The 72089-nt window shown below is 37.5% G+C and overlaps 1 protein-coding gene across 1 annotated transcript; it reads left to right on the top strand.

The window, feature by feature from the left end:
* Positions 1-21264: 21264 nt before the first annotated feature.
* On the top strand, positions 21265-64059 carry LOC140238704 (uncharacterized). Its single transcript, XM_072318603.1, has 14 exons — positions 21265-21343; positions 36291-36530; positions 39959-40082; positions 41442-41614; positions 44668-44843; positions 46568-46712; positions 47900-48130; positions 49286-49406; positions 51052-51224; positions 56553-56638; positions 57852-58002; positions 58839-58949; positions 61979-62115; positions 62773-64059. The coding sequence occupies exons 1-14, from the start codon at positions 21265-21267 to the stop codon at positions 64057-64059; spliced, it is 3234 nt and encodes a 1077-aa protein (XP_072174704.1).
* The last annotated feature ends 8030 nt before the right edge of the window (positions 64060-72089 follow it).

Below are 72089 nucleotides of genomic sequence, written 5' to 3'. Positions count from 1 at the left end.
CGCCAGAGGGGTACGTGAATTTAATAGCGCAGTCAACTTCCGCATTTTACTGCAGTAGCACTTTGTCGTCTAAGGACGCGGTGCTCAGGAAAAGAGCTTGTCAAAACGTTGCTGCTGTGCTGCTGACGAACGTCAGTCTTGTCCCTGCAAGTTGGTATTTGACTCTCCGTTTCGCGATCTGGTAATGATGTGATGGTAAGTGTCGCATATTGACTGTTTGGTATATTTGTGGTAATCGAGTTCTGAACGTCGATGTTTATCTGTGTTCATGAAGCACACTCTCACGGAAAATAAAAGGTGGAAAAAAGTTTTGCGTTGGTGTGGTGTCTGTACGTACCCCGTGGCTACGATGGGGGGTGTAGCTCGGTGCCCGCCCCTGGCCCGGTGGAGTCTACGAACAGTGCTCGCTGCGATTGGCAGGGGGAAGAAACTACCGGTATTCAGTCTAGCCATGAAACGCTTCACTTTTATCAAGTCGTCAGCAACTTACTGTAGCGCATAATCAATAAACGTCCGCCTTTCCCCCTTTTCTGTTCCTTTCTGCTGCTGTTTTTCATATGCCTGCTGGTGATGGGCTTTTGTTGCTGCGAGCTGCATCGATCCCATGCCATGCATTCATGGGTGTATGCAAGGGGGGGGGGGGGGGGTCGGGAGGGTCGTACGACCCCCAAAAAATTTTCAAAAGGTCCACTTTTTGTAAAAGACATTTTTGTTTTTTGAGGGCTTTTTACTCTATATAGGCCTACAACAGGGAAAAAAGTGACCGGTGTTTCAGCAAATTGTCAAAAACCTCGTAAATTTCATAACTTAGTTTTAATATGTCATGATTTACCTTATTTCTAAGCCGCACTGCCATGCCGAAAAAGTCACTTTTGTATGCACCAAATGGCCCCATTTTAAGATATAAAATTCAAAAACTCCCTACCGTGGGAGGAGGGACACCCCCCTCCCACACCCTCCCCCCGCTCGGTCGCTCCGCTCCCTCGCAAAGGTAAAGGTCCAAAAATTTTGATTACGACCCCCCCAGAAAAAATCCTGGATACACCCCTGGCATTGCATTCGTCAATGTTCGTTCAAACTTTATTTCCTCTAAATATGCCATGTTAGCATGAATTGCAGTTTATTCTTTTTGTTTGGTAGAAACCTGGATGAAGCCTACACAGGTTTTTTCTGTACAACTTTGCTTGTTTTGTTCTGTTCGTCAGTACTTCAATGTGTGTGTGTGTGTGTTTTCATTTTTTCTCTACATTTGATCCTTTTGTAATTAAATGCACACAGAGATGGTTATATCAAGGAGGTACTAGGCTAGTACCTCCTTGGTTATATGTGCACAATTGATATGTGCATACAGTTCTGTCTTGTAATCGAAATTCATTCTGGCAATGTTTCATAGCCATTTCTTATTATTATGACCGGGATAGGAATTGGTACATGTATTTCAATTTTAAAAAAAAAAAATTAAGATGAAAAAAACAAACAAACAGAAAAAGGCTATTATAAACCAGGTTGATACAGCAAAATAGGTCTCTTGGTCTGTAATGAGGAGCATTGTTCATGCCAGTAATGATGCAGATTCACTTTTATTTTTCATCAGTATGCCTTCTAAATTTTTTTTCTAGCTAGTGTGATCCAGGAGCAGATCCAGGAATTCTGTAAAAGGGAGGCGCCTTTACAAAATTAATAGGGGTGCACGTGCCCCCCCCCACTTTTTCTTTTTATTTCTTTTGTTTGTTAAAAAATAGGGGGCGCGTGCCTGGTGCGCCCCATCTGGATCCGCCACTGTAATCAAAGGCCAGGTTTTGAAATTAGCACCTAAAAAGCAGTGTTGCTTCTCACTTACTTCCCTTTCTGATAATGTTTCCCCTTTAAAAGCCTCTGTGCAATGAAAAAAAAAATGTGTGTGTGGGTGTAATGAAAGGTCAACTGCTCTTAACAACAGACCCAATGAGTGATTCATCAGATAATATGGGTTATTGTCTTTTGTCAAATTCTAGAAATGTTTGCAAAAATTGGATTTTGGAGAAAGACTATTCTATCAAGAACGTTACGATGTGAGACAAAATTCAAAATAGACAATTACCATGTACGGTTTGTAATATTTTCTATTCAAATGACATGAGATACAAGGTACAGCAAAAGCTTAATAAATTGCATATAATCAGCTTTTGATATATAAGCATAATTAGTTTCACTTTTCTTTTGAATATATTCAGCCATTGCAATAGATATGAAATATTACTCCCACCGCATATTATATAATCACAGATTTAGGGTGTCATTCATGTCATAAATGTGCCAGAATTTTGTTGTTGTTGTTGCTTTAGAGACTTAACTCAATTTTGACTTTGATATTATACAAGTTATATGGTAACTGGAAGTCATTTTAGAAGAGAAATATGTAGGGTATATTTCTCTCTTCAAGAAAGTGAAACTCATCAAGTAGATACAAGTATAACCACAGGTGATACAGAGAAGGAAATATAAAAACATAATATGTATGCTTGTATTTTGGGAAGTGAATTAGACTGGGGTGTGGTGTATCCAGATACTGCCTTCTTTGGTTGTACAGAGAGATAATCATTTGTCATAAGGCTTGATTAAAATTTTGAGTATGACTTTGTTGAATCTAGGTATAATGTGAAAGGGGTAAGAAGATTTCAAAGGAGTTGTGGAGGTATTTGTTTTAATAAAATAAATGTATTCTTTGAATGATTGATAAACTTAGCAGGTTTCCTGTAAGAAGATACTTTGCACTGCAGATTTCCTGTAAACAGATACTTCAAGCAATTAAAACTGAATGCACGTGTGCAGATACATACATTGTAGGCATACACACACTACAAATGCACGTACATGCTCAATCATATCAGGTTGGGTTCACATAAAACTCAATCATTTTATATAAAAGACACTATACTATCATGATTACCTAATAAGATAATCATTTGAAGAGTTTGCAAAAACCGATAAGTCCATATTTGTCAAATGGAGATATTTGCGATTAAAGGGATAGTACAGTATTGGTGGGGATGAGAATTTGGCTTTTAACTTTTTGCGAGATAACAAGGAAACACTTATGAAATAGTACAGAGCATACCATTTTAAGAGGAATTCAAAGTTTGATTTGATGAAAATCGGGTTTGGCATTACTGAAACATCCAAAAACAAAGTAAAACAAAGCGATCGTAAAAAAGTGTTGGTCCCACACTTATTAGAATCGCTCTGTTGTGGATATCTCGGCCATTTCAAAACCAATTTTCATCAAGTAAATGTTGAATTCCTCATAGAATTACGTGCTCTTTCATATTTCATAAGAGGTTTCTCATTATCTCACCAAAAAATGTTAGAAATCCGAAATTAGGTCTCAACCAAAACTATACGATCCCTTTAAAGGTCAAGAAAAAAAAGAGAATAATAAGAAATTTTTTGCTTCTTTTGACCATAACTTCAAAAATGTAGTCTTTATATGTAGTGACCCATATGTCATTTAAAAGGTATTATTTTGTACTTTATGACAGAGACTGTACTTCAAAATCTTCAAAAATGGACTTATCGGTTTTTGCAAACAAACTCTTCAATTGTACTTAGGTGTATCAGTACACATTTTAAAATGGAATCATATTGCACAAGAGGGTAAACATGAAATTGAAACTAGTCACACTGTATCATAATGATACTGTACAACAGGTAGGCCTACTGAGTTGAAAATCAGCAAAATCACAAAATCACTTGCTGTAGTGGAGTATAAACTGTTCAAATTGAAATTTATAAGTGAATGTATACAAAGTATTCAGGGGTTTGATAATTGCACTGGGCAAATGGAATGAGAGATTACATGCTACATGATATAATTTATAGTGCTTCCAATCTGTGCTTATGTTTGATCACAACTTTAAAAAAAAAAATCACCTTTCTTACCTTTCTTAGTTTCAATCAGAATTCGTACCAACTTTTCTGTCCTGTTCCTCGTATACTAATTCTTACAAACTGATTTTTATGGTGGACCTCCCCTTTAATCCTCTGCCTTCAAGCTACAATACTTTTCCATCTATAGATCTAATACACAATACATGTACACCCACCCCCCCCCCCCCCCCCATATTGACAATCCTTGTATAACACATTGTAAACTCCCATGTGCCAAATTATTCTGAGACTGCAATGCATGAGTGCTTTTGGAAAACAGCCCTTGCTTTTCCAAGTCATGTAACTTTTTTTTTTTTCTTATAGAAGTATTAACATGCCAGAAATACAGTCAGTAAAATTGTGGTGAACATTACAAGCTTTCCTGTAATGTACATTTTGTGACAAAGGTGTGACATTTTTCAGCGGCAAATGGCCAATATTCAAAATATAACCAGACTGCACAATAAATTTTTGATGATGTTGTGCCACACAGCCATTCACTGCAGAATAGACCTGTCTCTATTAACTCTTTATGTGCCATGGTGGAAACCCCCTGTGTGCCACGTTATTCTGAGACCTGAAGATAGTCGTGCTTTGAGGAAGAATTCTGTTTTTCCAATTTTATATACACGTAACTTCTACAGATTTTTTCTTTTGTATTACCAGTTGCTACATTACTGTAAAGGCATGACTTTTGCACATAAAATAGTGACAGAAACTTAGAATGTACTCGCAAATCTAGCTGGGAACACCACTTGATAGTCAATTACCACATAGAATGCAAGCCGTATGTGAGAGAAACAAAAGCGCGAGAAACGCTTTGATCGTACCGCGGGATTAGCGATTTATCGATCGATTTTGGTGGCTTTGTTTGTTGAGCAGAATATGTGAAGTTGGCATGCCGTCGACTGAGCCGGACGTGCGAACGTGGCACATAAAGAGTTAAAACAGGTATAACTAATTGAACTTGAAGACACAAGTTTGACAGAAACTCAAAATTTACTATTACGAGACAAAAATCTAGCTAAATGTTTCCAAAGTTTTGAATAAATGTGTGTCTTGTCAGTGCTTGATATTGGGAAGGCTATATATATCATTTTGTGATGTCACAGTATAAGTGATTAAAAAAAAGATATCAAGAGATTTCTACAAAGCTGTATTTAAATGATACAAGTACATATTTCCTTGACTCATTACTGGCATTGTCCTTTCTAAGGGTATCATCATTCCTCCTACTTTCTGACATATAGAAAAAATAAAAATAAAGATATGTGGAATTCTCTGTATATAATCTCAATACTAATGCCCTACTTTGACATCACAAGTTCTTAGTCGTTTCATCCAGCAGTAGCAACAGATTTATCTAAAACCCCAAAATTACAAAATGCAAAACTTTTGAGCGGATTGTCCTGTTTTCCCCAAACCTCACTGCTGAATGTGTTATATTTGCTGCATTGTGTGAATCCATGCATACATTTAATAGGGAGTAAATGTGGTTACAATGATGTTACCATAGTTTAAAGGGGTGATATAGTGTTGACTCAGTTTTTAACTCTTTGCGAGATACTTGGAAACCACTTCATAAAATGTTAATAAAGAGCATACAATTCTAAGAGGAATTCAAAGTTTATTTGATGAAGATTGGTTTTGAAATGGCTGAGATATCTAGAAACAGAGTAAAACAAAGCGATCCTAATACAAGGTGGATCTCATCTTTTATTAGGATTGCTTTGCTTTGGATATCTCAGCCAGTTCAAAGCCAATTTTCATCAAATAAAGGTTGCATTTCTCTTGGAATTGTAATGCTCTTTCATATTTCATAAGAGGTTTTTCATTACCTCCAAAAATAATAGTTAAAAAAATGTTGGAAACCCCAAACCCAATCTAAACCAAAACTGACCTTCCTCCAGTCTGGTCACTTAAGTTGACTTTTTACACTTGTAAATTTTTGCTTAGTCCCGTACTAACGGTGGGGCTAAGGGGGGGGGGGGGGGGCCTTAGCCCCACCGTTGGTAAATATCCTAAACAAAAGGGCTTTTTACACTTGTGTTTCTTAACCCCGGACTTTCTCTGACCCAGGACTATCGTTAGTCCCGTACCAATTTCTTCAGCTTTTTACACTCGCCAATTAGTCCCGTATTATCTCTTGTCTGGGGCTAAGGAGAAAACTGACCTTTTTACACTCGTATTTCTTAGCCCCGAACTTTCCAAACCACATGAATATTCATAATTACGCCGTGTACTGTACACGTACACGCACGCACCGGCAGCACTTGATTACCTCGTTTCTGATTTGTCATTGAGGGTCGGACTTCGTCTCCGTCGCTTAGCCCAGGATTATTTTTTCATTCTGTTTACAGTCACTTGCTTGGCACCGCAATTGCGGTGCTAACCCCTGCTATTTTGCAGGGCCAGATAGTACCGTACTATCGGTGGGGCTAGCCCACTTTGGCAAAAACGAGTGTAAACAGAAAGTGGGCTAAGGATAGTCCCGTACCAACGGTGGGGCTAAGGCCCCCCCCCCCCCCCCCCTTAGCCCCACAGTTGGTCCGGGGCTAAGCAAAATTTTACAAGTGTAAAAAGCCCTAAAGTGATCCCTATAAAAGATGGGACCCACTTTTTTTTCAGAATCACTTGGTGTTACTTTGTTTTTGGATATCTTGGCCATTTCAAATCGATTTTCCTCAATAAAATTTGAATTCCTCTTAGAATTGTGTGCTCTTAAACATTTGATAAAGTGGTTTTTAATCATCTCGCAAAAAAAAAAGTTAAAAAAGTTAAAAGCTGAATCCTCACCTCTACTAATTTGTATCATCCTTTTAAACCTTTTGAGGACCATCATTGAATCATCCCAGTGTGAGTTAATTGTAAGCATGTTGCCCTTGAGACTGAAGGGATTAACAAAGAATTTGAATGTTGCACTGAGCTTGAAGTTCCTAAAGAAGTTTACCTGCCCCACCACTCCTTTTTCGCACACATATAGAACATACCAAATGGAATGCTGAAAATTAGAACATCAATGTACAGGATGTGCATGAAGGAGTGAATCCTGAAATGATTGAAGATTAATATGTACTGGGATTAAAGGTACTGTTTACCATTTGGAGCAGTGATCTAAAATTTTTTTTCGAGTTACCACATTTGATGCATGTGTGCAGGTCAGTTGTATAAAAAAAAATAGCCTACCATATAAAAAACTTGAAAAAAAGCCTAGAATATAAGAAGACATTACTATTTTTCTCAATGAATCATAACTGTAGACAGTTTATTCAAGAAAGAATTCTATTATCACTGATGTTCACGTTTTGTATAACAATACTTAACATTAATTATACTTATTAGCATTTTTACACTTGGTGTTTCTATCCCTAACCCACAGTCTAAAACTACTTTTGAAGCACTAAAGCTGGGTTTTTGTTTCATCTGCGAATGGTAAATATAAGGGGGGTTCACACGTACACCAATTAGTGGGATACAAATCTCGAGATTTGCATTGTGATCGGTATCTTGAGTTTTTTGCATGTGTGGACACAAAAAACCTGTGAACGGTTGGGTTTAGAATCTCGAGTTTTTATATCCCATCATTCAATGGGCACATCACAACAGCGAGGCCTCTGCAACAACAACAACAACAGCAACAACAACAACAGCGCGTGAACCACACCACTGATGCGCAAAAAACAATGGGCAAAGAGAAGCGCAGGCAGTGAAGCGCGCTGTGTGACCCAGTTTGCAGGTTTGGCTGTTATCTCGATCGGCAATTAGCGGGATAATTCTGTATGTGTGAATGGTTGCAAAAAACTCGAGATTCCGATCGCTATCGCTATCCCGCTAATTTGGAGCCTGTGATCGGTTGCAAAAAATCTTGAGATATGGAGCGCAATCGTCATCCCGCTATTTTGTATGTGTGAATCCGGCTATAGTGTCTTTAGAGGTTAGGAAGGATGCTTATCAGTGCCCTCACAAGGTACACGTTTGTATGCCATTTCTGTTCAGATTTGTCCTTGTAACATTGGCAGACATTAACAAGTAAGTTTTGTTCTGATAACTACTGTAATCAAGCCATTAAGCCTGGATACATGACAGGATCGTTATTTCTGGCGTTGCCCCTGTAACTACTATCTATATATTGACATTGTTTTGGCAACAAGATAACATTAGAAAGAAGGAGATTACATGGAACCATGACAAAGATATATCCCTATGTTATAACATGAAGGCAAAAGCAGATCAGGAAAGTTTATTGAGAGATAAAACAAATGATAAAATGCAGGGTGGATTGTTTTGCAATAATTTCCTGCAGATGCAACCAATAAGGAATATGCCAAGTAGGGTGCATGAAACATAGTTTGCAAGCTCATTGTGTGCTTACCCATTCCATATACCTTCATGCACAAAGAGTGCTGGAGGCATAACATCCAAGTGTTTTATATGAATGTTTGTCTGTCACATTTGTCTGTCTCTATGTATATCTGCCCCTCCCCCCCCCCTCTCTCTCACTGTCAATCTCTCTCTCTCTCTCTCTCCATAATAATCATAATGATCAGATGGTATGATACTGTACACATATTTTTTTCCTTTTTTATATAGATGAACTGCACATGGATTAATTAATTTTTGTTGATTTTCTCAGTGATCCTGGTATCATTATTAAAATAAAGGGAGTAGTTACCAGCTGTATTTGGTTTTGATTTTCAGCCAATTCTCAGCTTTTTGTGCACTTCCTCTGCACAGGTAGGTGAAGCAAAAATCACCTCTCTGCTCTGTACAAGTGACCTTTTGTGATTTTAGTTTTTTCCAGATCCTATTTTTTCTTTGTGGTTGCTCAAACCTCTACATCAACATAGGTGTAGTGCAGGTCCACAGCTGCAGTTATTTCTAAAGAGATGCATGTTCCATTACTATAATATCAAACAAAGAAATGTACGATGGGAAATTCCACAAGAATACAGATGTTAAGAAGTAGGAAAATCATATTTTTTTTTTGAGGGGGGGGGGGGGGGTAGTAGGTGACTGGGGGGGGGGGGAGGGGTGGTCCTTCAACAAATTTGACTGTTGTGAGTTGGAGAGTGCTAATTGGTCACCAGCAGTGATTCTTAGCAGCGTGCTTTGATTTCAAGGAATGAGGGAAAGTTGAGGATCATGAACCGCTGGTGAAATCACCATGAATGAATGTCAAGATTCCTATTTGAGATTCCTGTCAGTGTCATTTCCCTGCCGGCTATTATAGAGCCGGAAAAAGCAACAACTATTTAAAACAACTGCTGTAGACATCTGTACGCTCTGTTTCTTGAAATATTTTGATTGAGTCAGGTTACATTCGTTGTAGCACACTAACAACTGTGTAATATCAAATGAAAAGATCAAGACTTGGTGTGCAGTCCCCCTTAATTCTTTTTTTTTAAAGAAAAGAAATGAAAAGAGATTGGGGGGGGGGGCATGTGTGCCCCCCTTTGACTTTGTAAAGGCCCCCCCCCCCCCCCCCCTTTACGGAATTCCTGGATCTCCCCCAAGTGTGTATGCTACATTTCTTGAAATATGCCTGAGTCAGGTTACCATATGTTCTGGTATTGACATACGAGAAGTGCCATGGAACATAAATATCTGGGAGTTTGAGTGCAGTGTTACCAACCTTCAATCAATAAGCAATCTCTACTGAGTAACCTCAGAGGAACATATTGGAAGAAATAAAAAAAAAATCAGGCATGAATGGTGGAGGTTATGGAACATTAACATGTCATATTTTTTTTTCAGAGAATTATGATATTTATCACAGAAAAAAAAGAAAATTAGAAGAACTGATGAACTCATAAGACAAAGCTTCCATCGTACAGTCTTTGCAAAAATATTGCGTTTTGGTTGATGATTTAGCAACAAGAAACCTCTTTGCCCCCTAATTGAAAGTCGTCAGTCACTGGCTTTTTTTGCAATCATTGCAATATTTTGATAAGGAAGCAGCAGCGTATATTCCTGTTGGTAGATCATGTGAAAGATGTTCACAGAATTTAGTGATGATTTACATAAACTCTTAGAAATGATGTCACCACCTCCTCCACTGTGTTTGTCCTTGCTCCTAACATCAATCTTTCTTTGAAAACATACAAAATTACAAGTTTCTGTGCGTAAAGGTCCAATCTTGATAAAACCATGTAGGCCCTACTATTTTATCCATCTGATTTTACACTGTTGAAGCCAAATTAAACATTTCATGGAATTGCACTTTAAGGGATCATATATTTTTGGTTGAGACCTAACTTCAGGTTTCTAGCATTTTTGGGGCAAGATAATGAGAAACCTCCTATGAAATATGAAAGATCATGTAAACTCCAAGAGAAATTCAGCATTTATTTGATGAAAATTGGTTTTGAATTGGCTGAGATACCCAAAACAGAGCAATCCTTATTAAAGGTGGGACCCAACTTTTATTACGATCACTTTATTTTACTTTGTTTTTGGATGTCTCAGCCAATCCAAAACTGATTTCCATCAAATTAACTTGGACATTGTCTTAGAATGGCATGCTCTGTACTACACTTGTATTTCTCAAGTATTTTCTTGGTATCTCGCAAAAAGTTACAAGCTCAATTCTTGCCTCCACCAATACTGTACCATCCCTTTAACCATGTCATGACCAGTGATGTAATCCTGCTCCATCTCCTAGACAGTGTAATGTGCTGACTAATATTTGTGGAGATTTCACGCATTCTGCCAGAGTCTGACGTATATATATGAATGAAGCATAATGTGTAAAACATACCATTTTCTCTTGCTCTAAACCCTTTGGCAGACTGATCATGTTTACACGAGCAATGTCAAAGAGATAACTGATGAATAAGTGTTTCTTTTTTTTTTTCATTAGGTGATCCGAGTATCCTCTCGGATCATTTCATTTTGTTTTTCATGTTGTTGTTTTTTTTTTAATACTGAATCCTGTTCTGTTTTCATGCTGCAACAATGTTTGGACTTGTAGCAAAGTTTGAGACTTGTGAAAATATAAGGTGTAAGGATGATTTTCATAATGAATTGATATGTCCTGTTGTTGAAAGACTATTCTTGTTGTGATTTTGGTGCCAATTATTCAATGAAGTAAAGAAAAAAAAAATAAAAGGGACATAATTCACCAGGGGTCGAGAGTGAATGAACGTTGCTTTGAAAAAAAAAATCAAAATTCTCTCTTTTTTTTTTCCTGGTTGGAGGGCATGATTTAATCTTGGATAGTGGATCTTGATCAGTCTGTAGTAATTCAGCGTCATAATTCATGTAGCTTAGTTCAGGATAATTAGGTCATTAGTATCACATGAAGGTAAAAAAGAGCTCAGTCAACAACAAGGCAATTTGAAGTTTCTTGAGTAGGATGTCTTTATGACAGTAATTTGTCTTATTCCTCCGAGATAGTGGCTGACATGTCCCTTTGGGAAAACACTCTCAAAAGCCCTAATCACGACTTGTGACTCATTTTGCATCCATACTAAAATTTGAATGATTTAACTATCTTTCAGTGTCTACTTTTTTTTGGGGGGGGGGGGGGAGAAGATGTCATGCAACTTTCAGAAGATCTCAAATTTTAAGTCCCAGTACAAATTTTATGTCATTCACAGGAATCGACAAGCCTTTTTCATGTCTGCGTATATGTTGTATCCTTGGAGGGGAAAAACCTTTGCTCCAAATATCACTCGAAATTCAAGTGTATTGTTATGTTATATGTTACGATACCTGTAGTTCAAATATTAGCTTATCTCCCGCTTGTACATAAGATTGTTTGCATTTCGTGACAAATATGATTCCATAACAAAGACAACGCTCAGTCTTGGGAGTGCCTTCACGGGGCTGTTAAAGGGATGATATAGTTTTAAGTGAAATGGGGCTTCAGATTTTTTGTTTTGTGAGATAATGAGAAACTGCGTATATATGAAATATGAAAGAACATTCAATGCTAAAAGCAAATCAAAGTTGACATGATGAAGATTGGTTTTGAAATGGCTGACATATCCAAAAACAAAGTGGTTGGGGCCCAACTTTTATTAGGACTAATTTGTTTTTGGATATCTCGGCCATTTCAAAACCAATTTTCATCAGGGTGATAAACTCTGAATTCCTCTTAGAGTTGTATGCTCTTTCATATTATTTCATGATGAGTGGTTTATCATTACCTTACAAAAAGTTAAAAACCTTAAGCCCCCATCTCAACCAAAACTATATCCTATCCCTTTTAAAGGACAAGCTCACCTTCATTATTATAAACAGAAGGATTGAGAGAATGTAGCAATATTTGTAGAACACATCATTGAAAGTTTCAGGAAAATCGGGACAATCCGTTCAAAATTTATGAATTTTTGAAGTTTTTGTGCAGTCACCCCTGGATGAGAAGACTACTGCAGTGTATGATGTCACATGCGTACAACAATATAAGGAAAATATAAAGAGAATTTCACAAAATTTCATCTTTTGAAAAAAGTACACATTCCCTTGACTCGTTACTGACATATGTTATGGGTAATATTATTCCCATTGCCTTTAGAAAGAGGCAAGTCAAGTGCTCTTTTATTATGCGGAAAAAGTGAAAATATGTTGAATTTTCTTTACATTTTCTTTATGCTGTTGTACGCATATGACATCACGAGCCTTAGTAGTCTCCTCATCCAGCGGTTGCAACACAAAAATTGTAAAAATTAATAACTTTTGCATTGATTGTCCAATTTTCCTCAAACTTTCACTAATGTGTTCTACTAATATTGCTGCATTCTCTCAATCCTTATGTTTATGAAGGTGAACTTGTCCTTTAACTCTTGATGGCGTATCTTTGGTAAACATGAAAAGGGGAAATCTGCCTGGCAGGGTATGTTTCTTAATAGGAGATTGATTGATTTACAGCTTTGCTCAGCAGGTGCTTAGCTGGGTCAAATTGATGGCAGGCATTAGAAGAGGTAACTGTATGGCTGATCTGTCCTAAGTGCTCTCTGTGATAGCCAAAAGTGGTCCTCAGAGAGCTATCCTCAATCCCATGATTTATTACTCGCAATTCAAAACATGATATTGCTTATAGTCAAGGGGGCAAGTTTATGAAGTTTGTCAACTCATATGAGGATTGAGGAAATTAGAGTTTTAGTGAAGTTATTAAGAGGCAGGTTAAGTCAAGAGGCATACATTAGTCTTGTATGAGTACTCTGTGGGGCTTACAAGCAAGACTATCATGTCATTGTGATCTCCTGGCATGTTGAAGAGTCCAAAGTTGAAGAGGGTGTTGATTAACCCCCCTCATGATCCTTGGCTGAGGCAATCTTTTCCTGCAGAGGCAATCTTTTCCTCCGGAAAACAGGTGTCATCCCATATGGCAAAACCTTGGACATTTTCTTGCAAGTAATGATCATCAGTGAAAGTTGCCACTCTGAATTTGTCTGTGTTCTTATATTGTATATTGGAGAAGTACAATTGTACATATGTATTACATTACAAGGACTTGGTGGGATTCCTGAAACCTGCACAAAAAAGGACAAAATTTTGAATTAAAAAAACCCACATTTTATTGTTGTTTTTGTTGTATTTGAGAGCTAGACATTTAAACTTTCAGTTAACTTGTTGAAGGTGTTAGTTATTAAAGTGTTTTTTTTTTCTGTGAACAGATTATGAGGTAGAATTAAATGAAGCATTTCACACTAACCCTTGGTATGCCTACATATTGCAGATATGCTGTTCTTTTGAATGAAAAGTTGTTTGTTTGTATGGAAATGGTGAAGAGGTTTGAGAAATGATAACCCTCACGCTCTTTAGATAATGACCCTGCAACACTAATGTCACTGTGTTAACTGTAGAAAAATGTGAAGAAAATATGAAACCAAAGTTACAGCTGGTCCTCATTTCACTGAAAGTATATTTATCCCTTCACATAAAGATTTCCTTGTTGTTCTCCATGCTCTCTGGAGAAAGAAAAATGATCTAATATATGTTCAAACTTTCATTGAACATTTTCACTAGTCTTTCTGCTTTGCCTATCTTTTGCAATCTCTAAATCCAAATATACGTTTGAGGGTCCACATGTAATTGCAGCAGGGAATGATAATTTCTTCTATACATTCAGGTTTTTATAGAGGCAAAATATATGTGGCCCCTCAAATACCAGCTCAAATGTAGAGTCTCCTTAATTAATGTGTGAGTCCGAGAGTGCCATTATTGAAACACCTACAGGATAAATCTTCACTCTAGCTGTATTCACACACAGGAGTTATTGGGTTTGGCATCATGATGCGAAAAGCAAATTATCTATCTTCTTTCCACACCGTGCTTACTTACCTATCCATTTAACATATATGCCATTCTGAAGCCAGTCAAAATCAAACCCTGGTTGATTCTGACCGGCATCAAAATGGCAAATCTTAAATGGATATGGATATCATCCTTGTTCATTGCCATTTGTCATAAATTTTAAAAACATTCTTATTCCTCACCCCAATTGCTATAAATTCTGAAACTCTGTACTCAGTTTAACTGATTTATAGTTGTTCAAATGTAAAAGTCTGAAAATCATCTGGAAATCTCCTTTGATCAACTACCCACACACTCACTCCTGGTAGCTTTCCACTTGCAGCAACTGTTATCAGCTGACCTCATGTAGGACAATCTTATCTCCTTTTTCTGATATACCATATCTGACAACCAGAAATGGTAGTCGGTCACTATTATACCTACATGCCAAGAAACTGTAGGTGGAACCATTTCCTTGCTTTCCTGTTGTATGTACGCTACTGTACCATTGCACATTTTCGGGTTTATCTTTGAAATCAAAGCCTCCACCCCCCAAAAAATATACGTAATGGCCAATGCAATTCTAAATGAAAGTCACAAAGCAGGATCTAATCAACATCAATTAAAGGTAACCCAAACCCAAAGATGAAAATTACACATTCCATCAACTCGAATTGATACTGACACTTCTTTCTGAAAGCTGTTAGTCAAGTGCTGTTTCATTATGCTATAAAAGTGAATGTATGAGGAATTCCCTTTATATTTTCCTTATATTGTTGTCCACACATACGTCATAATCTCTAGCAGTCTACTCATCCAGCTATTCTAACACCAAAACTTTAAACTTAATAACTTTTGCATCGATTGTCCGATTTCCCTCAAACTTTCACTGATATGTTCACTAATGTTGCTGCTTTCACTCAATCCACAATGCTCTAGTTTGGGTTTGGGTTTCCTTTAATCGTAACTGATTACCAGGAAGAGTCAGCTAGGATGTGCGGGACATATCCCTGAAATTACAATGATGGTCGCTGCAATTGAAGAGTTTGTTCGCAAAAACCGATAAATCCATACTTGCCAAATGGAGATATTTGCAATTAAAGGTAAAAAAAAAAAAAAAAAAAAAATAGAGAGAATAATAAGAAAATGTTTGCTTCTTTTGACCATAACTTCAAAAATGTACCTTTATAATGACCAATATACCATTTAAAAGGTATTATTTTGTACTTAATGACAGAGACCGTACTTCAAAAATCGTCAAAAATGGACTTATCGGTTTTTGCAAACAAACTCTTCAATTCTAAATGGAATTCAATCTGACAAGCTGTATACTGTGATCCCATCAGTCAAATCAGATATTTGTCACTTTTATTATTCATCATACCCTGAGACTCCAGTTGCAATCATCTTTTAAAGGAATGGAATAGTATTGGCTGAGGTGAGGATTCTTCTTTCAACGCTTTTTGAGATATCTAGAAAAAAACAAACTACTCTATAAAATGTTAAAAAGTGTACAATTGTAAGGGGAATTGAAAATTTATTTGATAAAAATCAGTTTTGAAATGGCTGAGATATCCAAAAACAATGTAACACAAAGAGATCCTACCAAAAGTTGTGGCCTGTCACATTTTATTAATATCACTTTTTGGATATATCAGCCATTTCATGACCAATATTCATAAAATAAACTGTGAATTCCTCTAAGAATTACACATGTCCTTTCATATTTCATCTCATAAACACACTCACAAAAACTGTTGGAAACCTGCAGGCCATCTAAACCAGAACTGTACCAACCCTTTAAATGAGAGATGCTACCGCCCGGACCCCCTTAAATCAAACTGGCTACTCTATGATTGCATGCCAATAATATTCGAGCAGACCCTAATCTCTTGAAGCCAGGGTCAAGGGTCTTTTACAACAATGAAAATTGGATTCATTTCTTTAGCTGGTATATTATAGAGGCATTTATTAACGAGACTTTTCCTCGGAATGATAAGACTGGAAACATCATCATAGTGAAGAGGGAATAGATGTTAGGCCTATAGCTTTTCAGTGAATTTATTTAAACCCTGAAAAAAGAATTTGACCATTCTCTGTACAAAAAGAGAGACAATGTAGTTTGAAATGACACAGATTTAGTTCTCTATTTCTTAACCCATTATGGACGGGCTGATTTTGCTACTAGAATATACATTTCCCACAGACACTCTTGCCCAAACCCTACTCAGGACTCGTCCTGAACGGGTTGAAAGCAAAACAAAACAAATCAAAACAAAACAAATCAAAATCTCTCAGATATATTACATTTAGATTTCACACACAATGTTGGAGATATTATTCTTCAAAAGTGAAACACTTATGTAATGTTTGTACGTAAAATGGATATGACCTTGGAGGGTCCTGCAAGACATAGGATTAGATGTTGATTCTATCAGGGCGGTGGTTTCGTCTCACCTCCCTGATGCTATGTATCCTTTATTTTTGAACTTACATGACAAATCTAAAGTTCAGTGGGAGGAAGATATGTCTAAAGTGGAATACACGTAATTGGATGCCAGCTATATAGAGTGTGAGAAGTTAAAATTTGACTGGGAGCTTTTGCAAAGGTGACCTCAAAGCAAGAGATCTGGAGTCCACCTTCTTATGGCTGAAGGCAGATCAATTTGTTTTCTAGTTTCTCCAGAATGTTTTCATGTAATGCTCTGCTAGAGCACTAAGGTTTGGATGAAACAAAGAAATTCAGACTTGCTTTATGAGGTAAACATGATGCACTAATGGGAAACATGTCTCGAGGTCCATGTAATCATAGGGCTTCCAGAGCAAGAGAAACTGGAATTCTTACGTAACTGTTTCTTGAAAAGGTGCCAGGCTTTAAGGATATCAACAGTCCGGCACTCTGTATGAATTGCCATCTTCGTAATGAGTTTCCAGTTCAGTGAATCCAATTCCGGGGTCTCATGCAATGAATTCTTGTAATTTAAATAGACCTACGGGTATTCTGTTTTATAACACTGCAACTAATTTTAGCCGAAAATAAGTAGAAAAGATGATCTGATGAGTTATTCAATGATACAAGTGCATATTGCTACAATGCATGTCAGTGCATAAATCAACTACTGTCAGACAAAATGAAGCTCACCAGTTATGGCTTCAGTAGACATGATATATATAAAAAAACAACAGTGCCCCAACCAAACAGATCGCAGCTCCACACAGCACATCCTTTTGGTATGCTTGTTTTGTGGAAAGTCACATTAATTCTGAACGTACTATAGAAGCCACGCTCACAGACACATGTTTCTCTGACATTTCAGCATACACATACAAATCCACAGATTTGTTTTGGGCAAGTTCCACTTTAATGATAGCCTCTTTTGTGCTGGAAGGCATTTATTCTCATTTTCTTATGTTTCTTTTTCAGTGACAGAACGCATCAGGCTTCACAGGAATGTATGTGGTGCTTTTCAAATTATTTGAAAAAATCTACCACCCCTGAGGCTGTAGGACAGCCATATAAAAGTTCAAACCATGCACTTTTTTGCCGGGAAGGGAAATAATGCACTGTGAGTCAAAGTACTCTTCAACATCAATGTTTATAATCACATGCTTTTATATAACCTCATAAGTTAACAGAAAATGTAAGCAATTTTTGCATAATTGATAAACATCACTATACCACTTAAATCATTGTTGGATACTACTGCCATTAGCTTACAACATTGATTAAACTGCGTGGATATCATGCACTGTATAATATGAAAGTATCAATGCCCTGGGTATATGTACTATTATTACCAATAAAAAGAGAATGATATTTACAGGCTGAGAGGGAGATAAAGGGGGGGGGGGATGTTAGATACATATAGTATACAAATAGTGAATGGTCACGAGTGCAATGGTACGAGATTTTTTTGTGTAGAGGCGCTCTATTCAACGAGGCGAAGCGGAGTTGAATAGTGCGCCTCATCTTTCACCGAGTGCGAAATCTCGTTCCATTGCATGAGTAAAGACCATACACTATTTGTTTTATACAACGTCCAAGTAGATCTTTGTTATTTGGTTGGAGGATTGTTGGGTAGGTCTAAGTAGGCCTAGAAGTCTATATATGTATGAAAAATATAGCCATACTTACATGTGTATCCACTGCGATTCTCTTTCTGGCTTGTGCAATCAGTGTAGATACAGGTCACAGCTAGCGCACATACACGTACACTAGCACTACGTAGGCCTACATACGCGCATGCATGTACCGCGCACACGTACACTGCGCTAACTGCATGCGATCCTCAATATGCAACACACAGTACATGCAGTACCGTACAATTTCTCGACCGTGGAATAGAACGAAAAAATCGAACCAAGTTGCACGCAAAAATAGAACCAAAATTGCACGGCGCGTTGAATGGAGTACTTATTGAATATCACATCACCAACAATCCTCCAATCAAATTACAAGGATCTACTTGGACGTTGTATAATATGAGAGAGGTAATGGAAGTTAGCAAGCAACAAAAAAAAAAAAAGAGCAAAGTCAGCTCAAATGACAATCAAGGTGAGCAATGAATTCAAGATATATGTAGTAGGGTAAGATTTGGATCACAGTCCGAATTACAATCTGTGAAATCATGATTTTTAAAGATTTTTTTTTTTTTACTTGCCGGGAATTCACACGGCAAATTTGCGAAATTATGGATCGCGATCTAAACCTCATTCCGAAACTGCAACACCCCCCCCCCCATGTTTTCCAGGAAGGTGGGGGGGGGGGAGCTTTTGTGTGGTCAATTCCTTTGTCCGTTCACCTCATGAACTGGACAGTCCTGGAGCATACTGGGTTTGTAAGCAGTGTGTTGTCATGGGAATGGAACAGTACGTGATGCAAGGATACTTGTCTGACTGACCAATCTGATTCTGCACCTGTAGGATGATTACCTCCTCCAAAGGAAGGAGGTTATTTTTCTTTTTGTCGGTGTTGGTTTGTCAGCTTGCAAAATAACTCAAAAAGTCAAGAATGGATTTGGATGAAACTTACAGGAAAAGTTAATAATTAATGACACAATTAAGGCACAAGTGCTTAAATTTTAGTAGTGATTTGGGATTTTTGAAAGATTTTTTTTTAAAGTTTTGGCAAATACAAGTAATGTGGAGTCAATGAACCTAAGAGTTCAAGCTGCACGTATTTGTGGTATGCATATGTGTACTAAAGCACATGTTATGTTCTTCTTGAGGAGCTGTGCAGTAGGAAGTGGATGAGGTAAATACTTACTTGTTTTCGTGACTATCATTGAGAAATAATTGGGCCATTTTCAGCGTGCATGTAAGGGTAGAAATGAGCTGCTTGACGGAGGTCTGCACTCTCCGAGTGCTTTTCTAGTTTGATCTGTGGTGACCTGTTCTTAGACTGAAGGAAATGACCTGATCTCGTCTGCAAAGGTTGTGATAACAGTCCCTTGGTTCATGTTGCTTCCATGTTTGTTTGTTTTAATCCATTGAGGATGGGTCCGGAGAATACTCAGGCAGTTGTCTAGATGGGAAATGCATGGTAATTGTAGCAAAATCAGCCCGTCCTGAACGGGTTAATTATATTTTGGTTGTTGTTTTTTTCTCGACTGTTATCACATGTGCCTGTTTTTGGGAATATTGGGACATAATAGTTATGTTCAGATGACAAGCCCTAACCTCGAGGTTAGGAAACCTCGAGGTTAAGCTCTTGCCCCCCCAAACTACGACATGCGTCCACACGACGAATCTTAACCTCGAGGTTACGCTCCTGCCCCTTTGAGTATGTTGATTTTTGTGTCCACACGGTGCTTAACTACGAGCGGGGACCCCCCGCGGCTCCTGGTTACAGCGCTAACCATAAGATTTCTCATGGCTCTTAACATCGAGCTAACCTCGAGGTTAGCTAACTACGAGTGCGTCTTCATGGTCCCTAACTACAAGCTCTAACCTCGAGGTTAAGGCTTGTCGTCTGAACGTAACTAATGTCTGTCCTCATGGTCCTTTATTACATCATGGAGTTAGTTGTCATGGTTATACCTTCTTGAGCAAGTTGATCTGCCTTTGAGCTATTGCTATTGCTCTTCTTCCGGCATCTGGCATCTGTCGTGCGTAAACTTTTTACATTTTCATCTTCTTCTTGGGAACACCATGACCAATTTTCACCAAACTTGGCAGGTAGCATCCCTAGGGGGATAGGATCTCAATTTCCTCAAATGGGCACCATATCCCACCTGGGGGCCCCCAGGCAGCCCCAAACCCCCCCCCCCCCCTCCCCCAAATAAGGAATCCTAAAAGATCTTCTTCTCTAGAAGTGATAGCGCTATTAAAGTTAATAGTAATACTATGAGTTAGTACATTGATGACTATAGTTTCAAGTTTGTTCATGGTGTAATCAGGGGCGCCCCCCTTGGGACCTGGGGGGGGGGGGGTGGATATCCTTGGAAGGCTTGTTGTGGTGCCTACACAGCACAGAGAGTGCATCGAATAATATCACAATAGGAAATTATCTTTATCATATCGTAGGCAATGGGACAGGCTTGATCTTGCAGTTAGCTTTTCAGGAGAAGAAGAAAAAGAACAATCCGCATTTGCTTGTCTGCTATTTTGAAGTGCATTTAGGCATCAATCCACCCACGGCTTGAAATTCTCATTTTCTCGTAATTATCTCTCCAAAGTGCAGATTGTACAGTGTCAGTACTGTCATCAGACATTCAGCATATAATTTGTTTATGAGTGAGGTGACTGATATTAGCTACACCGTAAATCAATTAATTTTGTTTGTGTTCAAGAATATTGGATGCACCCCTCTACCAAGTCATCCTCAATCCTCTTCACCCTATTGCTCTCTTTCTCCACTCCTTTGCAACCTCCCCCCCCCCCCCCCACCACCACCACCAATAATCATCTTGATGTAGAGCAAATTAGGTCCAAGTTGTTTGGAAATATGACCCTCGGCTCATTTATTGTTGGCCATTTCCAGCTAATTTTCACTTATTACTTTTTTACTTGAAAACAGAGACAAGCTCGACATCTGCAGATATTAATGGGTTGATGGAGAGGAACTCTCAGAGGCTTAACAACATCGTCATCACCTCTTGAAGGCCGTGCTCAGTCAGCATGCTCCAGAAACACCCCCTCTGCGTTCTGCTGCTCGTGGTCTTGGTGTCTGTCTCTGGGGATGCCATCATCACTTCTGGTAAGCATCCTTAACCCGTTGAAGACAAGTCTCGAGTATTCTCGGGCAGGTACATGTCTGTGGAAAATGAGTGTTGTATAGCAAAATCAGCCCATCCTCAGTGGCTTGATATAAGAGGCTCCTCATGATGCTGCAGTGAATCTAGCATGATGCTGATAATTATGCTGCTGCTGCTGATGATGATGGTGATGGTGGTGATGATGGTGAATAACTGGTGATGATGATAATGTTGACTGTCATGATTGTAATGATGAAAAAAAAAAGATGTTGAAAAGTGGTTGTCTTTAATAGAAATGGTCATGTATACTCAAGAAACAATGTTGCTGAAATAATAATAATGATAATAATAATGATAATAATAACAACAATGATTATGATAAATAACAATAATTGACAGTGCTTATATATGTAGCGCATCACACATAGTAATAATGTCCCTATGCGCTCAAAAAAATGGAAGGATTATACAAAAATAAAAAATTCTAATTACATACTGTAGAGGAATATAGTGAATAAAGTGAATATAGTGAATATGACTGAAACCTAGTGACAATTTTCCATGTATGCAGATTGTACAAAGATGTGTAAATGGAATCTACAACATACTAAAGTAGAATAACCAGTAAAAAAAATGCTTCAAACACTTTTAATTTACCAGTGACAAAATCACGTGCAAGATGTGGTTTAAGAACTTCCTCCCTCCCTTCCAAGATCGCCCCCCCCCCACACACACACACTCACCCTCGAGATTTGTGTGGTGGTTTTTATTTTTCAATGTTTCTCATATATGCATTGTGAAGATGGTTACCTTGTGTGTTTGGGGTATTATGGAATGGTTTCTGATTTGAAGATTAAGGGTGGTATTCTGAAATCCTTCCTAGGAAGAAATTTCTTCCGAAGTCAGGATTTTTCCTAAGTTGTATTCTGAAAATCTTCCTAAGTTTCTTCCCAAGTCTGTTCCTAAATTTTTTCCTAAACTTAGGAAGAAACTTAGGAAGGGGGCGGGAGTATGCAAATTTCTGACTTAGGAAGAAGTTCATATTCTAGAATGCACTTAGGAAAGAAATTTAGGAAGATATTTAGGAAAGCTCCACCCCTAGCCTGTCCTAAGTACGGTGTTAAGAATAGCAAGCTGCAGACATATTCGACATTGTGATAGGTGCGCTTGTCATTCACTGCACGCACATGTACTTTGATGCGCGAAATGAGCGTGAGAAAGGGGACATGCTGCGCAAACGTGTATTTGACCCTACGTCATAGTAATATGCGATTGTCATCGGTTGGTTCCTTATGATACGGCATTCCGTATTAGCTTAAGAAAGGACGTGGGTGGGGATAAGGATGGCCTAATTTGCATTAAGAAGTGCCTAGGAAGAAATTTCAGAATACCAATTCTGTCTTTCCTAGGCACTTCCTAAGTTTCTGACTTACGAAGAAACTTAGGAAGATTTTCAGAATACCACGCCCAGTCAAGAGTTGGATTATACTAAATTAAGCTGAAATATGTGACTAAGTTTTGCCATCTCACGTCCGAGATTTTGATGATAGATTATTTTACTTACTGTCCTCCCAATCAAACAAACTAAAGAAAGAAAAATTGCTCTGATTGCAACAAAAATGCTTTTTGACACAGAACATCAGTAAGAAGTGAGTCAAAAGATGGTTTGCGTTTGCACAGGCCCGATGCCAGACATATTCACCCATACAGTGCAGCTGCAAGATGTTTGTGTGCCGGACGCTGTCGATCACAGTTTACAGATTCATAAACCACTTCAGACCTGCAGGTGCATTCATGCAGCTGCTTCTTGGAAGCATGTCAGATCTTATACACCACCTTTCAGTGTCAATTGTCTCTTCCCCCAACAATAAAACTTTATTCCAGAAAGAATCAAATGGATTTATGCACTCTTTTTTTTATCATGCGGTTTCATTTCTTATCTCCTTGATTTCTTCTTAAAGTTTTATTTCCTCTCCTCACCCCGCTCAATGCTGCTGTATGTTAGGACAGTTGGGCAATTAGCAAATTGTTCCAAGACACATTCAGCTTTCCCATTAGGGACCCCTGAAACACATGAGATAAGCTCACTGTGCCCCCCCCCCCCCCCCACGCCTGCTGTGCCTCTTTGGGTTACCGGTATATTATACAGCGTGTCCCAGAAAAAACGAAACCGGGTTTCCATGCAACTTTTTACTATCTAAATCATACATTTTCTCTATAAAATATACATCAATGGAAAGATAAACTTTTCTTCTTTTATTTGATGTACAACTTAGTGTTCATCGTTCATGCATGACTGAGTTAGAACAATGAACAGTGGTGCTACCAAATTTTCATTTGCACGCGCAAATAATGACTTTAAGTGAATTTTTCACACTTTTAATGTTACGTTTTCGAAAAACAAAGTTCATAACCCAAATATTCATATTTTCTTCTTTCATATGAGATCTTACGCGTCAAATATGAATAACGCATGTTTGAGAAAAATTTGCATGAAAACATGCTTCATTTCTAGCGATTCTACGGAGAGTCGAAAAACAAGCATTCAACTCTACCGACTTAGCATTAGACAATGGGCTCATCTGCACTATTGAATTCACACAAAACAACCGCAGTGCTACAGTGAATGTTGTTCCGGGGGGGGGGGGGGGGTATTTACAGAGAATGCTGTATGAGACGGAATGCCCTTTGTTGTCCTCTATTTAGAATAAGCTGTGAGACAAATAACCAAATAACTGAAGACTAATATCGTGAATATTCTCAGGCTGCATGCAGTCCAATGGCTACGGGACATCAACATTACAACAATGATGCACATCTTGATGATTTTGTACCCCAAACTTATTTCACTGTTTTCATTCCTCTCTACATTTTCCTCACGCGCGGTTAGTCCTTCATCACTGACAGGGTTTTTTGAAGTTTTTGACGGGGGAGGTGAAGCAGAAAAAGAGGGTACATCACGTTATTTATCACTGAACTTGCGCATCTAACATTTCAAAGGTGCAAGTGCAGGGCAGAAAGTCGTCTTTTTTTTTTGGGGGGGGGGGGGGAGCGGCTCGGATGGTTTTTTCGATCCGTTACTCCCACCCCACATTCCCAAACAATTCGCTGATGAACACCCTTTGCTCTGTAGTTAGCTGCATGGTCAGGAGAGCTCATGATCATGTGCTAATTTACAACCCTATTCACAACCGAACCGTCTGTAGCATTCCCTTTTACCCCCTGCCTTCATGTTTGTGTAAATTCGTTGAAGCATGAAGGCCATTGTTATCTGCCAAGTTGGGCTGGTGTCGGGAAAGCTAACTGGCTCCTTATTTACTATCTATCTATCTGGGTAAAATGAAAGCATATTTTCAAATTAAATTTCCTCGCGCAGGCGTTGATCATTTTTTACGCGTGAGATATTGTATGAAAGGTAAAAGAATGGATATTAAGGCTATGATTTCATTTCTTGCAAAAGATTGCTGAAAAAGTCTGAAAAAATTCATTCAAAATCATCATTTGCTCGTGCAAATGAAAATTTAGTAGCACTACTGTCTACTGTTCTAACTCAGTCGTGCACGAATTTTGAACAATGAATTGTGCATCAAATGAAAGAAGAGAAGTGTATCTTTCAATTCATGTACATCTCATATACCAAATATATGATTATGATCCCAAAGAATTGCAATGAAACTCGGTTTCGTTTTTTCTGGGACACGCTGTACAATAAAGGCCCTCTGCCCAATCCCAACCACTTTTTGAGTAGATCTTAAAAATGAGCCTTGATACATTGTAGGCTTAGCTATAGTACCACACGGAGAACAAAATCAATGAATTGTGAAAAGTTGTGGCATATAAAATAAGTATTCACAGTGTGTGTAGAGATTTTAAAAGCACAATATAACAGTCTACATGTATAGACCAGTTCTCACATCGACTGAACTTGATGATTAACAAAAAATGAACGAGAGTAGAGGGATATCAACAAGTCCTTCTTTCTTTCTTTACTTTGTTAGAAAGCAAAAATTCACCAGGTTAGTATGAAAGAAGTGAATTTAAGGAAAAGAATATTTTAGTAAGTCTTTAATCTTACCATCAAAGACAGTTTAAAGGCATAATTTACCATTTGTAAATGAAACAGAAACCCAGCATTAGTGCTTCATAATAGTTCTAAAATGTGAGTAAGGGATAGAAACAACCAGTGTAAAAATTTGAATCGGTATAATTGATGTTAAGTATTGTTAGATATACAAAATGTGAACAATAGTTATAATGATAAAAAAAAGTTTTTAGACTAAACCTTCTACAGTTATGGATTATTGAGAAAAATAGTGATATCTCTTTATATTTTGGGCGTTATTACAAAATTTTGACATGATAGGATGCTTTGTGATATGTACAGCTGACCTATACACATATACATCAAAATTCAAATGTGATATCTCAAACATTTTTTTGAATCACATACTGCTCCCAATGGTCAACAGTACCTTTAATATCAATGATTGTACTTTTGCCATATGTGTATAACCCTAAATAACACACCCTTTGATACAAATGAATATAGTATTCATTGACAATAATCTTACCAAAATTACATTGAAGATGGCCCTCAATGTATTAAAGGATGTACAGTTTTGGTTGAGATGGGGGTTCAGTTATCCAACTTGTTTTATGATGATTTTTTTAGATAATGAGAAACCTCTTATGAAATATGAAAGAGCATATAATTCTATCAAGAGGAATTCAAAGTTTATTTGATGAAAATTGGTCTTGAAATGGCTGAGATGTCCAAAACAATGTGGTCCTAATAAAAGGTTGGACCCACCTTTTTATAGGATAGCTTTGATTTACTTTGTTTTTGGTTATCTCAGCTATATTCATCAAATAAATTTTGAATTCCTCTTGGAATTGGGTGCCATTTAACATTCCATAAAATGATTTCTAAGTACATGTATCTCGCAAACTGACAAAAGCTGAATACTCACCTCAACCAATTATAGGCCTACTATACAATTGTAATACCATCCTAAACCCAATGCGCTTCATCCCAGCATTTTGCCAATTGTGCAAAAGTTATCTTAAAAGCCATTAATGCATCTATACATGGCAAGGCTCTAGTAAAGCTTTGGATTTTGCTGATACGCATTACATTCAAATTCATTTTTTTGTGTGTGAAATAGATCTCTTGATCGCTTGCTCATATCTTTGATGTTTCCGTCTTGACACAAATGTTGTGATGTAAATAGTGGCACTGAACATAGGTGTAATGGTATATCATTAAAATGGACTATAGATGGAAGTCATGCATGAATCTGCAGACAGCGTTATAGATGAAGATGCCATTAATCATTGTTGGTTGCCCGGCCTTCACAGAAATCATAGCCAGGCAATAGATATCATATTGGCGAGTGTTTTCATGAATAAAAAACTGATAAACAACAATGTGTAGCCTAGCTCAAATGTCTCCTTTTAACCATTCAGAATATTCTTCTTTGCTTTCCACCTGGTTGATTGCACCCTTTGTGCAAGAGTCAATTATGTATTCCAGGAACTAGAAGAACCAAGCAAAAACTAAATCATGTACATTGTGTATTGTGCTCAGTCAACAATGTCAATGCGGGGGTTCTTACAAGGTTACAGTAGGAGGGATCGAACAATACTGCGTTACCGTGTAAACAGTATAAAACAATGATTTTCCAACTTCTGAGTCTGCTGAAAGATTTTGCAAGCTTTGGAGTCATCTTGATCGCTCAAAGGACCAATATTCCATTTCAAAGATGGGAGTTTATCCTATTTGTTTTGTTTCTTTTTATAGAAATGATGTGTTTACTTTGAAACCAGGCATAACGAAGAATTTGTATTGAGCAGTGGAATGTTAAAATTTTTCACCAGCTTTCTTAGCAATTATTTTCTGTAAAAAAGAAGAAAACAAATGTGACATATCTTACACCTAGCATGCGGATTCCATTTTAACTATCTGCATCCGACACAGAAACCCCATAGTATTGTACAAACTGTCCAAAGTCCTTTTCACAGAAAGTTTAAATAGTTTCATAAAGTTATGGTAACTGTGAGTGTGTAAGCCTATGTGAAATGGAGCTTTTGCATTGTCTAGTAGTAGTAGTAGTAGTAGTAGTAGTTGTAGTAGTAGTAGTAGTAGCAGTAGTAGTAGTAGTAGTAGTAGTTGTAGTAGTAGTAGTAGTAGTAGTAGTAGTAGTAGTAGTAGTAGTAGTAGTAGTTGTAGTAGTAGTAGTAGTAGCAGTAGTAGTAGTAGTAGTAGTAGTAGTAGTAGTAGTTGTAGTAGTAGTAGTAGTAGCAGTAGTAGTAGTAGTAGTAGTAGTTGTAGTAGTAGTAGTAGTAGCAGTAGTAGTAGTAGTAGTAGTAGAAATAGTAGTTAGTAGTAGTAGTAGTAGTAGTAGTCTGTAGTAGTAGTAGTAGAAATAGTAGTAGTAGTAGTAGTAGTAGTAGTAGTAGTAGTAGTAGTAGTAGTAGTAGTAGTCTGTAGTAGTAGTAGTAGAAATAGTAGTTAGTAGTAGTAGTAGTAGTAGTAGTAGTAGTAGTAGAAATAGTAGTAGTAGTAGTAGTAGTAGTAGTAGTAGTAGTAGTAGTAGTCTGTAGTAGTAGTAGTAGAAATAGTAGTTAGTAGTAGTAGTAGTAGTAGTAGTAGTAGTAGTAGTAGTAGTAGTAGTAGTAGTAGTAGAAATAGTAGTAGTAGTAGTAGTAGTAGTAGTAGTAGTAGTAGTAGTAGTAGGCTTAGTTCAGTTCAGTTTATTTTATTTTAGCACTGAACCTGCTTCAGCCCATGGCTGTTCTTCAGCTGGTCTGTGCCTGATAAAAACACATATACATCATCATACATTGTACAATAACAAACATAACAATACAGTAACAATAGTAGTAGTAGTAGTAGTATTATAGTAGTAGTAATAATAGTAGTAGATGTAGTAGCAGTGTTGTAGTAGTAGTAGTAGCATTAGTGTATAGTAATAGGTGTATTGTTGTGAGGATATCTATGATAATAATGATAGAACTACAGTGATAATGATTCCTAAAATCATTTACTCTAGCTAGAAAGACAAACTCAGCTGCTGGACAATTATATTTGGATCATGACGAGTTACACATATCATCTGATTTTCTTTCTTTTTTTTTTTTATTTGTATATTGTTTATGTTGAAACAGACAGTCTGTTTGCTGTTTACCTTGAAGCAATCCTTTCCCATTATCTGTTTTATATCAAATTAGCCAGTCATATACTGAGTTCCCTGTCGTTTAGCATAATTAGAAATTAACTTCACTGTCCATTATATTCCCCTCAGCAGTATAAAGTAATTGATTTTGGAGGGAAACATCCCCCCCTTCCCAGAGTCCAGCTGTAGCAGTTAAATTTAATTCCTTCCAGTAAAACCTCTGATGGGTATTATGATGGTAAACTGAGAGGTCAAGGAACCGTGATGGATCAGAAAATGCATCCGCTTCCACATAACGCCATCACTAATAGAAATTGACTCCGTAGCAGGTATCTAATTCTTGTTTATAAGGTGTGCAACACATTCACTGAACTGAGCCCAAGGGCGGATCCAGGAATTTGTAAAGGGGGGGGGGTGCCCTTACAAAATGAAAGGGGGTGCCTTTACAAAATGAAAGGGGATGCTGCACCCCCATTTTTTCTTTTTATTTATTTTGTTTTAACAAGAAAATAAAGGGAGGCGATGGCGCCCGGTACGCCATCACCTGGATCCGCCACAGGAGCCCAACACCTAGATTACCACAAAACAGATAGAAAAACAAGTGGACATGCCACAACAAATGGATCCATTTGACAGTTTGATGTACTAAGCTCAGTACTTAACATCACTGCGGCATAATCAGCATAGCATCTTCTTTGATACTCTGCAGGAGTAGGGACTTGATATATAATATAATGCCAGTTAACATTCCCCCTTTTGATCCCTCCCTCCGCTTATTAGTAGCTCTCAGTGGACCTAAGTATTGCTTTCTCACGGGACTGACCGTCCATACTCCCCACACCCACCCCAGTGCCCAATATTTCTGATGCATGAAGCTCACTGTAGTGACGAATGAGAAATGATATGAACTAATCTCTCTCAGGAGATAAGTTATTAGTGATTTGTCATCTGAAAGATGATTATGCATCACATATTGCCTAGCTGTGGAAGGCAATATTTTCGCAAGTCGTTACTCTTGTAGGTACAACTGGTTGGCAAAATTTGCCGCAATAAAATCATTGCAAAAAAAAAAAAAAAATACTGCATGTGCAGTAATGTAAGTATGATGTGGAGAGCCTGCCTATAACTGACTCCCTCTTTGTTAAGTGGTAAAGAGGGGAAAAAATCATAATTCCAAAGAAATGTCCAACAACCCCTTTTCTAGCTTTGAGAGATTTCAAATCCAGAGGTATAGAACTAGAGGGATTGGTTCGATAACATGTGCTCAACTGCGACAATTGCCCCCATGAAATATCTGTATGTTAATCCAAACATAAGTTCTATACCCACAAATCTAACCCTTACCCTTATCCTAATTTTCATATCAAACTAAACCTAAAACCCTATTACAACCTTAAAGGACAAGTTCACCTTCATTAACATAAGGATTGAGAGAATGGAGCAATATTAGTAGAACACATCATTGAAAATTTGAGGAAAATCGGACAATCCGTTCAAAAGTTATGAATTTTTGAAGTTTTTGTGCAGTCACCGCTGGATGAGTAGACTACTGCAGTATATGATGTCACATGCGTACAACAATACAGTGTATAAGGAAAATATAAAGGGAATTTCACAAAATTTCATCTTTTGAAAAAAAGTACACATTCCCGTGACTCGTTACTGACATATGTTATGGGTAATATTATTCCCATTGCCTTTAGAAAGAGGCAAGTCAAGTACTCTTTTATTATGCGAAAAAAGTGAAAATGTGTTGAATTTTCTTTATATTTTCTCTAGACTGTTGTACTCATATGACATCACGAGCCTTAGTCTCCTCATCCAGCGGTTCCCAACACAAAAGTTTTAAAAATTCATAACTTTTGCACCGATTGTCCAATTTTCCTCAAACTTTCACTGATGTGTTCTACTAATATTGCTGAATTCTCTCGATCCTTATGTTAATGAAGGTGAACTTGTCCTTCAACCTTAACCCTAAGTCCTTGCAGAAATGAAGACTGGAGCAATTAACATCATGTCACCAAATGATCAACTGGCAGGGAAGGGTGCTAAGGACCAGACAAGGAAACACACACAGGCCTATACTTTCAAGCCACGCCCATCATCTCTACCCCCTTTACCTACACCATGGAGCTATACATATCATATGCTAACACCCTGTGTACACACACACACACACACACACACGCACAGATACATAATGGTCAGCAGTGGTAGGTGAGTTCGATAATTCGCGGGAAGCTGGATAATCACAATTCTATTCATGGACACACACACAAAAAAAGGGTTACTCAATGTGTTATATTGTGCACAGTGCATTTCAGAGGTGCAATTTTCAGTGTTGGCATGGTGCGTGTCTATTTGTGCGTGTAGGACGGGAATTTCCCCTTTACCTTGTTCTTTCTACCGTATTCAAGGTGGGATTTTTATCATTCATACCAGTGGATAAGTGGAGAATGTGATAGGTTTCTGTTGGTGATGAATGTGTACAGGCTGTTAGAGATATACCAGTATATCTATTACTTCCTTAATCTCAAAATACAGAGTTGTGGAAAATCAGGGCTAGTATAAATTTGCGAAGGTGTTGAATGTCAGATACATCAGAACAGTTCCAAGCTGACTTCTTGGCTGAGTGCCAGAGAGATTGAATGGGGCAGCCTGCCTGGATGAACATTTGTGACCCTGCATCACAAAACCAACAAAAAGTCGCTAGACAGTTAAGGGCAGATTCTGAAAGAGCAGACTCTAAGCTTTAAAATGATGTATATTAAAACCACTGGAGCAACAACAATGAAGGGATTATCAGATTAAGCTGAAATTGAGCATGCTCTATAAAAACATTCTGCCCATACTTAATGCTAACTTTCAAAGCAGTAGCGTCGTCCTTTCAAAAGTTATAAGACTTGAAAGTGAAGAGTGTGCAAAGGATTTCAAGACATGAAAAGTGGCCTCTAACTTCTAAGGCTGCGTTTATCATCTTTCCCCTGTTTAAAGGACAAGTTCACCTTCATTAACATAAGGATTGAGAGAATGTAACAATATTAGTAGAACACATCATTGAAAGTTTGAGGAAAATCGGACAATCTGTTCAAAAATTATGAATTTTTGAAGTTTTTGTGCAGTCACTGCTGGATGAGGAGACTACTGCAGTGTATGATGTCACATGCGTACAACAATATAAGGAAAATATAAAGAGAATTTCACAAAATTTCATCTTTTGAAAAAAAAGTACACAATCCCTTGACTCATCATTGACATATGTTATGGGTAATATCATTCCCATTGCCTTTAGAAAGAAGCAAGTCAAGTGCTCTTTTACTATGCGAAAAAAGTGAAAATATGTTGAATTTTCTTTACATTTTCTTTATACTGTTGTACTCATATGTAACCGTGCACCTCAAAGCGAACATAAAGTCGCACACACTGATTTTGCTTGAGGACTGAAAATAAGTGAAATGGGTCAACCTAGCTGAACTTGACTTTTTCATATTTTCTGAAAGAGCGGGTCTTCCTTTACATTTATATGATAAAATTTGGTATCATAAAACGGGCAGGAAAGTGTGTTTTTTTAGCAGTTCATCTCGAACATTTTGGTAGAATAGTGTGGTTAGGTGTGTCTTTAGAATCCCTTTTTCATTTCTGAAAAACCTTGTCCACACTCTTCACTTTCAACTCTAATAACTTTTGAAAGGATAGTGCTACTGCTTTGAAAGTTGGCATTAATTATGGACAGAAGGTGTTAATGAGGCATGCTTAATTTCAATTTAATCTGATAATCCCTTCATTGTTGTTACTCTGGTGGTTTACTTCCTGTTTTTTTGTCCCATTCATTGCACAGCCAGCACAGTTTGGTAAAGATTAAGCGCTTGAATAGACACTGTACATCAGAGCCTCTTTTCTCAGTTCACGCTTTTCCTGAGTTTGTGCTTTCTTTCCAATATTTAGATAGGTTAGGAGAGTCCATTTGATTTGAGTTATACATCATTTCAAAGCTTAAAGTCTGCTCTTTCAGAATATGGTCTTAACCAAAAAATTCATGTCTGGCGACTTTTTGTTTGTTTTGAGGTGCAGGGTCACATATGACATCATGAGCCTTAGTAGTCTCCTCATCCAGCGGTTCCAACACAAAAATTGTAAAAATTCATAACTTTTGTATCGATTGTCCAATTTTCCTCAAACTTTCACTGACGTGTTCTACTAATATTGCTGCATTCTCTCAATCCTTATGTTTATGAAAGTGAACTTGTCCTTTAAACGGCTTTCAAAAGCCGTATCTAAAGGGCTTTGGAAAAGGCTTTCGAAAGGCGTTTCCAAAGCCGTTTCCAAAGCCCTTTCGAAACGGCTTCCAAAATAGTTGCGTTTATCAACTCTTCGCGAACACGATAACATTTTTGAAGGCCCTGTTATCATATAATAATAAAAATGAATAAATTTGTGTGTTGATTGTTTCCGAAAAAGATTACAATTATGTAATCTGAAGTGATATGAAGAATTTATGGATTATGCAATATATACATGTGCTGTAACCTAGACATTTTGATTTTTCTTAGATATGTCTCGGCATATCACTTTTCAGTGAACTGTAATGATAAAAATGATGTTATTTATTTATTTTCTACCATCCTCTGCAATGCTCAATTATTTGGCCATGTTGTAAGTGTACCGTAATTGTACATTTTGTTATTTTTCTTGGTAAATGTGTCTACAATGTATTTCGTGATGCACGTTATTATATGTGTAGGGCCTCTGAGAATAACAGTGTTAAGCCACTGACAGAGCTACCCTACTGAAACAAAACAAATAAATAGATAAAATAAATAAACTGGCCTGTCACTGCACAGCTGCATTGCGCAATTCGACCCGAGGAGAAGCGGTCATATAAGGCGTGCATGGTTCGTAACTGCAGTACAAACCCGCTTCAAAACAGCTTTGCGTTTATCTCGCTTCAAAAGGCTTCTAGAAACAGGCTTCTGGAAACCTGTTTAGGAAACCTGTTTTGGAAAGCACAGATTTGCGGCTTTCGAAAAGGCTTTCTGAAAAGGCTTTCAAAACAGCTTTGCGTTTATCATCTTGTAAAAATTCCCTGAAAGCCGTATGGAAAACCTGTTTCTGCCGAGAAAAAGAGTTGATAAACGCACCCTTAAACATACCTGGTAATTCTACTCTTCTCCCCAAAAGGGTTGTAGAAAAACTGCTAAAACTCACTTTCCCATTCATGTTAATATCCCAAACTGAAGAATACTGTACATAGAAGAAGGATAGCTCTTTCAGAAAATCTGAAAAACTCAAGATTGACTTGGGTGAACCATAAACCTTTTTCGAGTCCTCACGTAAAATCAAGGGGTGCAACTTTTGTTTGTTTTGTGATGCACGGTCACATTTTGTGCTCCCTGGTGGATGAAGTAATTGAATGTTTCTTCTTTCTGAGCTGCTTGTGTGAAATGAAATGCTACAATACTCTCTGGTGTCACATTTGCACTTCACTGTTTATGAATCCACCTGTAACAGGTGCCAATGTAGTATTAATGGTACTTTGGGAATTTCTTTTCCTCAGTTGGTGTTAAACCTTTGGTAGCCATAAAATTCACTTCCAAGAAATTGTCTTCCTTCTAAGTGGCATTTGCACTTTTCTTCACTGTTTGTGAATCCACCTGTAACAGGTGCCAATGTAGTATTAATGGTACTTTGGGAATTTCTTTTCCTCAGTTGGTGTTAAACCTTTGGTAGCCATAAAATTCACTTCCAAGAAATTGTCTTCCTTCTAAGTGGCTACCCCATCGCCATGTCCCTCCTGTACCTACACTCTTTACAAATTCTTTTACAAAATTCATATCAAATTGCATAATTTTCTTCTGTTATTTCATACATATTAAGACATGATTTGATGCCATGTCAATTTGCATTCACGACTTCTGCATCGATGCTGTTTGTTGTATATGAGGTCCTTTAAAGTGAACACAAATGGTGTAGATGTGTTTATATATAGGCTATGCACAAATAAAGTAATTGAAATCATTGTTTTTGACATTGATTATTACTGTTACTTTATTTTTGGTTAAACAAATTAAGAAATAAAAAGAAAAAAAGGGGGGCGTATGCGCCCCCATTTAATTTTATTGAGGCACCTCCCCTTTACAGATTTCCTGGATCCGCCCGTGTTCATGATAGTAATAATAATATGTTGATTACTTTTGTTGTTCTTGTTCTTCTTGTTACTGAACATCAACATTATGTGTGATTGGACTGTTTTGTTGAGGGAAAAAAAAAATTGTATGTTAGAGCAATTCCTCAGTGTGAACTTCAGTGTACCAGATACATGTGAACCTAACATGTCATGGAATGCAGAGTTCACGACCTGCATGCTCTCGATTAATGGTGATATTACCACACTCCTGTAGGGCATACACTCATTTTTTTTTTCAGCCTTCAAAGTCCTTGTGTGATAAGCATGAGTGAGTAGATTGCTTTGCGGCCCTCTGCAATGCGATGGCAATATCTCATTCACAAGTAATGAATAAAAGCCGGCCCTTACCTTATGGTTCACTCACTTTTGCCATCATAAATTTGCTCCTGACAAATTATTGATACACTACAGTATTCATGCAAGAATTTTGGCTGAAAAGAAAAAAAAAAAAAACAGGACAAAACAAAACATGATATATGTCATTGGATGAGGGATGTAATTGGTTCTGTGTGTTCTGTGTGATGCCAAATGTTAAGGTTTACTCTATTAAACACGAAGAATGTATGCATGCATTTTAATTTCATGAATTTTGCAAATTTTGTGGGAGCCAAGATTCACAAAATTACAATGCAAGCAAAAGTTCTCGTCTACACTTTATTCATTGAATGCCAGAGGCGGTTGCGAAAATTTCATGCTGCAAAAATATCTTGCTGTACAGTACTTGCTTGTCTAATTTTGTGGATAATAATTCTCTGAGAACCAATTACTAAGTCATTTCACTCGTCTGCATTTCAATAATTGGAACCCATCAATTGTATAAATTAGCTTTTGCTATATGTCACAAAAAGTAAAAACTGACCTTTAAGTTGGTTTTGAAAGCTGGAGGTTGCAAAACATGACAAAAGTAATGAAAGAAGCATAGGCTATAGATTGTAATTTTGTCTGTGAATGACTTCAATGAATAAAGCAGTATCATATTTTATTATGTACTTTATGTCAGAAAATTAATTGTAAATTATTTGTGAACAAATCAGTAGAAATAGTAGCAAAAGCATTTTTGATTTAACATGATCAAAAACTGGAGGCTTTGCAGAATAGAGCAATCCAATTGAATTGTAGCACAAAGATATTTTGATAAATGATAAATGAAGGCTTCACAGAATAATTAAGTCAATTTATCAATTTAATAGTACAAAATCATTTTTGATAAATGATAGAAAATTCAAGGCTTTGCAGAATAAATCAGTCTATCAATTCTAGCAACAGCAATCATTTTGATTGTTTATTCATTTATCTATTTGAAGAGTTTTATTGCAAAATGGTCTAAGCGCCATTTTTAAACGTTTCCAGGTAAGTCGTTCTTCAGATAGAGCAAAATTGAACCTTTCCAGTAATACCTCACTCGTGACATAGCAAGGAATATTATATTCTAGTAGTTATGATGGAAAGTATCCTGTAATTTTTTATAATTTTCTTTGTTTTTTTTTAGCAGCTTTAATGACAAATATCTCAACTTAGCAAGATGGATTTAGCTCCTTTTGCGATTAAACTCTTCATTGATGTATTTGTTTGTCGTTTTGCAATGTACAGAGGTTGCTGTTCAGATAGGAGACGATGCGACCCTGGACTGTACGACTGCCAATATTGTAGAAGCCAACGTGACCTGGTACCACAATGGTAGACCAGTGCCCAGAGATGGTAGTCTGCTTCATGTTCGACGGTCTGCCATCTTGTTCCTGCAGAATGCCACCTTGACAGACGGTGGAAGCTATTCTTGCATGATGGCAGCAACCAATGTGACACTTCAGTCTTATTCCGTCGTGATTGGATGTAAGCAAAAAGAACCAAACGGGGAAAAAAAAACCAGACAACTGTGAAGCACTAGATTAATACTATACCGTATGTCCCCCCCAAGAAATTACAACGGGACCTTCCGCAATGATATCTTTAAAAGTAGTGAATCAATCTAATACAAATTCAGGGTATGAAACTATAACTTATTGCCCACATATTAAAGAAAATCCCATTCGATTTGCTTCAGTGGTTAAAGAGAAATGAGGAATTTTGTAGAGGATGTCTGGAATCTCTTCCCTCCAAGTTCTGTCTATTGTATTCACAAACAAGAGCATCGAAGTACTAAACTTGGAAGAATCAGACTCATGATATGCTTTACAACAATCCACATTTCTCTGTACCAAATTGAATGGGATTTTCTGCAAAATAGAGCTAAGATGTTATATTTAAGACCCTGAAGTAGCGTTTAGACAGTTTAATCATATTGTTATCAGTGCAAAAATCTGATTGTAATTTTTTTGGGGGACATACTGTACAGTAGGCCTTATGTCCTCCCCCCCCCCCCCAAAAAAAAAAAAAATACAATTAGATTTTATGCATTCTTGATAATTTTCAATGTGATTAAACTGTCTGAATGTTATTTCAGAGTCTAGAAATATAACATCTTTATTGAGTACCTATATTTAGCAGAAAACTCTATTCAATTTGGTTCAGGGGTTACAGAGAAGTGTGGTCGTTGGAAATTCCCCTCCAACTCAAGAGTACACGAGTGAGGATGATTATGACCATTTCTTCTTTGCTTTTTTTCTCTGCATTTCAGAGTGAAAATAGAGTGAAATTTGTATGCAACCTAACCTAAAGATTTCAGAGATGAAGACTAAAATATCTCTGTGTTTATGAAGCTCGGAAATCGGAACAACTAGCCTCCAAAGCAGAGTCCAGTATTTTCTTACTGCTCATTAAACTGGATTGAAAGTCTCCATGTTTTGTCCACTTAATTTTACTCATGTATTTAAAGTTGACTTAACAGTTGTTATAATTTTTTTTTGTTAGTTCTGTATCACATAACTTGTAATATAATTTTTTTTTTCATATAAAACAGTTCTTTGTACACAAATGCTAAACATTGCTGTATTTTTTCAAATTTTGAGAGACAAGTACAATTCATACATTACTAATGTATAGATTGAAGTTAGTCACCGTACAGATTTTCAAATAGGTTAGATAGACACGTTACTGAACATACTCTCTCACACTCATTAATCTAATATTTTATTGCTAATTGAGCAATATCCATTGAATAACACTATTCACAGCAAATTTTCATTTTTTCTTTTGTACTTATGTGGCATATAACCATGCTCGTATGGCGGGGGGGGGGGGGGGGGTTAGACTCTACTCTTTTTCTGAGAATGAAATTTTAGATGCAGGAATGATATGTAGGGATAGTTTTTTTGTGTTCTGATGTTAGCATTTATTTTGCCAATATCATGAGTTGAAAACATTTTTTATGGGGGAGGGGGGGGGGGGGGGGGGAGGGGGGCAGTGATGGGGATGGGAATGGACCTGCCAAAATGTGCTGTGCAGCCAGACAAGGCTTGGTGATGAATGGACGAAAACAGCTGCACAATAAATCAATTTCGGAACACCCAGTTCATACTCTGTCTGTCATCAATTAAGATTAATTTTTCTGCTCGGGCAACTGCAGCAGATGTTAAAGAAGATTTTTTTTTTCATTTCTTATTTTTTATTTTTTTATCAGTCAACTCCTTTCAACATGTTATGAGTATCCAACCATGCTGTGCTGGAACGGGGATAATGTCTTTGTTTGGTTTCTCCATCACGGCCTCCTGGTGATAACCATACGCCATCGGAACATGCTCTCATTCTCAAATAAATGTGATCAATGGAAAAAGCTTCTGCCCAAATTCACTGATATAATTTGAGTCTGGTTCAGCCATCATAGCTGGAGCAGCTCTCTGCCCATTCTCAGTACATGCCCTTGATCATGGAAAAGAAGATTTTTGTCCAATTTGTAGTCATGACAGACCTGGTCAAAAGTTCAACCGAAAAAAAACAAACAAACATACACCTGGCATAGAGTCAGACTCGAAGAGATTTAAGTGCAACAGGAAAAAACACTCATCAGCAATCAAACCAGTACAGAAACAAACATTTCTCAATGGATGAATCACTTATTGTGACCCTGCACCACAAAACCAACAAAAAAGTCGCCAGACAAGGAATTTTAGTTCAGGGCAGATTCTGAAATAACAGACTCTAACCTTTAAAATGATGTATAACTCAATTCAAATGGATTCTCCTAACATATATAAATATTGAAAAGAAAGCACTCACTGTGGAAAAGTTTGAACTGAGAAAAGAGGCTCTGAAGTACATGGCTCAAGTCAAGTGCTCAATCTTTACTAAGCCGTGCTACCTGTGCCATGAATGGGACAAAAAACATGATGTAAACCACTGAAGCAACAACAATGAAGGGATTATCAGATTCAGCTGAAATTGAGCATGCTCTATAAACACATTCTGTCCATGATAAATGTCAACCCTCAAAGCAGTAGCATTATCCTTACAAGAGTTATTACAGTTGAAAGTAAAAAGTGTGCAAAGGATTTTCAAGACATGAAAATCGGCTTCTAGGAAAAACCTGATCACCCTACTTTACCAAAATATTGGTTTAGAAAAACTGCCGAAAACCCACTTTCCCATTCAATTTATGATCCCAAATTCAAGAATAATTTAGAAGAAGAATTACATAGCTCTTTCAGAAAATATGGAAAAGTAAAAATTGACTCTCTTGACCTGGTTCACCTTTCTTGAGTCCTTACATAATATCAGGGGGTGTACGTGACTTTTTGTTAGATCTGTGTTGCGCGGTCACAATTGGTTTTGAGAATATAGGATTGTTGCTCGAAGCAGATCAATAGACACAATGAAAATCAAGTGTTTGTGATGGAAGTGTTCATATCTATTTAGTAGGGAGAAAATGACAACAAATGTGTAACTCACAGAAGTAGTAACATTATAGATTTACTCCTATTTATCAAAATAAGGAATTGGGCATGGGGCATGAAGGATGAGATGTTTGATGAAAGGTTCACAGCAATCACACTCTTTTTAAAATTTACAAAACAAACAAACAAACAAACGAACCAGAAAATACAAAGGTTAAAAAAAAAAAAACAGTCCTTTGTTTAATTTGCTGAATGTTAGCAGCAAAATTTGTCATGCTGTATTAACTTTTTTCCCTTTATAATTGACAATGACGGAATATTCTTACTTAGATAAAAGCTGACGTTCGATTAAGGGCAAACAGAGGGTTCCTAACCAGGAGCCGTGGCCTGGAATTTCAAAGGGAGGCCCATTCAATCTACGTCACAGCTGCTCATCTCTTAAGATTTGAGATCAGTGATGATTGTTCTCTTTCAACGTATTTGACAATGCAGTACCGCCTCGAGGGCCCGAGATCTTTCAGTGTCGGAGCAATGACTTTGCGTTGGTCACGTGTGAATGGAGCCGACTACCCGAAACCCACGTCCGGACCGACGTGGAGTGTGAATTCACAACAGAGTAAGCCAAACTCAGGAAGTATGAGGGAGGGGGTGGATGTGGTTCAGCACTTTTTAGGGCGGCTGCAAAGTTTCAACAGGGAGGTTATGGCACCTCCCTGGTTTCAAGAACCAAGAATTTTTGCTTTAGTCTTTGATGAAGACACAAACAGTCAGTCAACCGTCATTTCTTTGTCTATAAGCATGACATGATACATTATGTCTTGTGGAGACAGAAATGGTATGAACTAATTTGTGTAGAGTTAGAGATTTAGCATTAGAGTAGAAAACATTTATAGGGCTGTTCCTTTTTCTTCTCTCCCTCCCCCTCTCTATTTCTCTCTCTGAATATGGAACACGTACCTGTGAAATGTTTCTAAGTCTTTCTGGGTGTAAAGCATAAAGACATATTTGATGTAACATACAATCAAACCTGTCTTAGTGGTCACTTCTCTGTGACAACCACCTGCTGTATGTTTCACTTACATTCCCCCTTGAGAGAAATACTGTGTAAAAGACCCTGAACATGGGGGCCACCTGCTGAACGTAACCAGATGCCACAAATTTGTATTCTGTGGTGGCTATTTGATTGTCTCACTTTTCCAGAAAAAGTGTAAGGACTGTTAACAGACACTACATTTATTTTTCATTCAACACTATCTGTCCATGAGTACACTGTACATGCAAATTTGAAATGGCCACTAGTGCCTGTCTGCAGTGGCCAACTGTAGTATCCAGTGTTGCATAGTATGTAGGGGGTCTAGGGCAATTACCCCCTGGGCAATTACCCCGGACCCTTCCCCTGTCCCTAATCCTAATCCTAATCCTGAAACTAATCCTAACCATAACCCAAACTCCTAACACTAAACCCACCCCTAACCCTAATCTTAACTCTAACCTACCACTAACCAGTATTTAGCCGGAGGGGGGGTTAATTGCCCTCTGGGGGTAATTGCCCGGATACGTATGTAGGCCTAGATACAAAATGGGCACTTCTGTATTAAAATCTTTCTCATCTTTGAATGCAAAGTTGCAATCTTATTGCTCTTGTTTGTTTGTTTGTTTTTTGCTTTTGATTCAAATGAAATCAATTGTGCTTCCTTCTGTGTTTATTTCAGCATGAGAATTGATAACAATTCAGTCACTGTTGCAGAAGTTAAAGAGATCAAAAATTGACTTGGATTACAGAATTTCAATAATGCATCTTTGTGTGATATAAAATTGATGGCACTTAATGACAGACAAATTGCTTTCAGCTGTTTGGTACAGTCATTAGATGTACAAAAAAAAAAAAAAAACATCTTGGGGAAAAGTTTAGGAGCTGTCATTATTTGTATGAGAAAAAAATGTGATGAAATACTTCTCTGTATTACATTAACAGACGTGACATCACAAACAGCACCACTTGGACCAAGTGTCTTCATTTCAATGCGAGCAGGGGTAGGCAAGAGTTTCATGACCTGCCCCGGTTCCATGTGCGGCTTGTCCTGAAGAACACTCTGGGGGTGTTGGTCCATACCCCGGAAGATGGCGAGTTTAGGGTTGAAGACCATAGTAAGTCAGCATCTATTTTGATTCAGTTAGGGAGTGTGATAATAGGCCCGTTCTCACACAAGGGAAAAAGTGAGATTTGAAAATCGATTTTCTTATCACGATCAAAATTTCGTAATTTTTTCCTGTGTGGACAGAAAAATTTCACTAATTTTCGCGATCCTAATCGCATTAGTGCGATTTTTCAGAATAATCGCAATTACTTTGCCAAGCGTTGTGTGTGTGAGTGCGATCGAGATTCGGAAATCGGTATTTTTAATCCCATCGTTCGTAGCGCGTGAATGTCAACATTATTGGGACCGCAGGGTCAGTCTTCGGTCATGCAAGTTTTGCGCATGCGCAATTTGGCCACTGACCGTTCTTTCCTTGCTGCGAAGTGCGATTTTTCCTTGTGTATGAACGGTCAAAAAAAAAATCGAAATTTGGATCGCGAATGTAATTTTGATTTTCGTTGTGTGTGCACAGGCCTATTGTCTTTTGTGCTTTATACTCGATTGCAATTAAATTTGGGTGCACCATTTTTCGTTGCTTGGTTATAGGGTCTGCAGGAGGTGAAGGGTTGATCATGTAAGGAAAGGGAAGAATGAATGAGGATCCAGTGACAAGGAGGAGGAGGAGAGATAGTAGTGATATGGTTTGAGAGAGAGGGGCGGAGTTGGTAGTAGGGGAAAGGGATGGAGGGTGGGAATTAATTATTTGAATGGAGGGCAACCAGAACCAGTGATAGGGAGGAGGATGAGGGGTGATGTTAGTAAGTTAGATTGGGGGGAGGGGGCAAAAGGGGGTGGGGGTTGTTGATGAATCATTATGAAGATAGGGCACAGGTTGCTTGAGGAACCAGTGGCAGGGAGGAAGAGGGATGGGAGAGGTATTTTTAAAAAAAATCAAGTGAAAATGTTCACTCTTGAAGGAGTGAATAACAGAAAAGAGTGAATTTAGACATTTTCTCTCATTTTAGAGTGACCTCAGGGATCACTCAAAGATTTTGGAGTGATCCCTGAGGTCACTCCAAAATGAATGAAAATGAACATTTACACTCAAAATTCATTTTGAAAACAAGGGGATTAGGATGATGGAGAAAGTTATCAAGGGTAGCTGGAATGGATGCATAAGGAATAGTTGGCTTCAGAGCAGAAGGAGCAAAGAATGTAGAGGGCTAGAGAGGAGAGGATGTTGGCAGCCAGAAATTTTTTGGAGGGCGGGGGAAAGGGTGGTAAATAGATACATTGTATAGGAGGGATGATATTCATTGAAGTAACAATGGTAGAGGGCTTAGACAATTTATTTCGATTAGTATAAAAATTTACAGATTCAAATAGTTTTCTATTGTGTGTCTTATTGTTGCTCTCACAGCATGCCAGTAGATGTTTATGTGTTTGTTTGAGAATGCATGTTCAAGTTCACCTTCATGTACATAATGATTTAGAGCTTTCAACAGAACACATCAGTGAAAGTTTGAGGAAAATTGGACAATGCTTTCATAAGTTATACATTTTTGATGTTTCAGTACCGGTACTGACCGACTACTACAGCTTGTGATGCCATATACATACAACAATATGGAGAAAGTGCAAAGAAAATTCAACATATTTTTCACATTTCTTGCATATGTTATAAAAGATCACTTGACTTGCCTCTTTCAGAAGGCAGAGGATATGATATTGCCCTTAATGCATCAGTAACAAGTTAAGGGACTATGTGTACTTTTTTTCTTAAAAAAATTGAATTTACAGAATTTTCTTTATATATTCTTTATATTGTTCTATGCATGTGACATCATAAACTGCACTCACTGTAATTTTCGCATTCAGTAGTGACCGTGCAGAAACTTTAAAAACTCAAAACATTTGAACAAATTGTTTTTGCTGAAACTTTCACTGATGTGTTGACTCTACTGTTATTGCTGCATTAGCAAACCACATCAAGTTCCTTTAATTTTTGTTTTGTATTTTGTGCACTGAAATGCAAAAATCCACATTTCTGTTGAAATGAACTTGTCCTTTAAAAGTATCATTTACTATTTACAGGCGAAACAAAAACTCAGCTTTAGTTCTTCAAAATAGTTCTAGAATGTGAGTCAGGGATAGAAACAACCAATGTAAAAATTTGAATCAGTTTGATCAATGTTAAGTATTGTTGATATACCAAATGTGAACAGTAGTTATAATAAAAGTGTTTCTAGACTAAACTGTCTACAGTTATGGTTTCTTGAGAAATATAGGGATATCTCCTTTCATTTTAGGCTTTATTGCAAAAGTGTTATGGTAGGATGTCATGTGATACAACTGACCTACATAATAGCATTAAAGGGGATGGCTAGTAACTGATCAGTGGGAATCGGTGGGAATTCTGGAGGATGATTGTTCCAATCCTTGTGGGATTCATTTAAGAGTACATTATATATCTATTGTTGTGTGAAAATTATTTGCTTCAGAATGGTCTCATATTCAAGTAATGTGCAGTTTAATGTTTCCAGGTTAGCGTGCCTGGTCAGTGACGGGGCATCGGTTAATCTGCACATTACTTGAATATGAGACTGTTCTGAAGCAAATAATTTTCACACAACAGTAGATATATAATGTACTCTTAAATGAATCCCACAAGGATTGGAATAATCATCCCTCAGCATTCCCACTGATCGGTTACTAGCCATTCCCTTTAAATGTGATATCTCAAACATATTTTAAATGACTGCTCCCAGTGGTAAACTAGCTGTGCCTTTAAAGGTGATGTGTTAATCCCACATGCACTTTTGTTTATTTTATTAAGTGTTGTGTGCAAAGATGCAAGACAGGAAGTAATGCTGCCAAAGTCAAACAAATAGACAAACAAACAAACAAACAAACAAACAAACAAACACAGATCTGAGCAACTGGTGCCTCTAATCCCCCAGCAATTTCTACCAGCTTTTGATTAATGTTCTACACACAGAAACCACCTGTTCAGAAAAGTCACAGGTCTCCTGGTCTTTGAATAACTGGGGCTGGGTGCACTCTTTATTGGCAATAGTGATATGTGAAATTCAGTTGGTTTTACTCCATTATCGTTCATGTTAGCGACGCCTCATCCGCCCAGTAATGTGGAGATCAAGGCGACAGCAAACTGCCATGGGAAATCACTCCTGAACGTGACTTGGCAGAACCCAGCAGACATCACAGAATACTTCAGCAACGAGCATTTTGGTCATTTCGAAGTGGAGCTCACAAAAGGATCTGCCGTACCCTGGAATTTGGTACTTGCAAATCAATATCGTTTCTGTACTTATCAATTTCTACCTATATTTATAATCTAATGGTAGCTGTACTAACCAGTACCTAATATGGTTGCTGTATCCTCCAAATTTTTATAAAAATCAGAAACTGGACTTGAAACTTATGTCGTGTGATTCTGGCATCCTTTCTGTGGAAGAATGGTACTTATACAAATATATGTGCAAAGTCGTGCAGGAATATTACATACTGATGCGCTTTCAGTGCGTAAATATAGCTTGGAATCTGTCAGATCGCCCAGTCCTAGGCATGTGAATCGAATGAAACGGAGGCCCCCCTTTCTGTTGAGGCTAGGTTCCTCCACACGTTCCCAAATAGATTCTCTTACCTCGGCCTCGTTCGAACCAACGTGTCTCTCTGTCCAGCGCCACCATGTCTTTGGTCTCTTTGAAGTGTAAGGAAACAACTGATTCCGGGATGCTGTGGGTCTTCTGTGTTGACTCATATGAGCTGTCAGGGATTCTTGAGTTTCTCCTATGAAGAATTCCTTGCACTTTTCTCTTTGGCCTATGAAACCATTTACTATGTTTTGTCTTTTTCTCCTGTGGTGTTTTGTTTTTGAAATGGATGACTATGAGTCTCTGTCTAAATGTATTGTGAGGTCTAAATGCTGCGGAGACACCGTGTTTAGCCAATAATCTCCTAATCTTCTAGGAGAAGTCAGATATATAAGGGATGGTGATGGTGATCTTCCTGCTCGGGCCGGTTCTTGGTTGGACCATTCCTTGCTTGATCTTGTCTGAGTCTTGTTGAAAGCATTCAGCTGTGGCGAATGACCAATCTGGATACCCACGTTTGGCCCGAATGTCATACCGGTACCAACATTCAAACATACGTCAAAGAATGCATTTGGGAATGAGTGGAGGAACCTAGTATATAGCCTCAACAGGAAGGGGCCTCTGTTTCAACCACATGCTTGGGGCTGGACGATCAGAGAGATTCCGAGCTGTCTTTCACGCACTGAAAACACAGGACCATTCTTCCACTGGAAGGAAGGCGAAACATCGCATTTTGTCTGCATTTTGCTTTGTCTGCACTTCAGTGGAACACTTATTTTTGCCGACAGTGTAATAGGGCCTAGTTTATATCACACTCTTCAGTGTTGACACCTGGGGCCCGTTGCATAAAAGTTACAATTATGGTAACTTTGCCATCCAGTGGTAACTTCCATGGAATTCTTGATTTTTATTGGCTGTTGAGTATTGTTGCCATGGTAGTTACCATTCAATGGCAAAGTTACCATAATTGTAACTTTTATGCAATGGGCCCCTGGCAGGGTTCTGAATTATAATGTTTAGCAGCTCATGATGAATATAAGGATAATCTTTCATCCTCTGACTATTTGTCTTTCAGTGTTGTGATCATATTAATGTGCACTCTATTCTTATATTTCTATAAATATTTGACACTTGTGCCTATATTCTAGTATTTGTAGACACCTTTTTTTCAGCTGAGAAAATGAACCAGAGAATTGCATAACATTGAATTGAAATGAATTGATTTAGATTGTATTTTATCGAATTGAGTGTTTAACACATGCCAAATACTGACAGTGCAATCAAAACTTCATGTTTCCTCCATTTAGAATCGACTTTGAAAGGTACTTGACAAGATTTAGTCAGCTTCTAACTGAGAACTTAGAGGAGTACATTATGCTTTTCTGTGTGTTTGTTTGTTTTTAATCTAGACTTACAGGAACATGCCACCAACGCAGTGTATGATGTGGTATCCGAACATGCCGATGAATGAGATCTATTGTGTTCGAGTGAGATTCGTAAGTCCCAAGAATGGGTCCTGGTCTGAGAGAGCATGTTCCCTTCGTTCACCTGATGGTGTGTATGAGATTCTGTTAATCTCTTAACCTGTTCCATACTGAATTCTGAAATGCGCATAGACTTAACACGGAGGCCACCAGGTGCCTGTATGAAATGGGTAACCCACGCACCTTCAAAACCTGATAAACTCACCAAACATCTATCTATCTACGTATATATCTGTCTATCTATCTATCCATCTATCTATCCCTCTATTTATCTATCTACCTATGTATAGATATACCTATCTCTTTCTCTCACTCTCTCTTTCTCTGTTATATATATCTGGAGAGAGAGAGAGAGAGTGTGTGTGTGTGTGTGTGTGTGTGTGTTTGGTGAATTAATCAGGCTTTGAAGGTATGCAGGCATACTTATATTGTTATGTACATGTTTTAAAAATGTTCACACTCTCTAAACCAAGGGTGGTCTCACTTTTAAATCAATGCTTTTGTAGATGTGAATCTTGCCATTGAATGGTTCCTATCAATAATTCTTTGTTAGAAGATAGTATACATTTGTAGTAAATATATAGAATTAAGTGCTGAAGACAACAAATCTGCTACATGTGAGGATGAGAAACTACTTACATGTTTTATTTGACCTGACATGATGTTAGAAGCATACTTTAACACCATCCAAGCCAAAGCCATCCTGTATAAAACCATTCAAAATTTGCAAAGGCCATCTTGACAGTGTTAAAAGAATGCTACAGTTGTGGTTGTGATGGGGCTTCAGGTTTCCAACATTTTTTTTTTTTTTGATGATTATTTTGAGATAATGAGAAACCTCATATGAAATATGAAAGAGCATACAATTCTAGGAGGAATTTAAACTTTAAATGATGAAAATTGGTTCTAATATGTCTGATGAGGTATACACACAAAAAAAATTATGATGAAATGTAGGACCTACCTTTTATTAGGATCGCTTTGTTGTACTCTGTTTTTGGATATCTCAGCCATTTCAAAACTGATCTTCACCAAATAAACTTTAACTCTGTTTAGAATTGGATGCTCTTTAATATTTCATAGAATATGATCTAAGCATGTCGCAAAAAGTTAAAAGCTAAATCCTCACCTCACCCAATACTACACCACCCCTTTAATCTTTTGAAAGGTATTTCAGCTACTGCACACACAAAGAAAATACCAGCATACAAGTGCATTTAACAGGTTGTCTGTTCATTTTTTGTGGTAACTTTGCAGAGATTGCCTGCGAGAGAGGTGGTAGAGTACAGCTGGCTTGTCCCGACGTGGGTCGATCTAGCACCGCCGCAAACGAAACTGCTGTGGCGTGGTACCACAATGACATCTTGATGCCAGAGGAGACGGATACACTCTTGTCCATTACAAACATATCTTTGGAGGACGGAGGAAACTACTCATGCATGCCAGGAGGCGGTGCACAGGTTGCTTCATACAATGTGATGATTGGCTGTGAGTGTGACTCTTGAGATTTGTGTCCAACCAATAGGGAGCTTTAGGTTTTCACAACGGGGACGTTCAGAGGGGAAAAAAATCCTCTTCTGAGCATAGGCAGAATCGCGTATCAAAGTGAACCAATTTATAGCTCGCGTCATCTGAGTTTTCACTACGCGTTCTGTGCAAATTTTACGTCCGCTCAATTCACGGCGTAGAGACCTACTTGATGCACCGATCATATGGGTGCACCATTTTATTTTTTATAGGTTGCCTCTCAGCATAATCTAAAGCTACTTTTCAACATGACGCATGGAAGAGGAGAACGTCCACCTCAAGAGTTGTCTCAAACATCTGCACCGCAAATTTAAAGCTCCCTAATGAATCATTCAAGTCGAAGAGAATTAATGGATTTTGATATGAGCAGTTACTACTTGTGAATGGAAAACAGTATATAAGGAGAGCAGTAGGCCCTGTAACAAAATGATCTAGAATGCTCAACCATCACATGTTTTAGATGAGCCAAGAGCCAGCAATCATACAGAGTTTATTCTATATTGACAAGAGCATGTTTGTTTGTTTGTTTGTTTGTTTGTTTGTTTCCTTGTTTCTTCCTCCTATTCTTTCTTTCATTGCTGTCTGTCTCAAACGATATGGAATGCTAGGGAATGGAGAACCTTTCACATAGATTTGGTATTCCATTTTGTGAATACAAGACTTAAATGATAACCCCATTGTCTTTTTAAAAGCATAAATGATCATATTTATAAAAACGAATTTGTTCCTGATGGATGCAATTGATAGTTCCTTTCATATCACAAACATGAATGTTGACATCATACAAACATGTTATGTTTCCATTAAACCTAAATATGAGTATGCTTTCTAACATGCATAGTTTGTTCTTAATGTGGTTTTCCATTTTAGACAGTTGTAGACTAGTTTTTTGAAAGATAGTATTAAAGCTATGAAAACTTTTTAAAAACAGTTTTGCCATATTTTACTTGAATAAAGATTTACATGAATTGCGCTTTATTATATCATTATGAACTACACTGCCTGTTGAGATGCTTGTGGAAATTGCTCACATTTATGAAAGAAAATTTCAGAGCATCACAGTATATGGAAAGAAAATGATGTTGCAACAGTTGCATTTCACCATGCATTTTACAGCAAAGCCTCAGGAAATATCTCTAGAGTGCAGCAGCAGTGACTTTGTGAATATCATCTGCAAATGGGACCCAATACCAGACACCAACCTGCCAACCAATATTTTGTGCGAATATGCCGAGGGGTAAGCATATAATTGGTAGAGTGTTGTAATTTTCTGCGTCCAATCCTTTTTTCATGGCAAGTAGAACCACAAGGCACATGATCTACACATTCACAGGTTGTTAATTGGTACAATTAATGGAATAATCATACACTTCGTTGTTTTCCTGCAATTTGTAGTTTGTTCTGGAGGCAATTTTCTAGCTGCTCCACTTAAACCTCCAGAAACACTATAGCATCGTGGTGTCCAAGTTCAGAAATTTTCCGACTTAGCCTTATAATGATGTTCAAATGCATGAACAAGAAATTCTCTAGTATACAAAAAGTTTTGAGAACTATGTTGTCATTAAGAAGAGATCTATGAACTAATATCACCATACTAATGGTCCATTTAGTGAATGGTTTACTGTGTTACTGCTATGTGAAATTTTGGTTACAGTTAATTATCAATGAACCTTATGTACAACAAACATCTACCCAAATATCAAGTATGTTGAGTGTGATAAATGCAGTCATTCACTGGTTTTATTTTTCTGATGCACTAAGCATTTGTGACCCGCTACAATAAAAGGATCCTAAAGTCGCTGACGGGTGAGCCGAGAAAATCGAGTTTGAAGTCAGATCACCAAAATCTGTCAAAACGTTCGGATTTCTGTTTTTAACATAATTTTGTAGTCTTATGTATCTTCTATCATCTGCCGAAATTTCGAAGCTAAAAAGGAAAGCCTGAAAATAGCATTTTTCTGGTCCATGCTTGGCTAGCCCGTCAGCGACTGTAGGATCCTTTTGTTGTAGCGGGTCACATTTGATTTCATTTTCAAATTTATAACTCATATTTTTTACACATTAGATGTCAGGTACTCTGGTTCCATGTAGAACTATGCAACTTAAATTTTTCAAATTCAAAATATTGTTCAACAACACCCTTGTTATGAAATGAATTTTTTATTCAGATATGGGTACGATTTACCCTTGAGTAGTCTAACACTATATATGTTGCTGCGACATAATGTGACTGCCCAGCTCAAAGCCCACAAATTGTAGGTGAAAATTAATATTCACTTTTCTATTCTACTGTGTATACATAGTTTAAAAAAGTAAGCTGTAATATGATTTATAACTTGTAAATATTGGACCATTCTCAACCATTCAAAAAGTGATTGAAATAGGAGAGTTAGGAATTGCAGTTTCATAGATAAGGGAGAAAAGAGGATTTAAAGATTGAGTTCACTTCGGTGTGCTGTGCAGGAGTATCATTGAGAACATTCACTTTCTAAAACAGCACCTTTCCCAAAGAGTACGGTCCAGAAAAAAAAAAAAAACTGCAAATATATCAATTTCTGTTTTGTTTCAAGCTACCAAATTTTGACATTGGGTAGAAAAAAAAATTTCTCCCAAAGCTATTTAAAGACAAACTTTGAAAATTGAGATGGTCAACCCAGATGGCATAATTTGGTCCAGTACGGAGAATCCTAATTGGTAACTTTTTGTGGGTTTTGAGATGGGTGGTTATGTATGTAAATATATAAGTCTTTAAGCAGAACACATATTTACACTCTTTTTATTTTTCACATTATTGCTAAATGCAAGTTCCTATAATTAATCTTGAATCTGCAATTCTCATAACCACTTTGTTTGTTTGTTTGTTTGTTTTTTCCTTTTTCCAGATTTGAGCCATATCATCGATCATATCACGTTTGTCCAAATTTCAGTGCCGGAAGTGGTGTTCAGCATTTCACTGGCGTTAAGGAGTTAAACATGCTTCTGCGCTTTGCAAATGCACTTGGCACATTAAATGTTCCAAAGGACAGCCAGATATATTTCAGTTCCTTATTACATAGTGAGTGCAATTATATCTTTCCCATTTTTTTTATGATACTGTCGATCAGGTTAGGTACACAAGCAACTCAGAAAAATTGTCTACTCTTCTGTGTACCATTCTTCTTTAAATTTAAAGGACAAGTTCACCTTCACATACATGCGGATTGAGTGAATGCTGCTGCAATATTAGTAGGACACATCAGTGAAAGTTTGAGGAAAATCAGAAAACCCGTTCAAAAGTTATGATTTTTTTTAAGTTTCAGTGCCGCCATTACTGGATGAGAAGACTAACTACAGTTTGTGATGTCACATGTGTAGAACATTAAAACAAAATAAAGAAAATTCAACATATCATTTTCACTTTTCTTGCATAATAGGAGCAGTTGACTAGCCTCGTTCATGTAAGGGTGGGGGAATAATATAATCCTAACTGTACATCAGTAAGGAGTCAATGGAATTTGTAATTTTCAAAGAAAAGGAAATTTTGTGGAATTTTTTTATATTTTCTTTATATCGCTCAACACATGTGACATCACAAACTATTGAAGTCTTCTCATCCAGCAAGCCCATCCAATTTTTAGTGTTGTTTAATGTTTCTTTCCTTGCTTAAATACTCAAGCAAATACAAAACATGTGTCATTGATCATGAATAACACTTTATGAAAAATACACCGAATCAAGTGCTGGCTGCTGGCTTTCTCAAATACTCAAGCAAATACAAAACATGTGTCATTGATCATGAATAACACTTTATGAAAAATACACTGAATCAAGTGCTGGCTGCGATGAGATGATGATACAGTGACATCAATTGGCAAATATCTTTCTTTTCAATCATAATGTGCTTTCCTTGAATGTTGAACCTTGAAGAAGTAACCCCTGTTGCAGCATTTTCACAGGAAACTGTACTGTTATCCCACAGATAGGCCTATAGCCCAATTAAACTCAAAGAGACAAATCTAGGACAGTAGAATGAGACACGATTATACAGTGCACTCTTGTTAGAATGAACACGGTCATAACAGTCAGTTAAAAAAAAAAAAAAAATCGGCTCTAAAATCATAATCTATATCATACCCTATTTGTTCCCTTGTAATGAAATTTTAATACAATTATTCAAATTACTGTACGAGCTGAAATTTTTGCGGTGGTTTTATTTTCGCGAATCACCTTTGAACTGCGTAAATAACAACACGCGAAAATAACAATGCGCGAAAGCAATGCAGGGAAATGAAAATCAAGCCACTACTAGTACTCGTAGCTATAGCTACATAAATGGGTCTAGCACACAGCTATCATGAGCTGAGCCATATGGCCATGACGTAGCTAGCATTAATGAATAGGCCTACAGTATGTGTCCCGTTCTGCGCTGCACCTAGCTAGCCTTCAACTTGTTGACTGATGTGCACGCACGTCGCACAGTACAGCTAGCTATAGCTGTTTAAAGTGTGTTCAGTCTACTCTTGCAACTGCACTCTTGGTGTTCGCCTGTCGATGTCTGGCACGAATTTCGAAAGTCCTTGTAAAGTATTTCTTTTTGATATTTTTTTTTTTTCAAATTGAGAAAATACTAGTACTTACACGTGTAAGGTACTTTTAGTTTAGACAACTATAGTTTTTTCATGAGAGTTCACGTAAATTCAGTTAGACCCTCACAACCGCGAAATTAACAACACGCGAAAATGTCCTCCAAGTAGCAATTCGCGAAAATATGTATGCAAAAATTTCAGCTCGTACAGTATTGTGTGCCTCTTTGCCAGAGTATCATTACATAATAGTGAATTCTTCTTCCCATTACCTGTTCCCATGGTGCAGCAAAGCCAGCTGCCCCCGTCTTTGATGTTAACGTCAAATCAACATGTCAACCAAGCTCCTTGCTCAATGTGGTTTGGACTCACCCCAGCTTCAAAAGTCGTGTGAGGAGCTACCTCTTGGAAAAAGAAAACAAATTTGAAGTAAGAGCTGGATCTCCTGATGAAGAATAATTATGTCAGAACAAAATGTTTATGCTTAATCTTACAAACCATATAGATCTTGGAGGGTATCAATTGTGTTTGCTTCCACATTTCCTTTCATAAGTTTTTTTTTTTGTGGTCATTTTTTTATCAAAGGCATAATTTACCATTTTCAGATGAAACAAAAACCCAGCATTGTGATGTGCTTTACAGTAGATCTAAAATATGAGTTACGGATAGAAACAACCACTGTAAAAAGTTGAATCTGTATGATTGATGTTAAGTATTGTTAAATACACAAAATGTGAACAATAGTTATAATAAAAAATGTTTCCAGACTAAACCATCTACAGTTATGGTTTATTGAGAAAAATACTGATATCTCCTGATATTTTAGGCTTTATTGCAAAAATTTTGCATGGTATAATGTTTTGTGATACAACTGACCTACACATTATGCATCAAATGTGATATCTTGATGTTTTTTTTGTTTTTTTTTACACCAGTGCCCCCAGAGGTAAATAGGACCTTTACAGGAAAAGATAACTGGCAATATGATTTGTTTCAAGAGTGAATGAGCTTTAGGGGAAGATCCCATATAGCGGTAGGGGAGGCAAATAAGAAGGAATGGAGATAATTCAAATTGTGAAATGACCACAATTTAAATCCCATGTTTATGAGATCTATGATTAACCCGTCGAGGACGAGTCCCGAGTATACTCGGGCAGGTATCGATGGGAATTGCGTGTTGTAGCAAAATTAAGCCGTCCTCAACGGGTTAAGGGGAATGTGTAATGTGATTTAAGAGGTTGCTTTCAGAAGTGTAGATCCACACTTCTCAACTCTCTTTTACCCCAAGCATATGAATATTAACCCGTTGAGGACAAGTCCTGAACATACTCAGTCAGGTGTCTGTGGAAAATGCGTGTTGTAGCAAAATCAAACCATCCTCAACGGGTTAATGTGGATTTGCTACTGGTGTGTAGATTAAATGCAAGTTGTTTTTATTTAATTTTTGGCCAACATCATGGCCCACCTGTGAAAGCTTCGCTGCAAACTAGTACGTGGGCCATGAGCCGCTTCTTAAGAAGCACAGTAGGACAGGATAATCCATGCAAACAAAAACTGCTTGATGTCACGTAATGTTGAGTTTCAGGAGACAAACAGCCTGAATCCGGCGTACGTGGAAAGCTCTCATTGATAGAAGACTTTGATGTGAGTGATTTGAGCTTGACCCGTCGAGGACAAACTGATTTTGCCGTAGCATGCAGAGACTCCAACCCTCCCGCTTTCGACGGGAGATCTCCTGCCGACAGCCCATATTTGCAAAATCTCCTGTTCTCCCGCTTGAGATTTAATTCCTGCTTGAAATGATTTCTTACTTAGTGTCATCGTATGTTGAAAAATAAGCCTCAGATAGCATGAGATAACATCTAGAACCATAGAGCTGGACTTGGACACAAGGAACTTCGCGCGTTTCGCGCACATCAAGTTGGCGTCTCCCGTTTGCTAGGGGTTTTAGGTGGGAGAATATCCAGATCAGAAGGTGCTTGGGGTTGGAGTCTCTGAGCATGCATTTCCCATAGACACCCGCCCAAGTACTTTTAATAAAGGGTTAACAGCAACACTAATGTTTGGTGCAGTCCAAACCGTTTTTCAGGGTATCTTGCATGTAGTGATGTTCATATCCCTACCTTCATCAAGAATGTTAAATGAATGTAAAGTGACCAATTTTGCAAATGAAGATTGTGGATATAAGGACTTTTATACTGAAATAATTTGTTGGTCTCTCTCTCTCTCTCTCTCTCTCTCTCTCTCTCTGTCTTTCACACACATACACACTTTCTTCCTACACACACACACACACAGAAACATAACCACACTGTATCACTGGACTCTGATTTGGAGTCCACATCGGTTCCAGCAAGTGTCTGCAACACAGAGTACTGCGTGAGAATGAAGACAATTACACATGTCATTTTGGATGAAGACGGACCATGGTCCAAACAAATCTGTGTCAGAACTCCCCCTACTGGTAAGTTGAGCACTAAGTCTCAAGCATGGAGATGTAGCTTGGGCAATTAAGTATATTATTTGCCTTCAGCAAATTACCATGATACCACTGTTGAGTCTTATCAATGGTGATGGCATGGTACTTGAATACCATACATTGTAATCCTCATTAGAGTGAGATTATGTGCGGTAAGAATAGTCTGATATATTTTTGCCATGATACAATTTAATTGTATCATGGCAAAAATATATCAGACTATTCTTACCGAACATAAAAATTATATTCATGTTGAGAAATAATGAAATGAAATTAAACAATAACTGACAATTCAGTGTACCATCAATGTGCAAAATGCCTCCCAGCCAGCCCTATTTCGTGTACATTATGGGATGGCTTCTTGGCTAGCAAAGTTAGCTATCTTTAATCATTGTAATCTGTTGATTTGTACTTAAAAAATTGTTTTGTTCAATTTGTTAACACATTCAAAGTGATTGCATAAGTTCTATTTGCATTATATGGAATAAGAAATAGAAATAAGACACTGTCAGACATTATTACATGAAAGACACATGCACTCATTGGCAGCAGAGAGCAGCAAGTTGGGAGATAAACTTCAGTTCAGTGGACAAGATGTTGGCATAAAAGGTCAATTTGATATCACGCTGATGGATCCAAGTGGGTTAAGTGCTGACATGGCTTTATTTCTATGGACAATGCACTGTTGAGAGTCTGTCCTCAACTTTGCTCAAACTCCCACATACATTTACTGGCATCTATTTAAACCTTGTGTGCATGCTTTGAGTGTTGATTGGCACAGAAAACAGAGCTCATAGCCTTGTACATTGTACACATTGTCCAAAGTCCTTGGCAGATAAAGGAGTAAAAAATGCTCCTTTTATTAAAGTTGAAGCTTTCAACAAAGAAAGAGCAGAATATGAGTGCATGTATCCACCTTGTCAGTTTTATAAGAAAGGTATAAAGTCTTGTGCAATGTATGGTAAAATGTTGTGAGTATGATGTGTAAAGGAAGGAACTGCAGTGTTGGCTATATGTATTGGATAACACCAAGGACTATGAATCCTGAGATTCCAGGTTCAAGTCTCATGGCGGCAGCCCAAGTTGTGCACCTAGACATTGAATATGAGAGACACGATTATCATCATTCAATTTGAGAACTTCCAGTACATTTTGCTCCTAAGTACTCTGTGTTATCATTATTTGTCCAATGTTTTAAACATCTGATTTAATTTAGTTATAAGAAAAAAAAAAATATCTCTTGCATGTAATAATATAGTGGGGATATTTCTTATCGTGTTCCTGTTATTTTTTGTTTTTATTTGTGATTAATGCCAATACTTTGGAATGTGTTATCTTGCAGTGCCCAATGTTGTAACGACCCACGTAAATTATACAGATGAGATTGTGAAGGGGAAGGAGCTGAGACATGTCAACGTGACGTGGAATGTAAGACCCAGTTCTGTGATTCTATTCATTTGTTAGGTTAGGTCATTTCAAAATTAACCCATTCTGTACTGAATTCTGAAATCCCCATAAACTTAAAACACAGGCAACTATGAGGGGTGATATTCTGAAAACGTAAAATCTAAGTTTCTTCAGTGTTTCTTAAGTCAGGTGCCTATAGGAAAGACAGAATTCACGTATTCTGAAATTTCTGCCTAGGAACTTCTTCATGCAAATTAGGCCATCCTTATCCCCGCCCACGTCCTTTCTTAAGCCAATACGAAATGCCATACCATAAGGAACCAACCAGTGACAATTGCATATTATTGTGATGTAGGGCTAAATACATGTGTGCGCGGCATGTCCCCTTTCTCATGCCCATTTCGCTCTTTGAAATTGCATGCATGTTGCGCACAGTGAATGACAAACGTCTGTCGTGCAGCTTGCTATATCTTAACTTTAATAACATACTTAGGACAGGGGTGAGGCGTTTCTAAATATCTTCCTAAAATTCTTTCCAAAGTGCATTCTAGAATACCAACCTCTTCCTAAGTCAGAAATTTGCATATCTCATCCTCATTTGCATATCTTTGTAAGTTTCTTCCTAAATTTAGGAAAAAGGTTAGGAAGGCACTTAGGAAGAAACTTACTAGGAAGATTTTCAGAATATAACACTTAGGAAAAAATCCTGACTTAGGAAGAAATTTCTTCCTAGAAAGGATTTCAGAATACCACCCCATGTTCACGTATGGAATGGGTGAAGCATCGTTGAAGACAAAACAAAGGCAAAGATTAAGTTTGATTAGGTTACTGAAATTAATTTGATATGTTTGTAAATGCAATGCTTAATCATGTCAGCTCTAAACTTGTTGTGCTTATCATGTATTCATACAGACATCATTGCCAAGATGTGTAGGTGATGATGATAACAAAATGCAAAATTGAATTTTTATCAATAGTTGAATATGGAAAAGGTGAAATAATTCTATTAATGAATATTCCGCATTTATTTCACATTTTAGTTAGTAATTCAGTACATTTTGTGTTCATTAGTCAATATAAGAGGAAACCAATTAAAAAAAAAAATGATCAAAACAAATATGGTACTTTTGCTTAGTCACAGCAAAGTGTTTAATTTGATATCTAAACAAAATATTCAATGATCTGCCTTGCAAAATGAAACTATAACCCTGATTCGTCATCCTTCATTGACTAGGTCACGGAGAACAAAAATATGCCATACCAAGGACTGAGCGGCTTCCGTCTGCAGATAGTTTCCTCAAAGTCCAACCGCACAACCTTCCTGAGCCTTTCTGAGCAGTTTGCAGTGACTCTCGTCCACAACAACTTTAGCATGATGTTGCTAGGTAAAGTCCAGCTGACTCAATGAGTAGAACATCTCGATAACAAACCTAACGGTACACAAGCACTGTGCTTTTTTAGAGAAATGCTGTCATGCAAAAGACAAAAGAGTGAATATATTGCAACCAGAAAATTAGAATTATCCACTGGTTCCCATGGAATGAAATGAAGCAGTTATGTTTAATCATTTAATATCCACATGATGGTATTCATCCATTCATTCATTCTTTTTTCTTCCATTTTCAGCAGATTTTGATTACGTATATATTTTTTACTGAAGATCAGTGCATGAGATACTTAACATTGTAATATACAGTAAACTAAATGTACAAGTTTGCAAATAACTTTGAATATGTTTTTCTAGATTGCCTTATCCTTTGTTTTTAGCTTCTATTTTTTTTTATTAGATTGAATGAATGAATGGTTGTAAATAAAATCTTTCATATAACATATTATCTAATTTTGTGTGAATGGTAATAAAAAATGAGAGATCTACATATCTTGCGTATGAGTGTGTAGGTGGAGGTGATTAATGCCACACATATTTTATGTAGTCTATACTTTGCACAATCCTTGGACTAGATTTAAAGTACATTCACCTGTGGATTCGATCCAGTCTTTGCATTCCATTTTCATTTCCGAAAAAACCCCAAAAACAAACCAGCATCAAAGCCGGAATCAGTCTTTGATAGGATTTTGCACCAATCTGACATTCCACATACACTTAACCCGTCGAGGACGGACTGATTTTGCTACAAAACGTGCACATTTCCCATAGATACTTGCCCAGATATACTCGGGACTCTTCCTCAATCAGTTGATTTCTTTTACTTTCTTTCAGGTCTTTCTGTGAGAGAGAAGTATGTAGTCTACCTGACACCTTTCAACACTGCTGGCTCATCGCGCACAAAAGAATTCACCATTGCTTCTGTGAAGATGGATCTTGGATATGGTAAATTTGATGACACTTCGGAATCCCTTCACTCTTCAGGCTGTAGGCTCTCAAACATGGCAATAATCTACAGGCATTTTGTTGTAACAAATTCTCGGACGCTTTCTTTTGTTTTATAGAAATTTCACTGTATCCGAACAATAAAGTATGTTCAGAGATACAGATGATAATTTGGGGAAGAGCTGAATTTTTATTCTTTGTTGTAACAAGAATTTTGCTATAACCATATATGGTTAAATATAAATGTATAGATGAATTTAGATATAGACACATAACATGAAATATTGCAGATAAAGGTTTGAGATACTTGATCAAGTGTTGAAGTCCATTTGATTTAAAGGGCCAGTTTACCTTTGGGAGCAGTGATTTTAAAAATGTTCAAGATATCACATTTGATGCATATGTGTAGGTCTGTTGTATCACAAAACATCCTACCATATAAAATCTTAGCAATAAAGCCTAAAATATAAGGTGATATCAGTATTTTTCTCAGTAAACCGTAACTGTACACGGTTTAATCTGGAAGCATTCTTATTATAACTATCGTTCGCATTTTGTGTATTTAACAATACTTAACATTGATTATACAGATTCAAATTTTTACAGTGGTTGTTTCTATCCCTAACTCACATTTTAGAAGTATTTTAAAGCACTAATGATGGGTTTTTGTTTCATCTGCAAATGGTAAATTATGCCTTTAAATGAGAAGTGCAAATGTTTGATGGGGGTTTTATCTTTTTTTTCAAATAGTCAGAGGACACATTACACTTATACTGTACCTTTTCCAGATGAATTATTATTATTCATATGCTTCATCCCCAGAGGGTGCACAGCAAATTCTTTTTGGGTTATTTGTTGTTACCTTTTGTTTTCCCTACAATTATTATTATGTTGCTCACTATTTACAGTAATTCTTCTGTGTCCTGTATAATTGATGATTATTACACTCACTTTTTGAAATTTTATAGGAAATAAAGTGAGCAGAACTCTCACTAGATTTTGTTTGTCCACATTACTTGCCATAATAACCTTGTGGGTACAGGTTGTGAAATCAAAGGGCAAAGATCACTCAACTTTGTCTAAAAATTACACTTTCCTGTAGATACTTCATCTATGCAAGAGAACTAAAAGTGTAATAGAGATACAACTTTGTAAATTGAGAGGATAGGAAAAAACAAAGGCAAAAATTCTTAATATATATCATTTATTTCCATTACTTTAGTATGAATGTCCAAGTGACTGTAACTTGTTAACACAGACAAAAATGAGGAAATACTTCCTTTATGCTGAGTAGGTGAAAGGTTAATCATCATTATTCACTAAAAGCAAAATGGGTTCAACTTTGAACCGTTATGTGTGACACAGTTGTGGCACCTTTACCGGTGTAACTTTGCACCTTTCAAACCAGGAAGGTATAAAGTTGCTTTTATAAAGGTACTTACTGGTCTGAAAGGTTCAAACTTACACCTGTAAAGGTGTTATAATAATTGTATCACACGTAAAGGTTCAATGTTGAACCTATTCTTGGAGTGTAGATTGCAGGTTAAGACCTGTTAAATTAGTCCAACTGCACACATCTAATGAAAGGCCACATTTATTTATTTATCTATATATATATATATATACATATATATATATATATATATATACATATATATATATATATATATATATATATATATATATATATATATATATATATATATATATATATATATATATATATATATACATATGCATATTGTGGGGGAGAGGGGAGATATTGTGATTGCTTAATGGTTGAGGCATCCCAGCTACCCTTACCACACAGCAAGCAGACTACTCAAGTTTGTGATAATGTGTCATGGAAGCTACCTTATTCGTAATATTAGAAAGTGCTGTTGATATATCATGCCTGATTCCATTGTCTGATCGACATCACACGTCTGGAAAGTCGTACTGTGATAGAATCGGTTTTAAGGTGAAGTTCTTCATTTGATGATATCATGCATCCATCTAGATGAAGAAAAAAGATGCCTTTCATTGCACCTCCACCTGTCTCTATGATCTTTCTCAGGAGCAGAATTCCCAACACTGCTTAACCCGTTCCTTATGGCAGTGGCGGATCCAGAGGGGGGCGCAAGAGGCACATGCCCCCCCCCCTTTATTTATCATTAAAAACAAAAGAAATAGAAAGAAAAAAATGAAATGAAACCCAGAAGTGGCACCAGAAATATTAGTTGCACCCCCCCCCCCCCTTTACAGAATTCCTGGATCCGCCCCTGCTTATGGGAACCTGGTATACCAGGTTCCCGTGGGAGCAACTGATATAAGACAAGAGTGCCTGTTTTCGTGGCCAAAATTCATGCTTCTTTGTGTTATAAAGTAAAAAATGGGTTTCATAAAAAGATTAGAGTTTATTCTATCAGCAATTGCTCTCTTTCTGTTGGAAGAATTTGTATATCACAGTATTTTTTACCTTTGTTCTGATATAGTTTGCCCTTGCTCTGATACAAAACTCGTATGAACATGTACATTAGCGATCAAAGCTGATCACAGTAGATAGCTGTGTTCGCTGACCCCAGTCATCGCATTCTGGTGCCTGATTTGTGTAGAACAAGAGTCTGTGAGCCCATCAGCGCACGCTCTATTCATACATCGCACCTGATCAATATTTCTACTGTTCAAGGGCACATGTAGTTCACCGTGGGGGAGGGGATGCATGCACCGCTTGACTGCTTTCACACAGGTGGATTACCAACCTGTCTGTTCTTTGACGACGGGCAAAAAGAATCTGGTTTGGGGGGACATTGAAGGTATTTAGAGAATTGCGGAAGGAACGGGTTAATAGTCAAATACCTAATATGTTGAATTCAGTCTTCTTGCTCAATATAGCCTGGTTTGCTTTCCTCTTCAAAACACATTTTATCTCTAGGAGATTCTGTTTGTAAGTGTGAAAGTCAGTTTAAGAAAATAATAAGAATTCAAACAATGCCATTTTCAGACTAAAATGTGATGTTACTCTTCCGTCATCTCCTTCACTGACACAGGGCACGAGAAATTGCTAGTGACCACCATCCCCGTTTTGATCGTCATGGCTTTTGCATTGATTTTTGCCTTTCTGGCATGCGGATACCAGCGAATCAAGAAGGACTCACAACATTTTCCGGATCCCGTGTATCCCAAGGTAAGTAGGGGCTTACACAAGGGTTTAAATATCTTCTATCCTTTTTATCCCAAGGTAAGTCAGGGTTTACACAAAGGTTTAAATGTCTTCTAGATGTCCTTCTGTTGATGTCTACTTAAACATATACATGTCTTCTTTTCCTGTGAATGTTGCAGTGTAATTACTTAGTCGATGTTTATTCATTGTGGGAAATGTATGTTACTGTGTAAATTAATTATTTTTCTACTATATTAGGCTATCAAGAATATCGCTGATATTTTTTTTTTAATTGTGTGAACTCTGTGATAAGTGTCAAGCTTTTTTTCTTATTTTGAAGGATATTTTTCAAGAAATAGAATGTGGAAGCATCTATGATGTGGTTGGTAAAAATGGGAAGGAAAACCTTGTGTAATGTGGGTTTAGGTTATTTGAGGAGATTTCTAGATAGAAGATAATAACTCAACTATTTTGGTTGCCTATAGTCCTATGTAAATTTCAGCTGAAGCAAATGTGACAGTTAATTTGGGACTGATTTGCTAGTCATTGTTGTAAGATTGAGATAACTTATGCTGGTACAGCATACGATACAGTAGGAAAATTCCAAACAGCACAAAGGTGATAATTGTAGTAAGAGAAAGATATTCTGCTAAATGAATGTTGTACCTCTTTGTCGATCAGATATTCCAGGTTAAGCCGCCCGCATGCCCCGAACCTGAAGTCTTTGACCAGCTTGTTTATTCTCCGGAGATCAAGGAGAAGTGTTCAGCACAAATCTTGGGCATGGTGTCTGAAGACAAGGAAATGTACCCACTCCTCAACCAAAAAGATCTTGACATTTCCCTCGACAACCAGACATACTGTAAGCTGTCCTTGCGGCGCCCTGAAAGACCGTTCAACCTGCACATGGCTACAGATGTGGAAAGCTGTGACTATTACCCCTTTGTTGAGGAAGTGAGGGTCAAAGAGTCGTCTGTTGATGAGGGCGTCTACGTAGGTTACTTGTCCAGCTGCTCCCAGAGGTCAAGCGATGAAAGCAGTGACCAAGACCAACAGAAGTTCCTCTCCCTTAAAGGACCTCCTCCCGGGTTTGGCGGTCAGCATGACGTGGATTGTGATCGCGGCAGTCCAGTCGGGGACAGCAGAGAAGGGGGAAGGGACTCTGGCTACATTTACAGCAGCCTGGCCCAATGTGCAGATGAGGAAAGCTACGTTTCAAGCAGCTCTGTCGATGCCGATGATGAGGGTAGTCTACCGTCAATGCAAACTGCCCTTGCGCATAGTTCTCACCAAGTGTCCGACACAGCTGTTGCAGATCCTTTTTGGATGGCCAATGAGCCAGGGCCTTATGTGATGGCCCCTAGTGGACAGTGGGAGGGTCCAGCAGTCGAAAAAATTTCAAGACCCAGCATGGGCCAGGACCACGATCCGACAGCCTTGATTTGCAACATTGTAGTCAATGAAAAGCATGGTCCCATCTCATCTCCTCCATCGGAAACCATAGCGGATTATGTTACTTGCAATGACATTGCTGCAATGCGTGTCGGTGGCAAGGTGGAATCAGGTGATAGCTTACATCGCAAACCACACTCGTTGCAGTCATCCCCGCAGCATAACATCAGAGATCTCCCTTACACTCTGTCATCAGCCCAGTGGTCCCAGAATCCTGCGGTCAGTGCCAAAATGTCCCCGAATCTTCAGGCAGTCTATGTGGACAGCAGGGACATTCCTTTATCCCCTTCTCTTCGAGGGTCATCATCCTCTGAAGCCAGAGGTAGTCAACATTCTGAGATAGATCTCACTACTTTGCTGCAAGATGAAACTACCTCAGCAGGATTTAGGGCGAGATGCGGATCCCTACCCATTGCAGATGAAAATTATCATGCGAACCCAGGGAAAGTCCACAAGATGCTAAGGCTATCTTCAAGTGGCTATGTGAGTAGGGATTCTGATGCAGTGGTCACTTGAAGTCAGCAAGACAGCATTATCAACATGATCAAACAAGTAACCCTTTTACTGTCCCATCTTCAACAGCTCCTGATTAGCAAATGATGTTGGCTCACCCACAACTCAGTCATATTCCTTGCCCAGTATATGCAGTGAGAAACTCAAATCACTTTCAGAAGAACCAAAGGCATACAAATGCCAGTGCAGCTGAAGTGTTGGTTTTTGGGCATTTGGTGTTATTTTTTTTTGTGTGTGTGTAGTTATGTGACTGAAAAAAAATGAATTTTCACATCTTTTTCTCGACATCATTCTATGAGCAGTACAGAGTTATACCTCCTCCCTGACTGAACTGTTCCCCGAAGGTTTCTGAAGTGTCCCCTTAGTGGAAACCAACGGGTTTCCACTGATAGGTAGTAAGTACTGCGTAAATTGCATCTTGATTTGCAGGTCACAAATACGGCTTGGGCTGCATAGCACATTGTTCCCATTGCTTTCAGCCCAGTGCCCCCCCCCCCTAAAAAATAAATAAATAAATAAAATAAAATGAATGCATGGTATGAAAACATGCTGAACTCTTTATGCACCTAGGCACCTGGTTGTGACTTGCCTTGTATTTTTCTCTGCATTCAGATAGTTGAGTATATTTATTAGACATTGAATGTCATTTTTTATATGAGAGATTTTTTAAAATTTGAGATTTGAAGTTATTTCAGATTGTATGTTGTAAATTGTATCAAAGTTGGTGTCATGTACTGTAGGCTGAAACTGTTGGTTAGAAGCTAACCAGGAAAAAAGAAATCAATATTTATCTCAAGCCCTGGAATATTCTGTGTGTATGCTGTCATCATTACCTTGAAAAGGATAAGTGATGTAAAACAGAGATGTAAATCCACAAAATCTTGGAAATGAAGCTAGAGGAGGGGAATGATTAGACATTAGTGATAGAGCTCTGAAGTGCTAACAACTGATACATGTACTTGTCTCCAAGAGTTGTGCTGTATGTATCAGGGTAGGAAAGTGCTGAAAATGTTTAATGAGGGTGCAAACACTCGAATCTCTCTCTCTATATATATCACTATATGTACCTATCTATCCCTCTCTTTCCCTAAAAGATGAAGATGAACAACATTTGGTAAAGGCAACATTGTGCTGAGAATTGTGTCTTACATTTAAAATGACAAAATCACAGTGACAATAAAACAAGAACTACAAGGGGATTCTGAGATGGACGTGAAAAATCTTGTTGATCTGTCAGTGTCATACACTTTGAGAATGTGTTGAACACAAATCAGAAACATTACAAATTTGATTCATTATTTTCATTGTGCTCGGCAGGGCTGCGCACTAACCCATTTTTTCTTCTGGTCCAACCTGTCTGTCAGACCAGTAGATGCCCAGTTTTTCCATCTTTTACTGGTCCATTCCTGAAAAGGTTATACTGGTTCGACGGTGATTTTTACTGGTCAGGTACTGTCGGACCAGTGCCAGTGTGCAGCGTTGTAGTACCATATGATTCTGCCTTTATATCTGGAGACTAGTGAAAGGATGGGATAAACCTCTTATCAAAAACCTGCTGCATAGAATGTTTTTAAGTCTCTAAAACTGTAGTCATGAGCCAACACACTGTAGCAAATCACTTTGGTGGCTGAATAGGAAGGTTGATTGTAAAAGAATTGTTATGTGTGCACGCATGTTCAAACCATTGATGATAAGCAGCAAATCATCCCATCAAACCCAAAGTGAATGTTGCTATAGAGAATATATCAGCTTTTCGTCATTAAATTAGTACCTCTGAATGTTGCTGCATATTTTGTACCGGAAAAAAAAATAATTGACTTGGTTATATTTAATTGAATCAATACAAAGTCAGAAAAAAAAAAAACAATTAAAAAAAAACTTGCCATATTTTATAAAGAAACAGGAAAGGTATTTTTTTTTTTATATATATATTACCAATTTTCTGACAGTCTACATATCTTGCTTGTAGGAGGCTTTTGAAACCTCTCTCAAAATAATTGAGCAAAGATGCACAGAAGGAAGTTAAAATGAAAGATAATTTTTTCTATCTTGTAATATAAAATGAATATATATATATAATTACATATACTCAGATTATGCTTAAATTTAGGCTGATATGTAATTGGCGATTTATAGTTGTCAGTGGAGGTGAGTGTGAAACCAGTACTTGTCTTTTCTATTTTGATTTGTGCAGCCGTGTCATTTTGTGTTTAACTTTCATGCCGAACTGATTTCATTTCAGTTTTGTAGAATTGACATGAATGCAGCTGAGATGTTGTGATTTAATGTGAAAATATTCTCTCTAATTTTCTCTGTTCTGCCATCATTATAATATGTATATATATATATATTTTTTTTTTTTTCAATACAACCATAGGCCTGTTCACAGAATTTGGTAAAGCCGTACAGTTTAATGAAATATTAGGACGGGGATATGGCTCAGACACACCGCATCTGCCTCCCGATCTAAGGGACCAAATTCAATCCCCGAGTCTCACTGAGCAATGTTGTGTGTAAGCATTCCGCCCCCTCTAGAAAAGAGGCAAAAACACTCTGTCCCTCGGATAGGACATTAAATGGAGGTCCTGTGTGTGTGTTAGCCACGTCTCACGCACGTTAAAGAACCCACTTCATCTATTCGTCGCAAACAGCAGGGTGCTAACCTGTTGAAGTGGTCCCCCTACCCACCCACACAAGAAAAGCAGGTGAATGATGCCGACCCCTCGTGGTTTGCCCAGATGACAAGCAGTAGTCGGCAAACGGTATCTACCAGGTACAAGTACATTGATTGTGCCATACACTTGAATGAATGACATAATCTGTTGGGATTGATGATTAATTTTTTTTTTCTTGTCCTTTGATTTACAATGTTTCTATCATTCTGTTATTTCTTCGATCCAGTTTGATTGTATAAATTGTTGCTAAGATACCATAAACAAGGCTCAGTCAAACGTAATGGTTGTTGCAAGTAGGAACACAAACTGGCACTCTTTATCATATGAAGAGTTTGATCATAAAAAGTGTGAACTCCATCCATGTTGATTTGAGATATCTGCGATTAAAGCTGCTCGAAAAAAAAAAAAAAAAGAGAGCAAAAAGTAAGAAAATATAACATGATTTCCGTCATAAGTTCAGGTATGTTACTCGTTATGTAACAAGTGACATGGGTGTATGCAAGGGGGGGGGGGGGGTCGGGAGGGTCGTACGACCCCCCCCCCCCCCAAATTTTCAAAAGGTCCACTTTTTGTAAAAGACATGCACCTTTGTATGCACCAAATGGCCCCATTTTAAGACATAAAATTCAAAAACTCCCTACCGTGGGAGGGGGGACACCCCCCTCCCACACCCTCCCCCCCCCCCCCCCCCCGTGATTACGACCCCCCAGAAAAAATCCTGGATACACCCCTGAGTGAGGTATCACTGGAAAGGTCTTGCTCTATCCAATGATGGACTTACTTTAAAATGTTGTAAAATAGCACTTAACCTGTTTTGCAACCAAACTTTTCATTCACAGCCTTTCTATACTGCGTGAGACCCTCTCAGGTTCCATCCTCACTAACTCCACTATGATGGGTCCTGTCGAGTAGTGTACCAGCGTACAACCTTTATTCCAAAGGTATACATAAATTTGGAAATACTTGTGTATGAAGTGAAAAATGTACTTCTAAGAGTACTAGTGGTCAATTGGAGCTCTGCCTATTCTATTTAACATTATTTCCATGTGTGTGAACATGTACAGCTGTGTCAATATTTCAAAAGAAAAAAAGGAAAAAGAGAAATGAGTATGTGTACCGTACAAAGTATAGTAGTTATTTATCTCAGGTTATATGGATCTGTATAATATTAAGGGCTGCCCAATGTGCTTGTCATACTATGCTTTTAGTAATAGCAAAAACGTAAACTTGTTTATCTTGGGGCTTTCCTTTTTTGTATTGTTTTGCTTGCTTTCTTTTCTTTTATTCCACATCATAATTATGTTGTTTGTGTATGGTGATTAATATGGTTAAATGTCATACTTCTTGTTCATTATACAGAAACTTCAGCAACCCCCTCCCCCATTGTTGCAAAGGAGAAACCATCTTTTGCACAAATTTTGACATACATGATTACTTTCACAGAGAGCCATTTCTAAGACAAGGCTGGCGTGAAAAAAATTGTAATTTTTAGACTTCTAAAGGTGGTAGTTACTTGCTCTCCCCTTAGGCATAATGATTGTGGTTTAGAGATTCACCATACTACCCAGGAATGTTTATATATATAAAACATATCTAACAAGGCTCAACACAAATTTTTCTATAGGTGGCCCGACATCTATTCTTATTTACCCTGGGAAACCGAGCCTATATAATTATGTATATGTATATATATATATATATATATATATATATATATATATATATATATATATATACATATATATGATATATATTTATTAAAAAAGGAATGGTAAATTTTATCTTATGCACACATCACATTTTCTTCAAGTGTCCTTTATACTGAAAAGAACTAGAAGACGAACCTTTTTTTTCCCCAATGGAACAGTAATATTTGGTGCACAAAAAATCTCGGTGGAATTGCCTTGGAACGCGGGTGCCTGATCACGATATTCATTTTCTGTACATTGTATGTACGCCTCAGGTGCAAGTTTCTAGTAGTCTTGTGGCCTTTTTGGTATTGTGCACATGAATATTTGATTGTCGATACCATACTCATATTGCTATGACATAGGGTTTAGTATTACTGTCTTGCCGACTTTGTCATTATTGTTATGTGTAAAATAAAGTTCGTCGTTACTTTCTCAAATGTCCATTTCAATATCTCAGTCGCTGACGTGTTTTGTCTTTGGTCAAAACATCCAATGTCTTTTAGAAAGAGCTTATATATACACGTACATCTTTTGTACTATTTTATGCCCTCTCTAGGTCTTATGACATTACATAATACATACATAATTATGTTCATATAATGTAAAGGCCTACACCAACTCGTACAAACACACAAATATTCACATGATATATAGATGCATAAAGTCATATATATATATTTTTTTTTTTTTCAGTACAGGCCAAAAGTTTGGGGCCACCCTCAGATTTAAAAGAAAATCATACAAAAATACTGTGTTCTGCATTTTATTCAAATGTAATGATACTGAATGGGCAAAGGCAGTTCCATTACATCACACAAGCATGTTTCCATCATGAATTGCAGTTTAATTACCCATTTTGCGGAGATTTTCTGCTCACACTTTGGATTCATCAAAATACCCTCCACGTGCCCTGATCACTGCTTTACAGATTCTTGGCATGCAATCTAAAAGTTTTTTTTTTTTGAAGTATATGCAGACAATAATCCCCTTGGCTTGCTGACTTTAAGCATTCAAACATCTGTTTTTCATTGCTGGGGGAGGAGCAGCGGACCTGCCTATCAAGTTCATCCCATGCTAGTTCTATAGGAGAAAGGTCTGGAGACTGGGAAGGCCAAATCATGTTCCTCAAAACATTCTGCTCTTCTTTTGAATGGATGTAGTTCTGGCTAAGCATAGATGAATGTTTCGGGTCGTTGTCTTGTTGCAGGATGAAGTTTTGACCAATGAATCTTAAGCCAGATGGAATTGCATGCCTCTGAAGTATTGAGGGGTAATGCTCTTTGTTCATGTTTCCTTTGACCTGAACCAAGTCTCTGGCTCTTTCTCCTCCAAATCATCCCCAGACCATCACTGATACTCCATCATGCTTCATATAGTAGGCACAACGCAGCTGTTAATTATGTTCTGCCTCCTGTCGCCTCACATATACTCTTCTGTTAGTTCCAAATAACTGAAACTTGCTCTCATCAGTCCAAAGGACCTTCTTCCAATCACCAACAGTCCAATTTTCTTGGCTCACTACAGTCTTTTACTCTTGTTGACTGGGCAAAGGAGTGTCACTGAGGCCTCCATAAAGGGACTGGAATAGTCCATTTTCCTAATGAATTCAAATTTATGGGTGTTTCATTCCCGGGAACATTATAGAGATGAGCTATTCCTTAAACGTGATCTTTTTAAATGAAATTCAATTGCTAGAATCCAGTTTGCATCTATTATTTGTTGCTATGTCAGACAAGCCTCGGACAAGCTTTCAGGTCGTCAAAAACAAACTTTGCTTAAAAGGTATGCATAAAATTTGAATACATTACGAAAACCGACTGGGGTTCAGAAAACCGATTGGAAACATGCTTATGTGATGTAATGGAACTGTCATAGCCCATTCAGTAATAATACATTTGAATAATGCAGAATGCAATGTTTTGTATGATTTTCTTTTGAATCTGAGGGTGGCCCCAAACTTTTGGCCTGTACTGTATATATATATATATATATATATATATATATATATATATATATATACGTACAAATGTACATACACGCACAAATATACATACGAAGGGTTTGTTTGCAAAAACCAATAAGTCCATTTTTGAAGATTTTGAAGTATGATCTCTGTCATAAAGTACAAAATGATACCTTTTAAATGATATATTGGTTACTACATTTAAGGGTATATTTTTGAAGTTATGGTCAAAAGAAGCAAAAATTTTCTTATTCTCTTTATTTTTCTTGACCTTTAATCGCAAATATCTCCATTTGGCAAATATGGACTTATCGGTTTTTGCAAACAAACTCTCCATACAATGTACATACATAATATACAATTACATAATACGTACCTTTCTTCATAAAATTGTACGCCTGTGTGCATTCCGTGTTTGAATGTGTGAACGTGATGAATAAAACGTCGGAATTTTGACAGCTCTCCACCGGTGTCCAGTGCAGCGCCTAAAAAGAGAGAAAAACACCAGAATTGTTAAAATGCTTACGATGCTTTTTCAGCACCTAATTTGAGACTACCACAATTATCACCACCAATAACGTAACAGCATACTTCCTTGCCGCAAAGAAATGACCGCGTGCAATTAGAATTTCCGTTAGTGTTGGAATAGTTTCCTCTATATAGTTGATTATCATCTGTTAGACACATGGTTTGATTTGATTGTTTGATTTGCTTTACTTTGTCCTTTTCTTCCTTTTGTTATTGTTGTTGTTATTATTGTTAAGACCCGGAATCATGTGACGATGAAGACACCAAAGGAGTGCCATTATTTTTCGAGTACCTTCCGCAGATGCTAATCTCACTTCCTTTATTCGCTAAACTGGCTCACCACTCCATAATTGATTTTGCACATGAAGTGACATCAACACGTACAATGCATGATGAAGAGGTTTCACTAGTGAAATCACCTCCCTGCTGAAATCAAACCTAACACAAACTAGTTTCACATGAAGAATTTAATCGCGAAATTACTTAAATCCATTCTTGTTAGGTTGAGATAGTAACGATTAAAGGGGCATTCCAGGGCCTCATTTCATAAAAGGTTGATACAATAACAACTCTTGCTGGAATGGCAATTGTCATGGTAACGACAAGAATCCAGCTTTATGATTGGCTGTTGCTATTGGAAGTTGTCATTCCAGCAAGAGTTGCCATCCTCTATGACACGGGGCCCAGATGATTTTCATAATTTCACATCATGTAGTACATAAATTGACAGCTCCATGTGTAGATTTGTGGAATTTATTGGAGAAACCAATATTTTGAAAAGTCTTAAACAAATTACACTGAACAGTGTTGATGACATAGAGCCTCACATATTTCAGAAATGTCAATTATTGTAGCAATGATGCCAAGTTCAATTTGTTTGTTTTGTTTTGTTTTGTTTTTTTTTAATGAGTGAGTTTTTCATGACTCGGCGTCTCGGCGCTCGCGCGCATGCGCGCGCGAATTAGGGGGTGTCCCCCTTCCATGTTTATATAGGGAGCTTTTTTTTTTTTAATTATTAGCTCTTAATGATGCGATCTGGTGCATACTTAACAGGCCCTAAATGCTTGAGTCTCACGCAGAATGCGTGAGACTTGGTAGCTCTGATGTAGTAGTGTAATTCCATTACAATACCGCTTGCTTAACAAGTTCACCTGTGTAGAATTTATACATGCCTTC

This window comes from Diadema setosum, chromosome 15 (assembly GCF_964275005.1).
Source record: "Diadema setosum chromosome 15, eeDiaSeto1, whole genome shotgun sequence".
NCBI lineage: Eukaryota > Metazoa > Echinodermata > Echinoidea > Diadematoida > Diadematidae > Diadema > Diadema setosum.
The sequence above is the reverse complement of the archived record's forward strand: the minus strand, read 5'-3'. Positions and strand labels throughout refer to the sequence as shown.

Excerpts from the sequence above, each read along its gene's own strand:
- LOC140238704 (XM_072318603.1), top strand. The coding sequence starts at position 21,265 with ATGCTCCAGAAACACCCCCTCTGCGTTCTGCTGCTCGTGGTCTTGGTG. Across the intron at positions 40,083-41,441 it reads GAGTGTGAATTCACAACAGA|ACGTGACATCACAAACAGCA; the intron begins GTAAGCCAAACT and ends TTACATTAACAG. Across the intron at positions 44,844-46,567 it reads CTGCCGTACCCTGGAATTTG|ACTTACAGGAACATGCCACC; the intron begins GTACTTGCAAAT and ends TTTTTAATCTAG.